We start from the raw sequence: 60,948 nt of genomic DNA, 5'->3' as shown, positions 1-60,948 counted from the left end.
TGTTTATTGTTTTAATTTGTTTTAGCTACTGTGTAGCCTATCTTTCGTTATATATACATTTATGTTACTCGGATTATGCATTTCAAAAACTGCTCTAGCAGTCGGGTCCGTGGCCCGTTTCAACCATGTTTCAAAGCCCATGTATATAGAAAAGGATCAAGAGGAGACGTTAATTCAAATGTTGGGGCTACATCTTGTTTTCTATTGAGATCAGAATTAGAGACCAATATTTCAAGTGGATAAGTGCAAGAAGTGGGGTGACTACCCAGTAGTGGCTATCAGTAGGCTACGTGATCAATTTTTTGATGAATTTTTGTGTCAGGTGTCACTGTTATTACTGAGCACAGATTTCACTCAGAGGCTTGTAGAAACTTTTTATACTTTCTTGCAGTGTCCATACAGGTAGGTTGTAGCTCTAGACAGTGAAAAACATGTTGTGAATCAACAACATGTTGAAAATGAGAGAAGTTTTTATCTTCAATATTAGCAGTAGGCTCCTCTCTCTTTCCACAACCACCGCTATGTAGGTACCACAAATAAAGATTTTAGATACCTAATTCCTATACTAGGATGTCTTTCTAGGCCAAAACAATGATATTGGTGCAAAAAAAAGTCATCCAAAATGTAAATTGGGAATCTCACACACGTATAAGCACTAGCAGCGTGGTGTGCTCACCAACCTACTACTAAAAATTTAGCCCATCTTTATAGCTTGAAATTTGAAAAAGCCGAAAACACAAATTGTAGTGGTGCTAGAGAGCTTTCAGAAAAACTTTAGATCACTTTCAAGAGCCTTAGGAATGTGCAGAAATCAGCCTATGAAAAAATATTATCACCCACGTCTGTGCTAAAAAGGGGTGTAGCAGCTAGGTCTGATCACCCACGATATTAGGGTCCACTACTAGGCCGGTAGTGGGCATTTTTCCGTCCGGCAAGTTAAATGTTAAGGTCTTATCTAATAGTAGCGATGTCGAGCTACCCTCCCAGCCAGGTTTCCGCTGTCTAGGGCCCCTAGTCTAGGCTCTGCACATAGGACGTAGTTGATCACACTGAGGAGCGGCGTCTGGGACAGCCGCTGATACGGACCCCCGCTTCTCCGAATAGCACGAAGGTCCCGCGCTCATACTACTACTACTACTACTACTACTACTACTACTACTACTACTACTTTTACTACTACTACTACTACTACTACTACTACTACTACTACTACTACTACTACTACTACTACTACTACTACTACTACTACTACTACTACTACTACTACTACTACTACTACTACTACTACTACTACTACTACTACTACTACTACTACTACTACTACTACTACTACTACTACTACTACTACTACTACTACTACTACTACTACTACTACTACTACTACTACTACTACTACTACTACTACTACTACTACTACTACTACTACTACTACTACTACTACTACTACTACTACTACTACTACTACTACTACTACTACTACTACTACTACTACTACTACTACTACTACTACTACTACTACTACTACTACTACTACTACTACTACTACTACTACTACTACTACTACTACTACTACTACTACTACTACTACTACTACTACTACTACTACTACTACTACTACTACTACTACTACTACTACTACTACTACTACTACTACTACTACTACTACTACTACTACTACTACTACTACTACTACTACTACTACTACTACTACTACTACTACTACTACTACTACTACTACTACTACTACTACTACTACTACTACTACTACTACTACTACTACTACTACTACTACTACTACTACTACTACTACTACTACTACTACTACTACTACTACTACTACTACTACTACTACTACTACTACTACTACTACTACTACTACTACTACTACTACTACTACTACTACTACTACTACTACTACTACTACTACTACTACTACTACTACTACTACTACTACTACTACTACTACTACTACTACTACTACTACTACTACTACAACTACTACTACTACAACCACCAACACCACCACAACAACTACTACAATAACTTCAACTACAACTACTAGCAGATTTTCAAATGTAGTTTTTACTAAATTTTTTCAAAAAAAATGTCAATTTGATATTTCTTGAGCATGATGGGATTACTAATTTTTTAAAAGCCACAAATGTGTTATCAGTGGGATTGGAAAAACTAAAAGTTTTGAATTTTGGCTTAATCAAAGACGCAGTTTGTGGCAATAATAAAGTAAATTCTCCAATTTTGACAGGACAGTTTTTGCACTCTGCCTCTATTTTGTCTGATTTATAAAGGAACCAACTCTCTCTCTCTTACACTTCAATCAGACACTAACTCTCTTTTCCTTTTTTTCCTCTCTCTCTCTCTCTCCTGCTCTCCTACACACACATACCCCGTTGAGCACACCCACACAATTACATAAAATCGCAAGAGCCCCCCCCCCACAAACAAAAACTCTTTTTTTTGGCATCTGATCTGCTCTCAAGTTTCGTTAGTGTTCATTTAGGTTTTCCTTTTTTGAAAAAAATAGGTACTGTAGTTTTAATGAAACTCAATATTCTCCAATGTTCAAAGAGAACACGAAATGATCAGCGTAAGCCGTTAGCCATTTCAAAGCAATTGATGCTAAAGAACAACAAATATCAATTCTCATCTCCACCAGGTTAAAAAATGTTGGCGAACCTAACACCAATGCACAATAATTATATCAAACTTCAGGTAAAAAACAGGAAGTTCAACAAAACTGTTGCAAAACATGTAGCTTTTGGTAAAAAAAACTAGAATTGGGAATTGCCATGTCGTTTGAATGATATTCGACCTGATCATTGATCCAATTTCTTTTTATTGCGATAAGGCGATAGTCCAACAATCAACGACAAATTACCTGAAATCCCACTTCATTTAAGCAGAACCTAAAACAAATAAAAACAATTAAACCAGAGCGCATGTTTTTTTTTAGTACCAAGCAACTAGAGTTTGTTCTTGGCTAGGTTAATTTACAACTCCGCAAACAAACAAGAGTTATAGATTATTTTTTCGGAAAATATTCTTTGTTATCGAAAAGACAATTTTCAGCTATGCTTTTTAGAGAGGCAAATTAATTTGGCGGCAATCTATTCAAAAGATACGAGAGTAGGAAAGACAAATTCAATCAATTCTTAAAAAATGGACAAAATCGTATCAATAATTTGTCAAGACAGCATTTTGTCAACAGCTTGGGTCAAGTGCCAATTGAATGCATAATATAGATGCAAAATCGGTTTTATCATTATACAAAGACTTTTTTTAGTGAAATGACAGGTGAGGGCAACAAAAATAACATAACACAACTTTCACTTGTTTTTACTTTGAAAACAATTGATGCCACAGTCATAAGAACTACTAAATATAATTTAAAGCCGTTAAAAAGCTCAATTTTGCCACTTTAGCAATAGATAAGACTTTTCATTCGACAAGGTAAGGCAAAACGACAGAGAAAAAATAATTTTAGTAAGAAACTCAAAAATTCAATACATTTTAACGAAAACAAGTAGTTCCAAAGCAATCAATGCCATAAACTGTGAATTGAAAAACAGACCTTTCAATTAGACTCTGTTACGAGGGAAATTTTGGAAAAGTACCACATAGGAGGAACATATGAGTGCGACATAAAACAAAAATGTGTGCATTTTGCAAAAGCTAAAAAAAAATTGGGTGAGAACAAAATGAAACAAAATAATTAATTGGGAAAAAACTAATTCAGGAGAAATTATCTATGCACCATTAAAACCCAATTTAGTGGTGGAGGAAGTATTTGCCCAGTTGAGAATTTTTTGCTCGGTCAATTTTGCCACAGATGAGAGTTGTGAGTGATAACATAAAAAAGCCCGTCCGGCGTAGAATATGAAATTAAAAAGATTTTTTTAATTTCGTTTTCTAGAGCGATTTATCGTGGTTTAAATTTTTGTGAATATTAGACCAAATTGTCTTATTTTATTTTTTTCAGTTCAGTTCTTTAGACAGACAGCTGTCGGGGTGTTAAATTTTGTGAGCATACGAAAGATATTTGATGCTTTTGTGAGCGTTTTCCGGAAGTTTCCATCAAAAATTTGATAAAGTTTGACAAAAATTTGAATTTTTCAACTGTATTGTTTTTGTTTTTGTCTATAAAAATAGAACAATGTTGTTGAGTTTTTATTCAAACTTTTAGCTGAAAAAAGTTATAATTTTGAAAATTTAGCTTTTTTTTTATCAAAAATGACACTAAATGTTCCATTTTTGCCCCTTAGGTTCAAAATTTGCTCAATGTATAGACAAAACAACTGCTTTCTTATTTTTGAGCACACTCAAAAAACACCTAAAAAATTATTTCTGTTTCCTTTAAAATTGTTCAAGAATTAAATTTTCGCCCGTTTTTTTTTTTTTGGTTATGTAAAATACTCTTTGTCAAAAACGATTCCTTTGTTATTCCTGAACGTGCAGCAATATCTACGCTAATTTCAGTCTAATCTTAGTTTTTGGCAATCAAAAATCGTAATAATTCCATGGGAGCGAGAGCTTTTTAAAAAAATTTTTTAGCAATGCTTATTAACGACGAAAACAAAAACACGTTACTTCCAAAGTTATTGCCAGCACCCTTTTAACTGAAGACCAGGCCCAATTTTGATAATTAATGGTTTCAAAGAAAATCTCTTGATTTGCAAGGCTGCGACAAAACGTTTTTGTTTGCTATAATTGAATTTATGTGTGCTGACGGCATTGTTTGTTCTTCTTGCAATCTCATGTCAAAATGGTATCACCTAAATGGAATAAGCTAACAAAATGGCCACCTAAATGGTATAAGTTAAACTTTATTATGGTTTAATAGATACCAAGTGGCTCCTATGTCTTCGAATATGTTTTTTAATGAAATTTTCAGTGTTATACTTCAGGTATCTTTCTGATGGTTAAAGTCCTACAATTAATGTTTTCATGGCTTTCGTAACACAAGTTTTCACTGACTTTTCCGGCGTTTGTAATTTCGGCAATTGTTTTCTGTTGCTTAGTCACTCTATCACCCTAAAAGCAGGCGCCGTGGCTTTTAAAACAAAATGCAAGTGACTGTATAGAATCTTTTGAAAGGTGTATGGTTTTGTTGGTTTCAAAACTATTTTCACCCAAACAAAAAATTGAGGTTTGAAGTTTTGCATATTGTTTTTTTTTGCGTTCGTATCACAAATTCTGGATAATAATTGGTCTTAAGGGCGTTCCCTGAACATAAACTTTGATTTCAGTGAGTGCCTAATTGTATTAATCACCTAGAATGAATCTTTTTGAAAAGTTATCATTCTTTTTTCTCTTTCTAAAAACTTGAAACTTAGTCTCATGAAATGACATGTTCCATCCAAGTATTGGCAATGCAAACACTGATGGCCTAATTGTTTTTATGTTGCAGCTGGTGGTTGTATAGAATTGACAGCATTAGATTTCAGAGAATTTTTTGACTTTTTGCTACTTGGTCATTCTTGTTGTTCTTTTTTGGTTGTATTTTTGCATTGTTATTCTGAAATGAGAACCTACTGACTTCAAATGTCAGGCAACAGAACACTCATGACTTTATCAGTCGGATTGTGAGTGATATCATTATCAAGCCCGTCCAGCGTAGAATATCAAATTAAAAAATTTTTTTGAATTTCATTTTCTGGAGCGATATATCGTGGTTGAAATTTTTGTGATTATTAGATCAAAATGCTTTATTTCAATTTTTTTTCAGTACCTTTCTTTGACAGACAGCTCTCAGGGTGTTAAGTTTTGTGAACATACGAATGATATTTGATGCTTTTGTGAGCGTTTTCCGGAATTTTCAATCAAATATTTGATAAAATTTGACAAAAAATTTGAATGTTTTAACTGTATTGTTGTTGTCTAAAAAAATAGAACAGGGTTTTTGAGTTTTGATTCAAATGTTTTTGCTAGAAAATATTTAAAATGGATTTGGGTCATCTTAATTCGTATTCAATAACATACAGCTTTCGGATCACCCAAATCAACACCATTATTCATCAAATGATACCAATTTCAAAGACTCTACTTTAGCACTTTTCGAATTTCCGATGTCAAGATTTCATAAATCAGCGCTTTTTCAGCTTTACCTTCAGCCCAGTTGGTAAATTTGCCCTCCCTGGTTGAGGTCCCAGACGGAAAGTCGATATGTCCAGACCCAGATGAACGCGCGACGGGGCTGTCGTGCGCTCATATTTACATGGTCTGGAAACAAGGAAAAACGCACGAAAGTCTGGACATGAACGCACGAAAGGTCTGATGAACGCATGAAAGTCTGGACATTAAAGCACAAAACGTCAGATGAACGCACGAAAGTCTAATAAACGATAAAAATTTGCCTGGAAATACGATGCAAACATTAATTACTTAGATTTAGGAAAACAAAATACCCTGAAGCTTGCAAATAAATTCGCTATGAGATGTGAAAATTTGGTATTCCTAACATTCATCATCCACAATTGTCCTAACAATAAAGAACAACAAACAAACGCTGAATCACAAGAATTGAAAAAAATGCTATCTAAACGTAAGAATTATAAGGTACCTTGATGCAGGAGATCGCAAAATAATCCATTAGGCGGATAACAAAATGACTGTTAGTGTCAACAAATCAATTGACCAAGCAAAACAGCTTGAACCTTATCTTGAAAACGCGAGTTAATCGTTTGATTAGTTTGAGTGAAATCATTTTTGCTTTGAATCCATCCAAAACAGATTTAATTTTCTTAGTAAAAAAGTTTGTAATGCAGGAGTAACATGAACCTACTCTTAGTTTTTTTCCAAATTTCTGTCGTTTAAATTGTCCGATAATTTGGTTAACGTAACGGTGGTTATCAATACAACAGATCAACAGTTTATCAATCTCATTTCATCAGCATTTTTAATTTTCCCCATGTAAAATGTTTGTTTTTATTCTCCCCACTTTATTCAGGTAAGAATAAAAACAGTAGAACTGCATTTCAATAAGGTCCCGTTTGCTGCAATCGTTTCGGCCGCTCATCATAAAAGGACCAATCTGGATTCGTCTGATTCTGAATTGGTTAATAAATCTGGAAAAAATAGTATCACCTAAATGGAATAAGTTAACAAAATGGACACCTAAATGGTATAAGTTAAACTTTATTATGGTTTAATAGATACCAAGTGGCTCCTATGTCTTCGAATATGTTTTTTAATGAAATTTTCAATGTTATACTTCAGGTATCTTTCTGATGGTTAAAGTCCTACAATTAATGTTTTCATGGCTTTCGTAACACAAGTTTTCACTGACTTTTCCGGCGTTTGTAATTTCGGCAATTGTTTTCTGTTGCTTAGTCACTCTATCACCCTAAAAGCAGGCGCCGTGGCTTTTAAAACAAAATGCAAGTGACTGTATAGAATCTTTTGAAAGGTGTATGGTTTTGTTGGTTTCAAAACTATTTTCACCCAAACAAAGAATTGAGGTTTGAAGTTTTGCATGTTGTTTTTTTGCGTTCGTATCACATATTCTGGATAATAATTGGTCTTAAGGGCGTTCCTTGAACATAAACTTTGATTTCAGTGAGTGCCTAATTGTATTAATCACCTAGAATGAATCTTTTTGAAAAGTTATCATTCTTTTTTCTCTTTCTAAAAACTTGAAACTTAGTCTCATGAAATGACATGTTCCATCCAAGTATTGGCAATGCAAACACTGATGGCCTAATTGTTTTTATGTTGCAGCTGGTGGTTGTATAGAATTGACAGCATTAAATTTCAGAAAATTTTTTGACTTTTTGCTACTTGGTCATTCTTGTTGTTCTTTTTTGGTTGTATTTTTGCATTGTTATTCTGAAATGAGAACCTACTGACTTCAAATGTCAGGCAACAGAACACTCATGACTTTATCAGTCGAAAATTTTGGTGAACAGGCAAAACAGTCACAGACCAGGAACAAACTGTCCCGAATAGCAAAATTTTCCCAGACAAATCAGTCCCAGACCAAAATATATCAAACAAAGCAGACAAACAGACCCCAAAAAAAGCGTCCCAATTAAATATAGAGTTAAAAATTTGTACATCAATTTACAAAGTAACACTTAAGTTATATGATTTTTATTTAATTGAACAAACATTAAGCTGATTACAACATACTTTTTGCCAAATAATGTTTTCTGAAAATAGTTTTCGCTTTAAACCTAGCATATAGCTCCTCACCCACTAAAGTGAGTCGGAGCAATAAATTAAATAAATCAATAATGAACCAACAAAACTTTTTAGTCGAAGAATTTTGAGATATTTGAATTTTGAATTTTCTAATGTCGACCGTTATTGCATTTGCAGAGAGGGTGAACAGACAAAACAGTCCCAGGCAAAACAGTCCCAGGCAAAACAGTCCCAGACGAAAAAAAACCGAAATAGCAAAACATTTTTAGACAAATTTGTCCCAGATGAAATAGTCCAATTTAAAGGGAGTCACAGATGAGCGTTGTGAGTAATATCATTATCAAGCCCGTCCAGCGTATAATATCAAATTAAAACTTTTTTTTGAATTTCATTTTCTGGAGCGATTTATCGTGGTTGAAATTTTTGTGATTATTAGACCAAATTGCTTTATTTTAATTTTTTTCAGTACCGTTCTTTGACAGACAGCTCTCGGGGTGTTAAGTTTTGTGAACATACGAATGATATTTGAAGCTTTTGTGAGCGTTTTCCGGAATTTTCAATCAAATATTTGATAAAATTTGAAAATTTGACAAAAAAATTGAATGTTTTAACTGTATTGTTTTTGTTTTTGTCTAAAAAAATAGAACAGGGTTTTTGAGTTTTGATTCAAATTTTTTTGCTAGAAAATAGTTAAAATGGATTTGGGTCATCTTAATTCGTATTCAATAACATACAGCTTTCGGATCACCCAAATCAACACCATTATTCATCAAATGATATCAATTTCAAAGACTTTTGCAATTTTCGAATTTCCGATGTCAAGATTTCATAAATTAGCGCTTTTTCAGCTTTACCTTCAGCACAGTTGGTAAATTTGCCCTCCCTGGTTGAGGTCCCAGACGGAAAGTCGATATATCCAGACCCAGATGAACGCGCGACGGGGCTGTCGTGCGCTCATATTTACATGGTCTGGAAACAAGGAAAAACGCACGAAAGTCTGGACATGAACGCACGAAAGGTCTGATGAACGCATGAAAGTCTGGACATGAAAGCACGAAACGTCAGGTGAACGCACGAAAGTCTAATAAAAGATAAAAATTTGACTGGAAATACGATGCAAACATTAATTACTTAGATTTAGGAAGACAAAATACCCTGAAGCTTGCAAATAAATTTGCCATCAGATGTGAAAATTTGGTATTCCTAACATTCATCATCCACAATTGTCCTAACAATAAAGAACAACAAACAAACGCTGAATCACAAGAATTGAAAAAAATGCTATCTAAACGTAAGAATTATAAGGTACCTTGATGCAGGAGATCGCAAAATAATCCATTAGGCGGATAACAAAATGACTGTTAGTGTCAACAAATCAATTGACCAAGCAAAACAGCTTGAACCTTATCTTGAAAACGCGAGTTAATCGTTTGATTAGTTTGAGTGAAATCATTTTTGCTTTGAATCCATCCAAAACAGATTTAATTTTCTTAGTAAAAAAGTTTGTAATGCAGGAGTAACATGAACCTACTCTTAGTTTTTTTCCAAATTTCTGTCGTTTAAATTGTCCGATAATTTGGTTAACGTAACGGTGGTTATCAATACAACAGATCAACAGTTTATCAATCTCATTTCATCAGCATTTTTAATTTTCCCCATGTAAAATGTTTGTTTTTATTCTCCCCACTTTATTCAGGTAAGAATAAAAACAGTAGAACTGCATTTCAATAAGGTCCCGTTTGCTGCAATCGTTTTGGCGGCTCATCATAATAGGACCAATCTGGATTCTTCTGATTCTGAAATGGTTAATAAATTTGGCCAAAAAGAGCGAGTCAAAATCGTTGAGGCAGACCCCTTGATCATATCTGTCGACAATGATTGCAGCAGTAATGGATCAACCATCTCCCCTCCAATCAGTCGAGCACCCAAACATCAAATTAGTCAGCTAGCGAGCCCGTGCCAACAACATTGCCGCTGATCTCCGAATAGCGGTGATTGACAAGGATTGCATCAGTTTAGAGAAAACTACAGGCAACCCCTGCGCTGGGAAAAAATGGTTGTCACTTAACACAGCCAACCTCTTGTGTGTTTTCTTGAAGGTTGCCGATATTCCGCCAAGGACTTCAATTGCAAGGGGAACAAAAGTGTTTCCACTTTTTGCGCAGTTATCGTCGTGGAGGCAATATTTTCTTTCATCTGCCGCATCAAGCGCGTATCCTGACTTTGTAGCCGCATTAGTGAGAGAGTTGGATTCAAGCGATGAAGTAAGTTACATCAAATGCAGCAGGTTTCCCCACTTTCCAAGATGAGACAAAGATGTCTGAAGGTCGCGATTGGCTTTCTGTAATGAGGTTCTTTTTTTCAACTACTGGTGAGAGATTCGCTGATGAGCAAGCAGACACTATTTTATCTCGAGTCCGGTCAAGTCTTGCAATTGCGTCACCTCGACAATGACACGTATTGGCAAGATCACCATAGATGTCAAGAACTCCTGCTTTACAAAACGAGCACTTCCGTTCGGCGTTGTAGGCAGGGACACCCAACCTGTACTTTGCACTAATTCTAAACTAATTTGGTGCCATATGAAGCTCAGGAGATGGAATGGGGAAGCAGAAAATCAAGCTCCAGCATGTCGAACAGGCAATGAGAGGAGTCAGGCGGATTCTCTCTCACAAGCTAGATTCCCTTTAAGACCATAAAATTTTTCATTACCGAGAGCATGTTGAGTCTTCTTTTGCAAAAGGTTTGAAATTTCCATATGTGCTATACTGGAATAAAGATTCCAAAATAATTGACAGTTTTTTGGGCTTTCACAGGTTATTTCTGAAGAAAGATCTTCAGAGGAGAGAACAGGACCAACGTATGATGCTTTATACTGATCTTGGCATTGGCGAACACCAATCCCCGAAAAAGTTACGGGCAGGGTTGCTTGAGTCCATGATTCTTCTGAAAAACGGTTCCAAGGATATTCTCAAGTTTTTCGCGCTGTTGGGCATCAAATTTTTCTAGGTATTTAATAACTGGACTTAAGGGCGTTTGACAACGCAAAGAATGCACCATCTTGGGGACCACAATGCAGTGGCGTAGGATACCTAGGGCGCACTGAGGGTCGTCAAGGTAGTCCAAATTTTCAAAAAGTACCCTTATCTTCCCTATATTTTTGTTCAGTTTAATTCAGACAAACTCTGGGGTTAGTAGAAGCAGCTCCAAGAACCTCAAGGCCCAAAATAACATTTTGTTTTATTCTTATATTTAGTCTGTCTAAACCTACCGTGGACGCATTAGTGAGAGAGTTTGATTGCAGCGATGAAGTAAGTTACATTAAATGCAGCAGGTTTCCCCGCTTTCCAAGATGAGACAAAGATGTCTGAAGGTCGCTATTGGCTTTCTGTAATGAGGTTCTTTTTTCAACTACAGGTGAGAGATTCGCTGATGAGCAAGCAGACACTATTTTATCTCGAGTCCGGTCAAGTCTTGCAATTGCGTCACCTCGACAATGACACGTATTGGCAAGATCACCATAGATGTCAAGAACTCCTGCTTTACAAAACGAGCACTTCCGTTCGGCGTTCTAGGCAGGGACACCCAACCTGTACTTTGCACTAATTCTAAACTAATTTGGTGCCATATGAAGCTCAGGAGATGGAATGGGGAAGCAGAAAATCAAGCTCCAGCATGTCGAACAGGCAATGAGAGGAGTCAGGCGGATTCTCTCTCACAAGCTAGATTCCCTTTAAGACCATAAAATTTTTCATTACCGAGAGCATGTTGAGTCTTCTTTTGCAAAAGGTTTGAAATTTCCATATGTGCTATACTGGAATAAAGATCCCAAAATACCTGACAGTTTTTTGGGCTTTCACAGGTTATTTCTGAAGAAAGATCTTCAGAGGAGAGAACAGGACCAACGTATGATGCTTTATACTGATCTTGGCATTGGCGAACACCCATCCCCGAAAAAGTTACGGGCAGGGTTGCTTGAGTCCATGATTCTTCTGAAAAACGGTTCCAAGGATATTCTCAAGTTTTTCGCGCTGTTGGGCATCATATTTTTCTAGGTATTTAATAACTGGACTTAAGGGCGTTTGACAACGCAAAGAATGCACCATCTTGGGGACCACAATGCAGTGGCGTAGGATACCTAGGGCGCACTGAGGGTCGTCAAGGTAGTCCAAATTTTCAAAAAGTACCCTTATCTTCCCTATATTTTTGTTCAGTTTAATTCAGACAAACTCTGGGGTTAATAGAAGCAGCTCCAAGAACCTCAAGGCCCAAAATAACATTTTGTTTTATTCTTATATTTAGTCTGTCTAAACCTACCGTGGACCGCAGTTCGCACCTATCGACCCTGAGGCGGAGGCCGCGATCAGATCCGATGTGGCATAGAAGATCCCAACAACTAATTAGATCGTCCTCTGAGCCCACCAAGACACCATCATCTAGAAACCAAGAATGTTGTTGAAGCTCTGGCGAAGACTCCTGAATTTTCTCTATAATGGGCCAGAGCGTCAAACAAAGCAAAGGGCCCAATGCCTCGCCTTGTTGGATACCGGTTTCACTGCTAACAATAAATTTGTCATAGAATAATTGGCTGTGTTGTGAATCACAGAAATTGGTAAAAGTGGCAATGCCAGGTATGAACTGGCAAAGGCTTTCAGCATTTTAGTGCGTTTTATCGAAATGAATGCATTACAAATGTAATTTTGCAAAATCCCCAAGGAACAGGACGAGGTAAGTATTTTTTCATACGAAAGCTTTGTCAAATGCATAATGGCTTCCGCTCCACCCTTCACTCCGACACCCCATTGCAGGCTCTGGAAAAATTCTTTTGCTTCTAATTTTGCTTCCTTGATTGAACATTTAGCTATTAGCCTCCTCAAGATCTCACCGAGTGCAATAGGGCAAATACCGCCTTTCTTTTTCAAGGCTAACAACGATGCACTACAAAGAGCTTTTGCAACAAATTCGGGAAATTCATCACGGCAGCTTATGTGTACAAGCTTAGTCAGTACTCTCAAAGCAATTTGTGACTGATCGGAAGCGGTACACTGTACAGCTTGCAAAAGACGTTCGGAAAATATTTTTGAAGGACCAGTTGTTGTTAATCTAGAAAACGAGTTCAACTGTTCCGAAATATTTTCCTCAATGAATTAATAGGCTAGTGATGAAAAATTTTGGACTACAACAGGCTTTTCTTCAGTGGGATGCAATTTTTTCAAACTATCAAGAGTTGCCTTTTTGACTGGTGCAAAACCATCAGAAGCCAAAATTTTTGCTGCTCTGTCATTTTGGCCCTGGAAACACAAATTTTTTGCACGTCTGATAATCTCTTCAGAGTTTGTATTGTTTTATATATTTGATTGTTTCAAAGAGCAAGCCTCGTTCCAAAGCCCTGCAAACTCTCCGCTGTTCCAGCGATTAAAAGTTTCCGAAATTCTTTAGGCGTTGTTCCGCCTGTATTTTGCCCTCTTCTGTTACTGGCGCGTAAAATGCATTGAGATGATCCGGAGAGTTTTCTTCAGTTTAGTTCTGTATTGGGATTATCAATGCAATCAGTAATGACGTCAGAGAGAAGCTCTGACCATTTGTACCGTACCTTGGTAGAGACAAAGCGGATAGTTGGGACTTAAGTGTGCAGCAACGTTTTTATATCTGGAAGGTTACCGTCTGTTCTAGTTCTTTCGGCGTTCAAACCAGCTAATGCATCGTCTACATAGAGTGCGCTCTCGGCAGTAATTAGCAGATCGTCGACTTTGTCTGATAGTTCCATGGAGGTTCTTTTCAAATTACCTAAAGGTTTTTTGAAACACCAATGGGACCATATTGGTTTTGAGTTGAACTATGAGTCGTAATCAGGGCCCCCTCCAATGTATCTAACTTTCGTTTCTTCCAAGAGATGTTCTAATACATGGATCTTATATATTTTGACGGATGTGTCAGGGATAATTAAAATAGAGCCAGGTGAAATGTGATACTTATTTTCTATTGTAAGATTGGACTTCCGTTGAGTTAGACCACTGCTTGCGTTGGGATTTACCTCACTCTAGGAAAAAATATCTGTCTGAAGTTAATTTTTATTGTCAAAGCTTCTTTTGTTCTTAATTTGTACTTCATATTTAAGCGTGCGAAAAACTGTTTATAGGAAAACAATATGCCATTTCTCCTCTTTATAGACTGCCACAGTACTAAAAATTGGAATTATCTCACCGGGAATCTGCAATTTGAGACTAGTAGAGTTGTTCCACCCGGTGGGATTTCGGCCCCCCACAGAAACACACTGCTAAGTCGATTTCTAGTAGAAGACCCCAATTGTAGGATAACAGCCACCTATTTAATAACAAGGGGGGTTCAATTTTGGGTGCTAAAGATTGAAATTTCAAATTTAAAATTTTCTCAGTTCTTGTTTTGCTCGTTGAGTTTGAGAGATCAACCGGAAAGCACTTGCAAGCTTATTAAATTGTTCTGACCACTCTTAAAATTGTAAAAAGAAAAGGAAAATTTAAATATACGGAGTGGTCCTAGATTCAACGCTATCAAAGCAAGATGAGGTTAAAAACCTTCTCAAAGTTCTTGTGGCCTATTAGGTTAAAAACCTTCTCAGAATTTCTGTGGCCTAAGAACTCTAATTTCAATCAAAGCAATATATCCCCCTACGAAAAGATTACTATTGAATGCATTAGTCCGAAATCATATTCATAACTTGTCTATAAGTTAAATTGGAAAAAAAAATGATTGTCAATAGAAAACCTATTAAACTGGGCAGTCAAAAAATGTTGTGATAGAAAATGCGCTCCTTCAACAGGCATCAAGTTGAAAACCTTTGAGATTCAAGAATCTGCACTACCCCAATTATACGAAGCGATCAATTGCTTTTGGCAATCAAAGGAACTTTGTTTGATTATTTTGACACAGCTTGTAGATTGGGTAGCGCAAAATAATCGAACAAAGTGACTTTCAATCAAACCCAGTTGTCTAGCGTTTAATTAGAAATTCAAACCTTTTTTTCAAAACGAATTTAAACGAGTTCCGGAACAAGGGATATAAGGTAAGTTCATGTGCGTTCAACTGAAATTAAATACAAAAAAATATACTTACAATAAGTACATGTTAATTTTGGTTTATTACTTTTAATTTATCATCTAATTATAGTACGTTTCACGTCTTGTGTAATGAAATTATCCGGAACACGTTTAAAATTTCGTTTTAAAAGGTTTTGTTTTTTTGTGCTTTCAAAGTTGAAAGTTTTTACGCAATTGTTTAATTCAACAGTATCAAAAGCTAGACAACGGTATTTGATTGCATATGAAAAACACTTTGTTCGTTTATCTTAGTTTGTAAGTTGGGTAGTCCAAGCTGTTGTAAGCAAGCAATTGTTTGCTTCGTTTTATTGTGAGGTATTGTACAATTTTTGAACAAAATTACACGTCCCGATATGAGTGTATTTTCGCATCTATCTGCAATTAACGTTTTCTAAATAGTGTTTTCTAACAACAACAAATCATAATACAACGCCAAAGATCTGAAGGTCGCCCATTAAACCAACTGAACTGGAAAATTACATTCCTATATATAAATCAAGACAATTTTTTTGTACGCCATTGATTCCATCGAAACCCGCGGGCAACAAAAATCAATAGGCTCCCAAAATTTTATTTTGGAAAAAAAATTGAATACTGCAAGAAATGAACAAAAGTGGTTACAAAATTTATCAATCAACATAAAAAGTAATCAACCGGAAACTGAATGAACTTTGTCGCTTCAACTATAAACATTAGTTGTAGCTTTAAAATCACAATGAACACGATAAAACTAAAGAATGACCAAAAATTTAATCAAATCGAAAGTAGTCATGAAAGACTAAAGAGGCAAAACCATATTCAAACGCAAAAAATCGTATGCTACCAAAACCAAGCACTGACAATTCGCAGCAAACGAGTGTTGTTCATAATCTGTAGAAGTGCAGCTAGCAAAACCTCAGTACCATGTTATGTTACAATCAATTGCAAACGAATCAAAAATTGCAAACTCAAAGAAAACAAAAATTCGAAGAAAAGATCTACATTATTAGTTCAAATCGATAAGATTCAATTTATAAAATGCGGAGTGAATAAAACTAAGTCTTACGATGCCAGGTCAAATTGAGGTAAAAACGTGGACTGATTTATTAAGCTATCAAGGTTTAAGAACATTACATGGCTATCTTTGTGTCTGAAATAAAACGCTCTATTGCGAAATAAAACGAAAAAAAGTTCAAATATGGTTAAAATTTTCATTGAATTTTAAAGATTAATCACCTAAAACAGTTCATTTAGCAACAAAACGAGACCAAAACCAACGCAGGTACGCCAAAAGACTTTATGGCAAATAAACTCAAAAGTACAAACAAAAAATTTTTGACAAAAACCGCCAAAATCGGATTAGTATGTGTAGTTTTTAAAACAAAATCACCTCACGTCAGAAAGAGACAGCCAATCCAGGAATTATCAAAGAGACGTTGACTTAGTTACTAATTTGGTTTACAGAAGTAAATTCAAAGAGCCAAAAATGAAGAAATTGATGAAAAAATCCAAAACCCAACAAAAAAATTGAAATATGCCAATTTGGCACCTGCAAGCATTATTAAGCACTCCGAAACATTGTGGTATCGATTTCAGATGGTTTTATTTTCATGCAGCATCAATCACAATTTACTTCTACAAAAAGCAAAGTTACAATTAGAAAAATTGGGGCAAATTGACGAAAACACGGCAATAAACTCATCTATATGCGCCAATCTCTCAAAAAACTCTTTTCAAAGTCAAAGTCATTCACTGAACACAGCGCATGAACAAAAAACTTCTCTCGCTCAGAAAAAGTTTGTGCACACGGCAATTTTACTCACTTTCACCAATAAGGCCAAAAAGCAGCCTGCGCAAATAGTGCTTCCGGTAAAAAACATTCAGACCAATACTATTTGAGTCGTAAAAAACCAAGGACACCACAATATAGCTCCGCTCAGTTTACAGCTGCGCAGCTATAATGACTGCATAAAGAACCTTGCATGTTCGAGCTCGCCGACTAACAATTTATGCTCAGCAGCCAGTGGTCGAACTTAGCTGCATAACTGCAAGCCTATAGTTACAAGTGCAAACTGCTGCTTTTTAATCTCATTATTCCACTTCCGATAGAATTGGTATTTACGTAAGTTGGTGTGGTTTTGATGTCCATCTATGCATCTGAGTAACGCTTTGGCTAGCTCGCACTTTAAAAACAGTGCTTGACAACTTTCCATTCAAGATCAACAAATATATCTACGATACCTTCAAGGCATATTCCATTTATAGCAGACAACTGATAACTTTTTTTCCATTGATCGATCATGTTGTAATAGACATTTAAGCTTCATTCAATTTCACTAACATTTCAACTACTACGGCACTACAAGTACACTGTTATATTGTTTCAAGCACAAAATCCAATCAACCTGGTACTCAGATCAAACATTCCTCTTAATCACATTCGAACTAGGACATACCAGCCTGATTCCATACAATGACTTCCGGAATACCCAAAAATCTAGCTTAGAATTTGAATGACATTTCAACAATACTGCCCCGTTTGTAAGATGGAACTTCGGAGCAATGAAAGCAACACCAATTAAAACGTGTTCACGTATAGACTGTGCCCATGTAACTCGATTTTTCAAGTACGCCTTTCCAATTTGAATGCTTATCTCGACAACTAATAAAATAATCAATAGGCATTTTCGTCCAATTAACAGGTTGCTTTCACAGCTAGAAGCTCGCAATCTTGATGTTTTCTTAAGGTGGATCCCAAAAAATTATTCAGAAGTTTAATGCCGTGTAGGGATGGCGCTGTTGCTATTCTGTTTCTTTAAGTTTTGACCTCCATTCATTTTTTTTCACTTTGCATCCACATCCTCTTTGCCCCCATCGTCTATCTGATACTCGGGTACGTAGAGTTTCTTGGGCACCTCAGTTGGGAACGGCTTGATCTCTGTGCCCAGCTCCCTCTCAATTTGGAACAAATTTCTCTTGTCATTCTCAGTGATGAAGTTGATGGCAATACCTGCCAACATACAAGCATCTCATTACCAGTACAGCGCGAAAAGTTTGTGCATAAAACGAACACGTTTACAATAATTGATTCAAACTTCGTTCACAGAGCAATTAAAATTGAACGCAATTTCCACCTGGTCTGGAACCTAGGAGTCTGGAACCAAATTCTCAGCCAGCCAGCGAGCTTCTACTTACCCAGGTGACCAAATCGTCCACTCCTGCCAATCCTGTGAAGGTATGTCTCGGCCATTTTGGGGAAGTCGAAGTTGAACACTACGTTGACTGCCGGGATGTCAATGCCACGTGTGAACAAATCCGTGCACACTAAATTCCGACAATTGCCAATTGAAAATTCGTGAAATACGCGGTTTCTGTGCCTCTGGTCCATCCTAAATTTGAACTCTTATCAAAAAAATCACTTCACAGCATCAACTTCCATGCCAAGATCATATTCACTGCGAGTCCGTGATGGGTTACTGAGTGGTCAAACTTTTTGAGAATAAGATCCACTCTACACCATGAAATTGTATCATGAAACAGTTTCGGTTTATCGCACTCTTAGATATTAGAGAATAAAAAGGTTTAGGGCTTCCAGAAAGCTGCCCTTACACTTCATGCCCTCCGGGCTTCTCCTGTTTATCCCATTTTTGAGGGCAAAGAATTCAAGCAAAATTTGGAAAAGACCACAGGTCTAATATAATTGCTACCAACTTTGTTTGAGACGATTTAATATAATCGAAATAAAATATACAAAGCCTAGAAAAACCGAACATCACTAGTATTGCTCTTCAACCATTGTCATTTTCTCGTGCAATTTCAGCACACCAAATTCAATATCAACTGTATATTCTGAAGAGCGACCAACCGACTGTTAAATATAACTAACATTTCCGTTAGGTTAATCACAAGGAGCTGGTTTTTAGAAAAAGTTAAATACAGCTTCAAAAAGAATTTATAGAACAGGCTTCTTTTTGCTGCTGTAGAAAATAACCGATCGCCGGACATGAGGGTTTTGCTTTGCCAAGAATAAAGCCAAAATTGACGTCTCAGATTTCTGTAAATGTTTTTACATTTACAGGACAAATTGCTGATCACAGCAACAAAAAATTCAATCCACCCCATCAGCTAGAACACCAGGAACATAAAAATACCAAAAAAGAAAACATAGCCGGCCGACAGGCGGAATAGCTGCGAAACAGACTTGCGTGCCGTATAAGATAGATAGATAGATAGAGCTAAATTATCGCGACCAGCTTAAAAAACTCGAACTAAAACTCAAAGGGGTTATATATCATTCAAAACAATTTTGGGTTCAAAAATTTTCTGACAAAGCAGAGGTTCAAAGACCAATCCCGGCTAAGATTCAGACGCACTAACTAGACTATCAGGCCCTTGTCACCGCTTATCTTACAATCATTTTGTTTTAGCAAGACAGCATTTCTGAAAGCGAGAATTTCAGTTCACGCAAAAAGGATTCAAGCTTGAAAAGGTCACTGCAAAATAGCAGGCCCGCAAAAGCATCAAGAAAATCATTTAAGAATATGATTAAAACTGTTTTTGTTGGCATAGCGCAAAACATGTAATACGTTAACCTGCATGTTTAAGGAGCGTTACATGCGAAGATGAGCATAAACATGCAAAAACAAAAAGAAAAGCAACAAGAAACCAAGAAAAGTAAGGAGAAAAGGGCAGAAAAAAGAACAGAAAATGGGAACAAAAAGACAAAACAAATACAGAAAACGAAGAGAAAAGCAGAGAAAAGAAAGAAAACAGACAGAAAGAGATAAAAAGCGAAGAGAAAAAAATCGAGAAAGGAAAGACAGAAACGAAAGAGAGAAAAGCACGAGAAAAACAAGAGATAAAAGGAAAGAAAAAAGACCAGAAAGAACGAAGAGGAAGAAACAGAAACATAGAACGGCAAGACAGAAAAGAAAGGCAGAAAGGAAAAACAAACAGCCGACTAAACTTCGGAAGAATTGCTATCGAACGACTAGTGGGAGCTCTCATCAATTGCAGCCTGCTTCAGTCGGGGCAGGGAGGGAGGGAGGTAGGGGGCCTAAATGGGACTAAGTTCAATAGTGAGCTTCAAATAACAACAGGTTAACATACCACTTAAGATTTAAGGTAAAAAATGGCACCAGTTTTGGCACTCTTTTCCTTTGACTTTTAGTATTAAATTGCAGCCAATTAAATTCAGCTGCTTGCAATTGTGATTGAGAATTTTAGATCACGCGAAACGCAAAAAGTCAAGGGCGTAAAAGTCACTCCAAAGTCAACATTGTCAAGCGAAAATTTTGGATAAAAGACACGTTCACAATAATTGCAATAAAAGAAAGAGAAAAGACAGGAAAAAAATTGAGAAACGCAAGACAGAAAAAAAAGAGAAAAGCAAGAGAAACGATATAGGAAGAAAAAGGAAGGCAGAAAAGAAAGCGAAAAGGAACACAGAAAAGAGAAAAGCAACAGAAAAAGAGAAACATCAAAGAAAAAAAACAAACGAGAAAAGAACGACGAGCGAAAGATGAGAAAAGAGAAAGGCAGAAAAATGCACAGGAAAGATAGCGAAAAAGACGGAAAAGGAAACAGCGAGAGAAAAGAGAAAATTGGGAGCAAAGAGATAGAAAAAGAACTGAACAGATGAAAATAAACAGAAAAGAATAAGAAATAAAGATGAAATAGAAAGGGAAAGGGAAAGAAAAAGAAAAGACAGAAAAAAATAGAAAAGAAAGACAGAAACGAATAACAGGAGAGAAAAAGAGAAAACAGAAACGAAAAGAAACCACTAAGAAAAGCAAGAGAGAAATGAAAGATATAAAATCAAGAGGGAAAAGAAAGAAGCGAAACGAGAGCAAAAAGGGGAAAAACAAGAGAAACGGAAAAGACAAAAAGAACGGAAAAGAGAAAAGCAAAAAACAAAAAACAAGAAATACAGAAGAGAAATTCGAGAGAAAAGAAGGACATATAAAAAAGAAACCGAAGAGAAAAACTGGGAAAAGACCGAAAAAAAAGAAACGAAAGAGAAAAAAGACAGAAGAGAAAAATTAAAAATTAAACAAAGATGAAAGGAAGGCAGAAAAAGGAACACAAAAGAAAGGAGAGAGAAAAGAAAACTAAAAAGAAGAAAAAGGCAAAAGAAAGACAAATAAGACAAACGCAAGAGGAAATCATAACAGAAAATCAAAAATGAAATACAGAAAAAAAAGAAAGAAAGAAAACAGGAAAAAGACACGAACGAGATACGATTTTCCTTCGAGATTGAATATAAAAAATTCTTTGTAGCCTTCCTCATTTGTTCGATAAAACACGCAAACGAAACTGAAAAAAAACGAAGAAAAAGATCTTGTCAAAATCAAATCGGCCACGTTAACATTTTGCTCGAGAATTTCAGATTAAAACAATGACAATTTATGCTGAGAATTTAAAAACGTTAAAGCTTCTCCCTACCGCATTACTATCTAGCTGAATTAAATCGTTTAATAGGTGCAATTTCGGTAATTGACTTTCCTTTAGAGTAACTTCATTTTGTTAATATCTGATGCATCACATGTCATTCAACGTCTATTTTGTGGAATGATTTTTTCGGTAATTGACTTATTTTTTATTAGCAGGTTTTCAGTAATTAACATAGTTTTAGAGCCGCAGATTTTCGTTTGTTGACCCTATTGGCATAGCAGCTTTTTGGTCATTGGCAGCTTTTCGGTCTCACCTATTTTTGCACCGTGGCTATTCAGTCATTGACTTTAATGGCTTTTCGGTCATTGACTTAATGGCAATGGCAGCTTTTCGGTCAGACTATTTTGACAATGGCAAGTTTTTGGTCATTGATATTTTGCAAAAAGCATGCAAAACGCTATGCTGCATCCTTAAGAGGCCTTAAACAGATTAGTTGAAAATTAAGAGCTTAGACATGGTAGTATAGGTATTCGAATTACGTTTATTACAGATATAGATACACAGCTACAGTAAAAAAATGGAGCACAGTGTGAAAGAGATAATTGGAAAGGAGAAACGGCGTTAGTGGACAAAAATCCCGATAAACTACGCGCCTCCAGCTCAATTCATAGCGCTTCCGCTCCTCAACGCGTAGACCTAGGTTCAATCCCGACTTTTGTCAGTCGTTTTCTCAGAAATCCATGTTTAAGGGCCGTTAAAACATGCAGAGATAGGCGCTTAAACAAACATGGTGCCTTTCATGTCAAAGGTGCCTTTCATGTCAAAACTGAATTAATACGGATTCTAGAAAACGCTCTCGCTTAGACTTTTTAAGTGCCATTTTTTCTAGATCAGAGCCATTTTTTACAGAGCGTCAGACGAAGAAACAAAATAACCAAGATCAACGCAATAGAGCTCCGCTCAATCTTACAGCCTCACGACTTTAAAAACCTTAAATAACCGACAAAACCTCGGAAGAATTGCTCTCTAACGACTAGTGGGAGCTCTAATCAATTGCAGCCTGCTCCAGTCGAGGGGTCGTGGAGTCTAAATGGGACTAAGTTTAATGGACTTCAAATACCACCTAATATTTAAGTGAAAAATGGTACCAGTGTTGGTGCACATTTCATGTGACTTTTAGTATTAAATTGCCGCCAATTGAGTTTAGCTGCTTGAAATTGTGATTGAGAGAGAACTTTAGATCACGCAAAAAGTCATGGGTGTAAAAGTCAAAACTGTCAAAATTTTGCATGAAGACACACACGTTTACAATAATTGCAATAACTTATTCAAGAGCAATTAATCATGCTTCAAATCTTTAATTAGCTAGTTCCAAAATTAAGTTCAATTATTCAAGGATAAAATTAGTCCCAAAAGTGGAAAATGACTTCGGGCACAAAAGTCAGTACAAATTGAAACAGCTGATCCGACGAGACTGACTTCGAAAGTTCAAAAATAGCACAAGTTGAAAAAAATGTCTACGAAGAGACTGCAAACCACTAAAACCCCTTTGCAAACCCGACTAAAAATCACCATAACCGAATAACTTGGTCGAATTGCTCTCAAACAACCATCGAGCGGTTGGCTTCGGTAGTAGCCAGCTAGTGCATGGAGATGTTATCATTTGGGGTGACCAGTGTGAGTGTGTGTGCATGTGTGTGTGTGGCGGGGGGGGGGGTTCAAGCAATGAGGGGAAGGTTTGCGAGCGAAGGCTAGATGAGAGCGGGGTTCGAAGCGACAGGTGAAGGGTGGACAATGGGAGCCTTTAGGGTGCGGGGTAATGAGGGTGCTGATGGCGCGGTGGTGGGGTGACAGTGGGTTAAAATTTGATTAAAATCCATCCTTCACACCATGAAACTGTCCAAAGTTTTGGCGAATCCCATTCTTAAATCATAGTAAGTCTTAGGTCTCTAATAGAACTTATTGCCCTCCGAGCGCTACCTGTTCATCCCATTTTTGACGAAAAGTCAATTGGGTCAGACGAAAAATTAGTCAAGCAAAAGATCGCATGAAGACCACAAGACTAATATAATTGCTACAAATATCGTTTGAGAGCAATTAAACATAAATGGCAGCTTGCCAGAAAAGAGTTGCGATAGCTTCAATAGGTTGTCTGTCTTAAAAAGAAAAAAACAAAGATTTTCGAATTTGTTTTTGTAGGAATTGCTGTGATGTCACTTTTTTGCTCCAAAAAATAGTACATGTCATGTATATTAGCTGCCCTCAAATAACCTTCGCTTAGAATGGGAATCACGAACTTCTCTCCATCAATTCAAAATCAATAGCATGAATCGCATGAAAAGCAGATTGAAGTGAGCGTGACGTTATTTGGTCGTAAAAATCTTTGCGAAATAAAACATTGCACAAGTGCTGAAAAACTATCCAAGGACTTGTGAACAGCAAAATACCTGTAAAACCTACAAATGGTATAAAATTCATTAATTACCAGATATCATCCACTATCTTCAAAATACTATCAAAACAGCCCTATCTTCCACTATCTTCAAATCGCTATCAAAATAACCCTAACAATGATACAGCATCACAATCAAACTTCTACACGAAAACAAACTTTTAAAAACCCTACGTGAACAAAAAATTTAGTTACAACGGAAATTTTGTTACAACTCAACTTCCCGCTCGCGAAACAAGCGGTATGAACAGAAGACCAGTCTTTTCGCTCTACTCTTCGGTTTTGTGGAGCACCCAAACCACTTCACGCATTCTATTTAGTGTTAAGAAAACAAGCTTCACCAATACTCGCTTTTCAAGTCGTAAAAAACGACAGCACACCAATACTATTCAAATTATTTGAATGGTTAAAAATAGGAGCGCAATAATAGCCTACTGAGAAGCTGAGCGCGGCTATTAATCGGAAACAAAGCTATTTCTGACAAATGCTTCGGGATTGATCTGTCTAGTCCTTTGGGTGATGCCAAACACAGTAGTCAAACGCCCGATATTCTGAAGGCGAGAAATAATTCCAGGCAGAAATGTAAAAGACCAGCAATACACTTCGAAGACACTTAGATAATTCCAAATTAATAAATAAGCGAGAAAAATTGATAGCATTAGCGATAGCTCAGCACTATGGGATAGTTTCGCAAAATGAGAATGTGTCAATGTTTAGAATGGAAACCTTGACATGAGCACCAACATCAACTCATTACTTACTTGGAGTGAATGTAGTAGCACGAGTACTTGAGTTGGGCTATCTTTTTGGCCAAAAGCTCGACCCGACTGACAGAGTTGCAGAAGATAATTGCCTGATTAATCTGCAGCTTCTTGAACAGCGTGTTCAGACATTGCACTTTCCTTTTCTCCTCAAGAAATGCGTAGTATTGCGTCACTCCTACATCCAAACATCAGCCATTTCAAGACACTGTTACTACGTAAGAATATGCTTTACTTGCCTTTGAGCGTTAGTTCCTCCATGAGGTTAATTTCGTATGGGTCTGACATGTGCCTAATTACGAAGTCCTGTACAGTCCTGGGATAGGTTGCAGAGAACAGCATCACCTAAACCATCTAACAATCTAACAATTAGTACATAGCTGATGACGTAACTCCGAACCGTAGGGTCAAATTTTAAATTAACGCCAACTTTAATTAACCGCACTTCGCTGTTAGATTGTCAGATTTAGTTCCAGTTCAATATTTCCGGGGATCGATTAATGGTTTTCAGAGTCTGATTCGTGGACGATTGGTTACCTGTCTTTCCTTGGGTAAATAGTTGAGGATGTTGCTGACCATCTTATGAAACTCCTGGCTCAACATCTTGTCAGCCTCGTCCAGTACCAACATCTTACAGTCTCCCACCTGAGCAATTCCCTTCTCAACCAAATCCAGAATTCTTCCAGGCGTCGCAACCACTACATGCACTGTTTTTGTGAAACGCATGATATCGTCTCGCAACTCTGTTCCGCCAGTTGTCACTATGGTCTAAAACAAGTTCTTGCTGCTTAGAACAGCTGCATAGAATCGATTCCAACTGCCAACGCTAAGGCTCATTCCGCGAAATTTCGACCGTATTTATCAAGCTTAGTACGTGCGCCCCTATATCTGGGTCGCACTTGACTAAACATGCGTGAAAACAGCAATAAAAAACTTGCACGTCTCGTACCAAAGGCCTCGAGGATCTCAAGTCAGCCATTGCGTTGACGCAACTTTGCTCTCTCTCTCTCCATATCTTCCCGATGTTTGTGCTATGCTCTCACGGCACTACTTAAATTTAATCAAGCGTCATTTAATTGTCGGCTTGTTTTCCTTTTCAATCTTACGAGTTATGGCTCCTGCAAAGAAGTGGGAATACAAAGCAATGACATGACCGTAGATTTAATAGACAAACTTCCAGTCAGCTGAGTCGATTTTAAAATACTGTTTTAATAACTTCAACGCTCTTTTCGATAAAAAAAACTCACTTTTCCGAGTTGGAGTTACCAATATTGGCAGTAATTTTTGCTAAATTGAACGATTTTGTGTTCTGTTCACGAGCATATTGCCGACAAATAGATGCGGTAGCTTCGTAAAAAGTTGCCCTCAAATGATCTTCAATTAAAGCAATATAAATTTAGTTCTCTTTAATGGAATGCTTTAATGACAAAATTATACTGCTAAAATTTATAGCGAGAGAAATAGCATTTTAGTGAAGTTGCGTCCGTATCCAAACCAGAACTCTCGAAAGGTAAAGTGAAAAATGACGTACGTCACCCATATTCCACGAACGAAAAGCTGCCCTCACTTTATCATGAACTAAGCAAGACGTAGGTCGCAACAAAGTCAAAAAGAGCCGTACAACAATACTGATAGACCCAGAAAAGATAAGGAATACATTAGGACAACCATTTGCAATCTCAATATTTTTAGAACAATATCAATATCAGAAGCTCAATACCTCCGCTCAGCTATCACTAGAGCAGCTATTAAACACAATTTTCCATATGTCCATAGTTGATAAGAACTATCTATCCGCTATTTTCAATGTCACGGTTAAGAATACTAAAGACCAACATAGCTGAACGAAAACAGTCAATTTTTTCGAAACTTCCAGTGGAGCTTTTTTAATTCAAACAACGTTCACTCGATCCCAACGGAAATCGGAGTACCGTGAAGAACTTTCAGAACTTCTAATCACTCGAGATTGTAGTAGCAATTTTGCGGTTCTCTTTTTTAATATGTTCAATTGCTATGGCTCCCGACATCTTGCACTCTTAGTCACTTCTCTAGTTGATATCCAAAACCTAAGCACTAAAGTGTGAATACAAACTGCAGAGATTTCCCAGAGTACTTCAAGCGATTTGAAGTGCTTCGTAAACAGATTGAAGTTTTGAGGATACTTACAGCAAAATGCCTGGTCACGGAAGCCAGCAGCCAATCAGTAGATCTCTTCGTAAATTTACAAGTCGTTGTCAGCGTGGTGCAGAAGCAATAATTCAAGATTTCGCATGAAACAATATTGAAGTCAGCGGGTAAATAAGGCATTATCTAGATTGATTTTAGAAAACGAGACCTCAATCATTGCCTATGTTATTCGAAGCGTGGCTAACAGCAACAAAAATACCCGCTCTCGGCCTTCCGAATTTCGATTGCGCTTGAAATACTGATTAGATGTGCCTGTTTATAATTCAGAAATGTCAGTACCGCAGAGCTGATACTGCACGTTCATGGTTACCACGCTGTTTCATGGGCTTTCAATGAATTAGCCAAGCATGACAAAATTCGCGATAGTTGCATCAGCTTGCTCCGCGGCAAATTTGGGCCAGGTGGTGAGAAACCTTATAACCAGACAGCAACTCAGAGCCAGGCGACATCTATGCTCCATCTCGGCAAGCAAGTAGGCAGGTTGGTCACCCAGAGCGTGGAGGTTGAAATTAACTACTAAACTACAAGATCAGGCTGGTCAAGAGGATTATAGTGCAGCATTGAAAAAATGTGGGTTGCAATAGCCGAGGTGTCTAAACCAAAATTTGACTTCATAATTAACTGATAACGACGATTAAGATTCCTTAAAAGTATTCCACTAATAGATGTTTGAAAGGAGTTTAGGTTTTATCTATTGCTATGGAAAAATTTAAAATTTTACGATCTTTATTTTATACGATTTATTTTAATCTATTTTCACAATGGGTTTCGCGTTTTTATAAAACTCAACAGTTCCGGAAAATAAGATACGTGAATTTTCGCCTGAGTAAAACTTCGCCAGTAAATCTCAACTCGAAGACCTCATTCCAAACAGCAACGGCGTGCGAGAACGAACAATTTCCACAATTGGAAACTTGGGAACAAATTATAAAAATATCTTGAAATCTTGTAATAGTGTTTCGTTTAATTAGTTCCGATAAACATAGCGGGAGTTTGTCAGGATGATATACGAGATGTACATATAACAGAAAGCGTTGCTTAAATTAATCGGCTACCAGTATGGAAGGTAATGTTGGCGTTGAAGCTGACAATCGAAAGATCAAACTCGTAGATTCCATTCGCTAAAAGTGTGTTAGATTTCACTAAACGCTAACAAGTTTTGCTAACAGGTGTGTCAGACCACATAAAAGCAAATTACAGTTGTCAACGCGTGATAACACGTCTAACTCAGTTACTACAGAGGTTTTAATTTGGTCTCGAATTGACCATACTTTACGGAGATGAAATGAAATCGAACAAACAAAGTTGGCGGTCGTTGCAGAGTAGGTTGACAATCAGCATTAAAACCTAGTACTTTTCGGTGTAGTCACCATCAGCGGGCAGACGTAAAAGACCATCTTAAAAAATTCTACCCGAATATCCATGTACTCTTATCCATATACTTTCGATGTCAATTTTGCATTGATGTATCAACATTTAATGGAGGTTAAATTATGAAAACAAATTCTGAGGGTAGAATCGAAAAAAAAGAACGCAGGACAAGATGGTCATTTACTTTTTTTGTTATCCGCTGCCTTTAGAAGATAACTAAAATAATTTATTCAATCTTCTAAAGGCAGCAGATAACAGGAAAAGTAAAAGCCCATCTTATACAGTTCTTTCAGTTTACCTTCTGAAGGCAGAAAATAACAAATTAGAAATAACCGTGAACAGTAAATAACAGGAAAAAGTAAAGAACCGAGTTCCACCTCTTGCGGCACACCCATTCTGTTGACAACCATTTGTGATAACCCAATGCGAACGATTCGAAAGATAAATTTTGATAAACTACCACAGATTGCGAACCAATCGGTTTCGCTAATATCTCGATAAATGATGATCAATGGTATTAAACCAGTCTGGAAAATCATCGCGGAAAGCGATTCCTCCAGGTAAAAAAAACATCACTAAGACTTTCATCAAAGCCGTTCCAGCACTCTTAATACTTTCTCGTGAGATTAGATTCCAGATACAAATCAATTTGCTATAGAACAAACAATTCATAAATTTTGAGAGGAATCTTAAATTCGTCACAAGGTGATAAATCAATAATAAGGATCAAGGTTAGACTTCTTTATAAGCGACCTCATCACGCCTTGTTTGAATTGATTTGAAAAGTACAGGTCTTTTTGTGTTGAAAAGTACAGGTGTTGAAATAACGCAAGGAAAGTCAGGAGAATTTGTCGGAATAACTTTGAATTATCTTACTCGAATCACACCAGTAGCTCGCTGAAAAGTCTCACTGATACACACACAACACATATCACTGCAAACTGTTATAGTTACATGTTAATCCTTCAATTTTGGACAGTTAGGTAGTGAAAAAAATGCGGTTTCTATTTCCTCAAAGAAAGCACTTAAACTTTTAAGCTAGACATTCAGGCTCCCCAATTGATTCTTGGAAGACAAATTCCGAAAGCTCTGAATAACTTGGATTTAATTTGCGAACTGCCAGCTTGGCCGTAGTAAATAGACCGCGAGTTTAATTGCTCAATTAACAAAACTCAGAACTAACATACGATAAAATCTTTCCCCTCACAAGATACGGCGTTAACTAATTTTTGCGATATGAAAGGTTTCTAATGATTTGTAGATTCAGCATTTTTGCGAAGTAGACATGCAACAATTTAGTGTGCCAAACTCGTAAACAGAATCAAGGGTTTAAAATAGCCACAAAACTATGCAGCTCAACTTTAGTTCTCCACTTAGTCCGTTTCTTGACCTCATTAGTCGACCTCTTACAAAATCTCACTTGAGTTACCATATCGAAAACCTCACCCTAGCTCTTAATAGGTTGGAATACATATCGGTTAGATCCTAGTACCACTGAAAATTAGGCAATTCGAGACGAGATAAATTTTCATTGCGTTAATCAAATGTACTGACAAGATATACGATAACTAAAAACACGCAAGTGATTGAAATTAGCCACTGCTGACCGACGTAGTGACTGATACAGAAAATCTGAAAAGTTAACTCCAAAAAATTCTATCTCAATACGAATTTTCATTAGCAAGATAAATATGAGGACCCGAGCATATTGAGGACAAATATGAGAACAAGATTAAAATCAAAACTACTAGCAGGTCCGCAAAACCATTAATTCATTTACACGAACAAAAAGTTAAAGTTAAGGTTTCTGTTTCGCACCGACTCGGGCTCGAATCCGTGCCCCTCGTTTAAGAGCCATTGGTGTCACCACTTACGCTATCTGCACTGGTCTGTTGCTCTTTCTGGACAATGGCGTTTGACGTGCTTGTTTTTGCTATAGCGCATGCTTAATGAGCGCAAAAAATGCACATTAGGAGCCTACATATGATGGCAAAGCGCGTTTCAATACGCATTTCTGCTAGGTTGAATGTATAGGAACTCCTAAAACATGTTACGATAGGAGCGCGGTTGACCGTTGTGCTCAATTGCGACTCATATTCACTGTAAAGCGGAAAATTCGACTATTCGCTCAAGATTTAGTTTCATAATTTTAAGGAAAATGGTAATAGACAAATACTCAAACTTCAGATTAGCAGTCCACCATCTTACCAACTGCGCTACAAGCACGAAAAACCACCGTTTCCCACAATCGCTTTTATCTTATAAATAAACATGAGAGCATCTGAGATCACGCAAAAATCGAAAGAGCGAGAAAACCTTACTTGAAAGCTACGAGTTCTAGAAAAGCGCACAATTAGCATTCCTCCATCTTACCAACTGCTCTATGACCATTACAAACCAGTTTTTCACATCCCTTTTGTCGCATCAACAACATAATTCAGATTGAGAGCATTTGAGATCACGCAAACATCAAACAGAATCGTGAAAAACTGAGTTGAAAGCTAAGAGTGTTCTAGAATACCGCAAAATCTGTACAGCTAAAACTTTGCAAAAACACAGGTTTACAATAAATATCTAACTTGTTCGATAGCAGTTAAAAAACACGTAGTAGCCAGGTCAGTAAAACTTTCCCCGGGCAAGCATACTTTCAGGCCCTCCTAGCCTCGTGGTAACCGCACCTACCTAACAGTATTTTGTCCCAGGTTTTGTTCTCACCCATCTTCGGGCCTTTTAGGTCATTAACCTCTCTCGTTATGTTCGCTTAACCATACTGCTCAATGCGGCTCTTGAACATGCGCTTCGAGAGGCTCCTTAAACACGCAAAAATTTTGTCCCAATTCTAGAGCCCGCGTTGAATTTATAGGCTTTACTTTTACTGAGATTTTACAGATCGACTTCAAGCTCGCGCATTCTCCGTATATCTTGTTTTTTTTACTTGGCGCATTGTAGTCTACTAAATAGCCAAAAAATAAGTTTCTAGCTTGCCACAAAATAGCTGAGATAGCTTCGTAGAAAGTATTGCTTCTATTAGCTGCCCTCAAATACCCCTCAGAGTGACACTCACTTGACGTAAAACTTAATTGAAGTGAGCAAAAATCAATTGGGAGGAAAAAAACGATTCGCGAATGAAGATTTAAATTGACCGTAACCTCATGTGACCGCAACAAACATCTTGAAACAAAAAACTCAAGAGAAGGCACTTAAAAACTTCAGAAAGCTATAAGGCGCATCACTTCCTGTCTTAAATTCATTCAGTAACAATGTAACCATTTCGATCAACCTCAAAAAAAACAAGCAAGAAGAGTTTTTATAAAGTTTTGTTGCGAAGAACCCACACACTAATACCCTTCACCTGAGACATTGTACCATTTTGTTCATTCTGAAGCTAAACAGACGACCGAAGACACTAAAAAATACAAACATACCCGGCAGATTGCCGGAAAATAGCCGCCGTTGATTGCAATAAGCATGATTGGGATTGAAAGAATAGAAGATATTGAAAAAAAGATTTTTGTACAAAAATTTTTTAAGTCCGATTTATTTTGATGGCATTTCGTAGTTGAAAATAACGTACTTCTGTTTCTTAGAGAGAGGCTACAGGGGCTAATATCAATACCAATAAGTATTAGAGATGATAACTAAGACTTATAGGAACGACGTTCAAATAGCGGGCACCTAAAATTGGGCTTTTATGGGTTTATCCCGTTTCTACTTCTGACTTCAATTTTTTATTCTGACTCTGTTCATTTTGAATTGCTTCGCTGAGCAACTGATGTTCAAAATCACTTTTAGCAGAATGAGATGAGAGAAACTAGCCTAGAGAAGTCAAAAAGATTTCATGCAAAATGTTGAAAAAGCGGCAAAATGAGGTAAAGCGAAACATTTTTTTATTCGACGAAGTAAAAAAAAACATAGCAGGACAAGTCCTGACGTACAATTCAAAGAATTTTCATTGACTAAACAGAAAAACTAGACCTAGAATGGGCTATGATTGAATTGAGAAAACCATTTTTAAAAAAATCAGATCAAAAATATGAAAAAAAAAAACAAAAAATCAATGTCAAAATGCCGCATGTCAACAAGAAAACCTCTAGAAATGAAAATTTAATTCAAACAAAAAACTAGGCCTAGAATGAGCTGTGAATGGATTGGGAAAACCATTTAGAAAAAAAACCAATCCAAAAAATCGAAAAAACTGTAAAAATCAGAGTGAAATAGCCGCATGTGAACAAAAAACACTACCGAGAACCGAATTTTTGTTCAAACACCATTTTCGCACTACTTTAAAATTAGAGCGAAAAAAATTCACGCCGCAAAACCACTCGCTTTTTCGCTCCATTTCCTGTTTCGGCGTGACCAAAATCACTACTCCAATTTGACTTCAAAAATCATGAAAATGTGTGAACAGATCTTAAAAAAGACAGCGCCCCAATACAATTCAAATTCTTTGAATTGTAAAAATTCTTTGAATTGTAAATAGGAGCGCTAGAATAGCCGGCTGAGAAGATGAGGGCGGCTATTAAACATTCTACACTAGGGAAACGCACTAAACACTTACAAAACGCAATCAAAACTGGTCGATGAAATCTAACCAGCCCCACAATAATTTTCTGAAAAATAAACAGCTGTCAGAGCCAAAAATCAGCTACGATAGCATGAGGAAATTAGAAGACTCAATTTTTCAACGGTAGGTTTAAATTCAGATTTTGGGTCTAATTGATTCGGATTTCGGCTCACGTGTTTAATAAGATTCACTGTCTTCAATTCACCATCAACTGGAGCGTGACAAACTTTGTTCAAGCGAGCTAAGTCGCAAGAATGAAAGTCAAGTTGTGAAACATTCATTTGTTACCAAAATTAAACATACCCGGCAGATTGCCGGAAAATAGCCGCCGTTGATTCCAATAAGCATGATTGGGATTGAAAGAATAGATAAAAAAAAAGATTTTTGTAAAAAAACATTTTTTATGTCCGATTTATTTTGATGGTATTTCGTAGTTGGACATACTTCTGTTTCTTAGAGAGAGGCTACAGGGGCTGCTATCGTAACCAATAAGCATTAGAGATGTTAACTAAGACTTATAGGAACGACGTTCAAATAGCGGGCATCTAAAATTGGGCTTTATGGGTTTATCCCGTTTCTGTTTCTGACTTCAATTTTTTATACTGACTCTGTTCATTTTGAATTGCTTTGCTGAGCAACTGATGTTCAAAATCACTTTTAGCAGAATGAGAGAAGAGGGAAACTAGCCTAGAGAAGTCAAAAATATTTCACGCAAAATGTTGAAAAAGCGGCAAAATGAGGTAAAGCGAAACATTTTTTTATTCGACGAAGTAAAAAAACATAGCAGGACAAGTCCTGACGTACAATTCAAAGAATTTTCATTGACTAAACAGAAAAACTAGACCTAGAATGGACAATGAGTGAATTGAAAACACCATTTTTAAAAAATCAGATCAAAAAATAAAAAAAAAATCATTGTCAAAATGCCGCATGTGAACAAAAAAACCACTAGCGAGAAATGAAAATTTAATTCAAACAAAAAACTAGGCCTACAATGAGCTGTGAATGGATTGGGAAAACCATTTAAAAAAATCCGATCCAAAAAATCGAAAAAACAGTAAAAATCAGAGTGAAATTGCCGCATGTGAAAGTTAGAGCGAAAACAATTCACGCCGCAAAACCACTCGCTTTTTCGCTCCGTTTCCTGTTTCCTCGTGACCAAAATCACCACTCCAATTTGACTTCAAAAATCATGAAAATGTGTGAACAGATCTTAAAAAAAAAGACAGCGCCCCAATACAATTCAAATTCTTTGAATTGTAAAAAAAAAATAGGAGCGCTATAATAGCCGGCTGAGAAGATGAGGGCGGCTATTAATCACGGAATTTAGCTCGTTCCAACAACTGTTAAAAAAGACGTCAAGCATGCAATTCGGTCAGCAATTGCACAAATCAAAAACCGGTAATTTGAAGTATGCGGAGCCGAGTAGACGAAGACAAGGGCGAGTAATTTGGAGGTTTCCAAGCCATTCGAACTGCCCTACAGTTAAATTACGACCGCAGCGTTTGCCACTTAGAGTCAGCTTCGCGAGAGGCTCGCAAAAGAATGGAGCAACTTATTTCCTCATGCTCTAAAATTGCCCTCGGATAACATCGACAAACTCCTTCCCCGTCGACAAAATCTATAGCAAAAACTTGCTAAAAATTCTCAACTCAATTGTGTGCTAAAGCCTGACAGCTTGAAATGGTAAATCTGCAATAGAACTGGCCATAATCTACTGTCGCACAAAATTTTTGCACCTATTTGTTGCAATAAAAATGCATGAACACGCGTCAGTTAAACTGAAAGATCAGCAACTACGTTTGAGATGACGCAGGCTGACAAAATTAAATTAATACCACCAATACTTCAGATATAAACAAACAATGTACCTGAACTCCGAGATATTTCCCCAGCTCTTTACAGATAGCAGAAACTTGAAGCGCCAGTTCCCGAGATGGCACTAGGACAATAGCCTGCACGTTGTTGGAGCTAGTCTTGATCACATTTAGCAGAGGAATGAGGAAAGCACCAGTTTTTCCCGTCCCGTTCTTAGCCCTGGCTAGCACGTTACGACCAGCCAAAGCAATTGGGATAGCTTCTTCCTGGATAGGTGAGGGCATTTCAAATCCCTTTTCAAAAATACCTTTCAGGAGGTCTATCTTGAGACCGAAATCTTCAAACGCCACACCTTTGGTCGCTGTAACATCCGAAGTTCTTGTTCTAAATACACCAACCATACACGTAGCAATTAGATGCAAATTACTACAGATTGAAGTTTTAATCTTACCTCAAATCTTTTGGGGGTAAATTAAGCTGCGACTTGAGCTCATCAATGTCCACCATACGCTGTGAGTCCATCTCCAAATCTAACACACCCATTGCAAATAAATGATCGCCAATAAACTGAATAATTCACCACAATAGCACTTCACTTGCACGCGAGTTTTCAACTCGACGTATAACTGAACACCTTCAGACAGCCAAATCGAATAAACCAATGATTCAACGCGCCGCTTCCGAAAATCAGTAAAAATTTTACCCTTACCAACTCAGTTAAAACGTCCACGTTCAAAATTAAAACCATGTTTGACAAAAACAGATGGATTGAAGCTACATGGAAAACGGCATTCATATAGACAAACTGCTGCTCAATTGCATGTTTTAGATAAAACGTTTGATTACTCCACTTTTTTGGGACAGACGTAACACGTTAGATAGAAACCTCTATCACTTTCCGATTTTTCCTACAGGTAGGGTTTCACAATCGTCTGAAGCTGTTCAAGTAAATAGTGGAACACAAAGAATTTGACAATTGCTTCCTACTCAAAACACCGTTTCAGATGTTCGTTAGAGTAAAACTTTCACAAACAGTTAAAATTGCGGGGAATGGTTAGCCTTTTTGTCAATGCAATCGTATGTGGCGCTGTAGATGCAGCGAGTTACAGACATACGCCTTATTTCAGACAGAGACCTGTCTATCGGTCATAATGCAGCATACTGAAATAGAAATTCATAAATCCGCAAAAACTCTTACCAATAAAGCAATCTTCTGACCCATAAAATTTAAACAAGGTCCGTTGAAAAGCTAGCGAACATTTCAAAAGTCTTAAGCTCAATTTTATTAATCGTTCAGATATAGTCAGTCCCATAAAGTTGCAACGCTATCGAGCGTTGATAGGTCAAAGTTCAATTTTAAAACATGGAGATATCTATCAAAACCCTGCTCATTTGCATGCCCCGATCTTTTCGAACGTTCGCTTGCGTTGCAACTATATAGTCTGTCCCATAAAGTTGAAATAAGCGAACGTTCGAAAAACGCCAAAGACGTGCAATTGAGCATCAATGTGCTCATTTGAATGTCAACGTTTTCTCCATTAAGTTTTCATTCATCAATTTTTTCTACATGTTTTAAATTTGAACTTTAACGAGCGTTGATAGGTCAGTCAAAGTTCAAATTTAAAACATGCAGATATCTAGCAAAACACTGCCCATTTGCATGCCCCGAGCATTTCGAACGTTCGCTTGCGTTGCAACTTTATGGGACTTACTATACATGCTTTAAATTTGACTTTGACATGTTCGATAGCGTTGCAATTTTATGGGACTAACTATAGCGTGTCCCGTCAAGTTGAAATAAGTGAACGTTTCAAAAGCCACAGGTTGAGTTCAAAGGTAAAAGTTCAAACATGTAGAAAAAATGACGAATAGAAGCTTATTGGACAAAACGTTGACATTGAAATGAGCACATTGATGCTCATTTGCACGTTTTTCGAACGTTCGCTTATTTCAACTTTTGGGACAGACTATATAGTCTCTCCCATAATCTAACGGATGAAAAAGGCCAAAACAGTTAAACAATGTGGTCATTTTGATGCCAACGTTTTGTTTTCCCTTTATCTCAATTTCATTCATTTCATTCATCTGTTTTAAATTTGAACTTGACCTTTGAGAACTGTCCAGTGTTTTTACGTTCGCTTATTTCAACTTTATGGGAACTTTATTTGACAACTTTTAATGTCAATGGCTTTCCTCGTTTGCGTATTTTCTTTTGAATACTCACTCAACTCAGTTCAAAATTTGAAATGTTTCGCTTAAATCAACTTTGAGAGCTATAATTGGGACACAAAACACGCGGTCGTGTGCCTGCCCATAAAATAGTCTATCCCGCAAAGTTGGAATAATCCACGTTCAAAAAAACGCCCGAACTTCAACGGCCAAACATGTTCAGGTTTTGCAGTCAGGTTTTTGTTCATGTCATGGTTTACAAGGGACACGCTTAAAAGCCCTACAGGAATGTATTACGGTGGATATATTGAATGTTTCCGCAGATATGGCAACCAAACGATCAGGCAAAAGACGGTTTACAGCTGGCAGAAAACAGAACAATTTTTCGTAGGCTGACCTTGGAAGAGCAACTTCGCGGTGAAGTTGGATCGGAACCGCAAGCGACCGCGAAGATCTTTGGACATTCCAGCAAATGTTATGTGATACACCTCAGTGCTTTTAGCTACACTTTGAAAATGTCTCCAGTTTGAAATTCGGACCTCTGAACTCTCTACATCAACTTTCCGAAACATTCCCTTGCGTTGTATATTTCTGACACATGCAATACTGAGCACTCTCTAGAATAGTTGCAACATTTTTTGGAAACACACCGCCTGCTTCAAAGTGTATTGACCCAAGATTATAACTCCCCCCCCCCCAATATATTCACCGGTGTGTTTTCAAAAATTGTTGCAACTATGCCGGGGAGTGCTCAGCGTATTGCATGTGCAAGCGTAAAGCATTGATGGTTCAAAGGTCAGAATTTCAAACTCACATTTACAAAGAGCAGTTGATGTTGACCTAAAAAGAGCTTTGCCATGTATCAAACCCCTTTTGTATGTATCAATTACTGCCTTGACTTGAATTGACGGATGCTATATTCTGGAGATCTTCCGATTTTTTTTAACTGGAACCGTAAATAACATAAGTCGTTGCATACGGTGCTGCATCCTTTCTTGTCTCGTATAAATTCTTATCTATGCAGCTGAGAACACGTTTTAATGCGCAGCAAATCCATTTTCGGCAAAGCACCCAAGAGTTGCTAAAATTTGTCGCAGACAAAACCAGGCTAGCACATAAACCTTTCCTCCTTACATGAGGTCGGAACAAATTATAGTTTTCTATCTTTTGTGCCGACCTACTGAGAGGGGTATTTAGCAAAAAATGTTTGACTCCAACTCAAAATAGTAGCCAACTAATTAACCTAGAATGCATTAACCTAGCATGCAATTGAGATTTCGCTCAATTTTTGATGTTTGACATTATGCACGCCCTCCGGTATGAGCTGTTTTATATGGTTATGCTGTTAACGTCAATTCATAAATTCAATATTTTAACAGCATAACCATATAAAACAGCTCATACCGGAGGGCGTGCATAATGTCAAACATCAAAAATTGAGCGAAATCTCAATTGCATGCTAGGTTAATGCATTCTAGGTTAATTAGTTGGCTACTATTTTGAGTTGGAGTCAAACCTTTTTTGCTAAATACCCCTCTCAGTAGGTCGGCACAAAAGATAGAAAACTATAATTTGTTCCGACCTCATGTAAGGAGGAAAGGTTTATGTGCTAGCCTGGTTTTGTCTGCGACAAATTTTAGCAACTCTTGGGTGCTTTGCCGAAAATGGATTTGCTGCGCATTAAAACGTGTTCTCAGCTGCATAGATAAGAATTTATACGAGACAAGAAAGGATGCAGCACCGTATGCAACGACTTATGTTATTTACGGTTCCAGTTAAAAAAAATCGGAAGATCTCCAGAATATAGCATCCGTCTCTACCAAATTTGTATTCCGATTTGTTGCACTTAATGCACCGTTTGTACATTTTGAAGCAATTTTAGCTCCCCTATTCTACAGTTTATCAAAAAAAAAATGTATTTTCCATAGAGGGTTTCAGGTAATTCTGTTTACCCAACTTTTGGAGAGCCAATTACTGTTACGGCAGTTTAAATTATTTGTAGACCAATGTGTAAAAAAGCAATTTATTGCGCAACGAAAGCTCTTGCGGCTGATCACATTTCCTCCATTCCTTCTCAAATTCTACTTGTACACAGTCAACGGCTTTATGACAATAATTGACTTTTTAGAGGCACTGATCAAATCAAGAGCTTAATGGAGATAGTAGTTGCTACAATTTTTGAAAACACATTGATCAATACATTTTTATACTTCAAAGCCCACAATTATCATTAGCATAGTCTTTAAATCAAATAAATCAAATAGTAATCTGTTCTCGAAGATTATTTTTAATGAATTACCACACTAAGATGCAAGAACTGCCAATGTAGACCCGAACTGCAACATTCGAACAAGTTTTATGCAGTGATCCATCTTTTCTCGCAGCGTATCAATTCTCGTGCATTAATTCAATAGGAAGCTGAGAAGATGTTTCTTTGCTCTGTAAAAGGAACTCGGCAATGAACTTTGAGCAATACCAGAGAAGAGAACTAACCACCTAATGTTATTCATATGAATATTCGAAACTAAAAATTAAAATCAATTTCTGCATACCTTCCATTATATATTCAGTTGATAACTGCCTGCAATAAAATTATGCGGTGGTTACACACAAAAGAATGTAACCATTTTTCGTCCGACATATTCTTTTGTGTGTAACCACCGCATAATTTTATTGCAGGCAGTTATCAACTGAATATATAATGGAAGGTATGCAGAAATTGATTTTAATTTTTAGTTTCGAAAATTCATATGAATAACATTAGGTGGTTAGTTCTCTTCTCTGGTATTGCTCAAAGTTCATTGCCGAGTTCCTTTTATGGTTACAAACTTCGTTTCAGAGCAATTTATCACAAAAACATAGCTGGCAGACTGCCAGAAAATAGCCGCAATAGAATAGTAGATCTACAGTCTCAAAAGAGACTGAAAGAGCACCGACAAAAAAAGTAAAGAAAAGTCAATTTTAGAGGAAATCATTTTTGAGAGTGAGGTAAGTGGTCACGTGTGACCAAAAACTTAATCAGACAAATGAACAAAACAACTCGCTTTACTAAGAGTAAACAATGAGGTCAAGCACGCATTTCAGTTAAAATTGTATGAACGAATGAAAAAGCAAATTTGAAGAGATTGTGACGTCAGATGTACGAAACAAAACTCTTGAATACGAAAAAAAACAGAGCAAGTCCTGAATAACAAAAAAATGACTTATTTAATGACCTTAAAATGAAAATGACTTATTTAATGACCTTAAAATGAAAATTTTACAGACAATTTTACAGCAACACCAATCTAAGAGTCAATAAAGCCCCTGACGTCATATGCGCAAAAAAGTAGGAAAAAAACCAAAAACAATTAGACAATTCCTTCCAAGATTTAGTGCTTCAATAAAAAAACAAAATACTGTAATATCGACACTCTGCGTCTTTAGAATGATTTCGTAATACAACGACCTTGTGGAAATCAATGAGACAAAAACTAAAGAATATTGACAAAAATCAAACTTTGACTGCTGTGAACTCAAGCAACTAATCACATTAATCTGCCACTCGGTAACAACCGATGACAACTGCCATTAATGATAGTAACAGATAAAACAGTAATAAGTACAACAAACACTAATAAAGCTCATAAATTCAGTAAAAACTTGAAAATGGAAAGCGTACAAGTCAAAGAAAAAACAGTTAGGTGAAAAGATTAATTCGTTTAATTTAAGTATCCATAGCAACCGATGGGACTTGGCAATAAGGGGACTGAGATAAGGAAACAAATTGAGCAATAAAAACTCGTAAAATTTGATAATACTTCGAACTCAAAATAAATATAAATTCAGAAAAAATAGTGTCAAAGTCTTGAAAACCACTAGCCATAAACTCCAACACCTAATTGGGTCATTTAAGCTCAGTGACAACGAATGATAATGTGCTTATTGACACTTGGTGAAATAATATATTTACGAAAAGGGGCAAACATCAAGTTTTCAATAACATTTTATGACATGAGACAGTGACAAAAAAGCATTAGCTGCCCGTCGGAGAGTTCAATCAATTTCAAAAGGCACCATTAGAAAACATATGTATCATATTAATAGTACTCAAGAGAAGAAACACTGAAAATAGAAGTCAAATTTCCGGACGTGAAAAAAATCGCATTCAGAAACCTAAAATTCGTTCAAACACCACCTTTTCACACCACTTTAAAGGTTCTTTGAAAAAATTACGCTTCACCTACGCGCTTCTTCGCTCCTTTTACTACTCCAGCGTGTTTAAAATCACCACTCTAATTTGACTTCTCACTGACGAGAAACAGCCGAAAAAAATGTGAACAGGTCAGCACAAATACAATCCAAACACTCTGGATTGTAAAAAAAACCAAGAGAAGCCCAACAATAGCCTCAGATATTGCTTCACGGCTATTAATTAAACATACGGGAGACGTTTAACCGTGTCAAAAGCATTGGTTCCCTGTGCCATTTAAACAGAGAATGGGAGGAATTCATAGAAAAAATTAGAAATCATCAAGAAAAAACGATCAGGCAAAAAATACTGAAAAAGTAGCAACATTTCCTAAAAAAACTGCTCGCAGACGTCGTTTGAGAGCAACTAAAAAGGATTTCCAGGGGTCTCAAAATTAAAACACAACTGATGTTAGCTTTCTTGCAAATTATATCTTAGCAAAGTATATCTTATTTGCAGATTATTCTACCACTGACTTTCTGATTTATGAAAAATCAACCAACCAGAAACTCGCGCGCATTCCTGAACAAAACCGCAATTTCAAAAACCTCTCCTTTAAAAACTCTAAGATTGGGCTGAGAAATAATCGATCGGCCAAAAAAGACTGAAAAATAAACAGCCAGGGCATATGTTTGCTCGCCTAAGTGAGTCAGATTTCTATGGAAACTGGTGCCACATTTTTCCTGAAATTCGGGTAAAATTCGGGTTCCCTAGCAAAAAATTGATTGTAGTCGAGATCTTCTTCAGCAATATTTGAAGGTTATTAAGACCATCACAATTCTTGATGGTATAACGGAAGCTGTAAAAAAGAGCTCAAGAAAATTGTGATTAATAGAAACGTTGAAAAAAATTGATGAGTTCGGCATTATTGATAAAATATCCTATCGTGGTATATAAATTATTTTCTTTTGATTTGACATCAATCTTTGAGGTAGCTGTACACGACCTTACTCAGTAGCACTTACCTGTGCTCATGGCGACTGTGACTTTAGTATTGAAGCAACTTTCTGATCCGCAAATGAACGCACTGCTGAATCTGCCCAGCTGCTGCAGGGTCTAATAGCAAATAAATCTGAAAGGTTCTAGTTTTTTGTACCGCATATTAAAAAAAATAGTTTCTTTGTAGGTAAACTGCAACCTTTGTTGATTTTAAATAGTTGGTTCCTAATTGTATCTTCGCTTTGAGATCTATTTCAAACCATGTGAATAAAAGTTACTCAATCAGTCTCAATATAAATCTACCTGAACATTTTACGCGGCTTCTTATAAGAGAAGGATCAGGCTACAGGTTTTTCTGCAATGATTACCATTTTAAAGAACACTGAATGGAATCCCCATTTTACATTAAAACATACCTATAAAGGCAGTGTACACTCTTCTACATAACTCAACTTCAAGCAATTTTGTCTAGAACATCAAGAAAAATTGCAAACGAAACACCAGAAATTGTTAAAGATCGAAATAATTTATTATAGAAAATAGACAACGGCATTGCAGCAATGTAGCTACAATATCCTCGTAATATTGCGTATAATTGACACAAAATCTAGCAAAAATTGAATACAGAAATCAAGGTTAAAGAGGAGACAAGAACAGCTGGAATCATTTGGCAGATCTCAAATATTCTAAGCAACAAAATTCAGATAACCTTTCCCATATCTACAAAATTGCAAAAAGCCAAAAGTCATTAAATGCTCACGAAACACTCATGTGCGCTCCAAAAACTGCAGAGACAAAATAAAGCCGTAAAATTGACCACACCAAAAAACTGCATAGTTACATTATCTTAAGTTGAACAATGTTTAGTCTACTGTTGTTGATTTTTAAGTTTCTGGAAATTTCGCACGTGATCACTTTTTAAACATTGTCCTTGTTTTGATGCAGTTGTTGCGCTCGCAGCACATGTGGCATCAAAGCTCTGGCCCGCAGCATCTCTTATCACAGAGGTGCAATACCGTGTTCATGAGCCGTATCGAGACCTTTTGGTTGGTAGAGAAAATTTTATCGTTTATGATATCGACCGTTCCTTGAGTTATTTTCTTTGGAAATTCAAACAATTGGGTTGATTTCCCGAAACGCCGCTCGGAAACGATAACGCCCCTTACTTTTGGTCTTTTTGAGATGTCATATTCAAATAGAGCGAGAGCATTTCGAAACGTTAGTTAAGCGCACTTGTTAAGAACAATTTGGGTTTTATTTGCCCTCACTCAGTGTGCAAACGAGTCTCAGTGTCCTAATTTGACAGATAGGCCGTTTCAATTAATAAAAAGAAAGTGTAAATTTTGAATCGCGCTGACAAACTCTTAGGAGAGACAATAAAAATTATTCGAATCAAAAATCAAAGAACATTTTATTCAAATGCCGTGCAGACACACTCGCATCAGTGGGTATTTTACGAGTCACAAGTAACTTTACAGAGAGATCATTTTTTCATCGCGTTCAGACAGTGGTCAGCCAATTTAAGAAAAGTAGAAATTACAATGTACTTCAGCCAACAGCAAACTCAAAATCTCTTCTAAAGAACTTTCAGAAACTTTGTTATTCACAAACTTTAATGTTAAATTACCATTTTCCAGGTCAAAAGAAAATTTTCTGCTGTTTTGATGATCCTAGTTATATATTAGTCATCTGTCCAGCTCTTTGTACAGTTAAAATTTCGTAAATCACAAAGTCAATTTTTTACTACCACTACCATTCAATGATTTTTATCTATTGAGGATCGTCTTTTATGGCTGGTCATCAATTCTGCTTGAAAAAATCCTTTGAAAATGTATTTCCAAAAATTTATATTTCGAAAGCGTCCATTAATAATATAGTGGGGCTAGATACAGTCTCAAAATTTAAAAGAAGAGCGGTCTACAAGGAGACCATGAAGCAGAAAAATAGACATTACGATTTGAATTCCATTCCTCAGAGTTCTGCACGCATTCTACATTTCAAATTTTCCACGTTTTTGGTGCTTAAAACTTTAACCGTACGCGTCCAAGGCGCTTTTTCTCAGTTCGAAATTTGAAAACAGCTCAATTTTTTCAAGAAGTTTGATTGCATTTGGGTTCTCACTAATATGTGACTAAAAATCATAAACTGATTTCACAAAAAGCTATCGATCGGGAGAATTTTTGTCTGCTTTACTAATCAAATTTAACCAGGAAAACAATCTCGCACTAACGTAATATTGTTTTTATTAATTTATGGGCGGCACCAAAAGGAAAATCTTCCCAAGATTTTAAAATTGTGCGAATTAGCATGGCAATTTGGGCTCATGCAGAAAAAAATTCAAAGGCAAGGCTTGTTTTCTGAATCTTTTGAGTCTTCTCTATAGTTGTTTCCGTGTCAAAGAAGTTCAAATACATGTCCAAACTTTCACTGAAATCAGTTTTTGTTCCAAAAATTCCATATTTGGTTTTGTATTGAAGAAATCAAGGCAGAACTACTTTGATTATGCAAATGTATTTCAAGCAGATATCGCAAATGCCCTCTTCCAATGAAATTGAGACCCCTGAAAATGAAACTCCTGAAATTTAGACGCATGAAACAACTGATCCACAGCCAACTTTCTCCGCGCAAATTCCATCGCCACGACCAACAGCAACTGGTGAGAACAGAAGCGCAGTTGTGCTAAGTCTCCGAACTAATGGTAATGAAAACAACGAGAAAACAACAACAACGAGACAACAACAAAGTTATCAAGGCTACGATAGAAAAGGAATCCACTATCAAGGTGTCTCTTGAAAATTCAGGATGAAGTGCAAAAAACTATGGTGACTGCAATCTAAAATGCTCTTGTAAAAATGCAGAGTGAGCTACAGGACGAGCTGGTGCAACAAATTAAGAGCGCGGTTAACAAAACTGCCCTCAAAGCTATGGCCCATACTGAAGAGATGGAACAAAACAAAGATGGAAAATTTGCGCATCAGTGGTATCTCTGACGCCACATACATTGACCATAATGGAACAACTCGCCCTGAGACATCTCAGACTAGCGTCCATAAAGTCGTCGAACTTGGAATATTCCTTGAAAGCGAGATAAACGAGCAAGATATCTCAATTGCGATAGACTCCCCTCAAAGAAACCTGGCCATAGACAATTGATTCTGCCATTCTCGAGGCGTATTACAAAAATCAAAATCCTTCGAAACAAGAAAAAAATCTAGCCATAGCAGCAGAGACGAAAGACGTTAACATTCACGAAGAACTGACGGCCCCACGTTCGCGGTTGTTCAACATGATGGAAGCTGATCACAGGATTGAGTCACTGCGAACCAAAAAAAGCAATATCTTTACACGGAAGAACAAAAAGGTGGAGAAGACAAGCAATCTCTTAGATGGTGGCCATCTTCTCAACCATTACTTCAACGACGACGTTCGGAGTTGTTCTTCACAGCAGCATTTCCTCTTCCCACAAAGACACCACATATGGAATCTAAAATCAAAGTCAACTCGGTGCTCACTCCTGAATAAAAATTATGTCGGGTGCTACATTTTAATATTCGTTTTCTCAAGTACCATTATGATGAGTTGCTTCTGTTTCTTTGTTCTTTAAAAGTCAAACCGACTGTCATCGCTTTAACTGCATCTTGGCTGAATGACCGGGACCATATAGACTCAATATCATTTCCAGGCGTCAGCAAATTAATAACCAAAAATCGACAAACAAGAGGAGGAGATATAGGCCTACTTGTTTCCGAAAGCGCTTCGCCTGTTATAGAGGACTCTGCTGGAGTCACAATTGAAATCCTTAAAGTGTCTATCACCTATGATAATCAAATTTGGCGATCTGATTATCAGCCTCCTAGCTCAAAAGCTGCCGATTTCGTTGAGTTCGACTCATTAATAGAATCACAATGAATCAGTAGCTGGCAGTAATCGGGATTGGATTGTCTTGGCTGATTTTAGCATCGACATACTTCAAACATCTGCTCTTTCGAATAGTTATTTGGATGTAATTAGCAGCCATAACTTCCAGCAAGTCATTCAAAATCCAGCTAGAAAACCAAAAATTCTTCTTCCTTGCTCGATCACATCTCACCGAATATCCAATCTTCAAAAATAAAAAATTCTCGGAGTCCTCTATAACAGATCATTTCCCTGTCTTCGCTGATCTTGTTGTCAATAGTAAAAAGGATCCAACTTCGAAGGAAGTTGGATCCTTTTTACTATAGACAACTTCTATATCCTTCGAATATAGAAAATTATCGGATATTGATAACCTAGACAGGGTAAACTTCGAATTGAGAGCGTGCATTATACATAATGCGGTAAACATTTTTGCACCCCGGCATCTTTTCAAGAGAAAATCTTTACAATCAAGCCCATGGATAACTAATTCACTTGAAAACCTTGTGTCGAAGCGCAACCGTATTCGGAAGCAAGTTACAAGTCTATTAAAAACTTGGTTATGAGATCAATTCGATCTGCAAAGAGAAAATATCATCCAACGCAAACTGAAAAGAGTATGGAAAACCCCAAGAAAATTTTCGATACATTGAACTTGGTTATGGGCAAAAAAATAAAACCATTAATACCAACCTGAGTTTTCCGTCAAAGGAAATTTTGTTGAAAATGATGTTGATATTGCTTCAGTATTCAACGAGTTTTCTCTGGAATGGTCCGCAGCTCTCGAATACTATCGATCACCGCGATCTTGTTGCTCTCGATTAAGTTGATTTTTCAATGGCATTCAAATCCGTAACCTCTAGCGAAGAGGAAGAGATATCAAATTCTTTGCGCGCAAAAACTTCCTCTGGTGTCGACGACATACCCACTGTGATTAAAATATCAGGAAATGTACTCAGCGGTCCTTCGGTGAATTCAATAAATGAACATATTCGCTCGGGAACTTTTCCCGCTGAGTTCAAATGTGCAAATCTAGTGCTGCTACACAAAAATAATCCCAACAATCATCAGCCGATGTCTTTGTTTCCATCTGTAAGCAAAATTTTTGGGAGCGTTTTATACAATGGATTGTTAGACTACTTCACATACTTTAATTTGTGCTTTTGTAATCAGTTCGGGTTTAGCCCTAAAAATTCGACTGTAGATGCGTTAGTTCATATTACCGAACCTATTAGACATGATTTGACGCATGGCTATGAGCTTCCAGTTGCCGTATTTCTTTACTTAAAGAAAGCATTTGACAAGGTTGATCATTCTATACTAATAAAAAAAATTAGAATCATATGGAATTTGCGGTTATCTTCTATCCTGCCTGTCGAGTTATTTAGAAAAGAAGTCACAAACTGTTAGGGTGAGGTCCACTATCTCTGCAGCTCTTCTACATAATTGTGAAGTTCCACAGGGGTTTCTTCTCGGACCTCATCTTTTTATCATCTACATCAATGATTTGCATCACGTCTGTCAAAACTCTAACGTATTTCATTTTGCTGATGATACTTCCGTCTTGTTTGACATGCGGAATAATGACACCAACAGTGCAAATTGTGAACTTCAGATTATCAATGAATGGATGAAATCAAATAAAATTCTTTAAACCAGAACAAGAGGGAAGTAAAGTTATTTAAAAACCATTTCGATTGTTGCCTCAACTCTGAAACTCTTCTTTCAGATGAACCAACTATTTTTCTACAGTACAGAGGCAGCCTGACTCAAAGCTTTGCAAGAAAATTGAAGAAACAATGCGCGTGGTTTTTATGACGCGAAAATTAAGATCATGCATCCCCACCCTGAAATCATTTTTCGATAGAGACATGAAATCCCACGTGGTATATAAATCCCACGTGGAGATTAGTGATAGATGTGGATCCATCTATGTTGGGCAAACAAGCCAACATGTTACCACAAGGATATCGGAACATCAAACGAAGGATTCACAGGTAGGTCAACATCTTGTTGAATGTTGTGGCGCCACAAATGACATTGAAGCGAAAATTCTGGATGCCTGTCGGACAGTAGAGAAGCTAATGACAATCGAAGCTATATACATCACAAAGCTGAACCCGGCACTAAATACGCGATGAATATAGGGGCGGGAACTCACGCTAAATTATTAGTTAAAATCATAATTTTGATTGAAGATACATAGGACAAAAAACATATTATGCATGCAAAAACGAAGTTTGCAAAACCCCCACAAGAGGTATAATTAGGGCTGGAGCAATTTCAGAATTACCCTAGAAATACAAAAACATGGCATATGTCGAAAAATCCGGAACAAGAATGTTTTTGAAGAAATTTATAAGAGAAGTAAATATGAGTTCTAAATAGACTAAATATTGAATATAGGAAAAATTATTGACTGATTTTTTTAAAATAGTTCCTAGAAGTGTTTTAATTGTGGTCTCAGACAAATGTAAATACATATTCATTTTATCCATTGAAATTTACTGAAACAATTTTAGCCTGACATTTTAGCCGGAATAAGAATGTTTTTAAAGAAATTTATGAGATGTAAACATCATTTGTAAATAGGCTAAATATTGTACACAGGAAAAATTATCGAATGAAATTTTTAAAATAGTTCCTAGATGTGATTTAATTCTGGTCTCAGACGAAAGTAAATACATTCATTTTATCCTTTAAAAATATGTGAAACAGTTTTAGCCTGACGATGAACGTAAAGTTCGAAAACGTTTGTTTTAAATATCGGAAGTAATTTTAATTTGACAAATTGGTTTCTTTTAAATCTTTTTCAGTATCGAGTGTAAAATATTTAGAAGTCATAGTTGATAAATATTTGAAGTATAAGTCATATTAACAGTTTACACCGCTCTATATCCAAGTTGGTTAACTTGACTTATTCGATGCGTAACTTTCTAAATAAACAAGACTTGCTAAAATTCTACAATGTGTACATCAAGCCTAAAATGCAGTACGGAATTTTGGTGTACGGTTGTACTTCAAAATCGGAACTGAATGTGCTGAAGCTTTTGCAAATTAAGTTGATACGAAGTATTCGTTTTCTACGCAAATTCGATCGTGTTGATTATCTTTTCGAATTGCATAGAATCCTGCCTAAGCATAAACTTTATATGTATAATACACACATATATATATATATATATATATATATATATATATATATGTATTATGATGTATATATGTATTAAAGCAAACTTAAGCAAATCATATATATATATATATATATATATATATATTATATGATTTGCTTAAGTTTGCTTTAAGATAGTATAATAAACTTCTGACGATGAATTTGTAATCAATCACATTTTCCATAGTCACTATTCCAGGAATGTACGCTCGTCAAGCGTTCACATAATATCAACTTTCAAAATGAAAGGGCAGTTATCCTAGCAATCTATTGCTTATAGGGGTGCAAAACTTTTGAACTCCATTCATGAAATGGTCTTATATGATTGTAATTTTTCCTGTGACAATCGAAAACAACATTTTGTTCATTACTTCAGGGACAATGTCCTATCATACGACAATGAAAATGTTGATATTGTTTTTGCAAAATTTTGATTTTTATCATTAGATCCTTGCATATCCTGCCTAGAGGAAAACCGCCTGCGTTGGTCCGTCAATGCCTGTTTTAGCCCTGTCTACCTTTAGGTAGATACCTGGTGCTAATTGAGTGCATACTGCTGTAAGGAGGGGCAGGAATATGCAGGAAAAAGATGTAAAATTTCAGTTAAGTTTAGCGGTCAAAAAGTTCCGATTTCTTTCCATTTTTGTTTTTCTTTCATTTTCTGTCTCTGTCATATCTAGGAGAGTCAAAAATCTCTTTGTTCTCTATTCAGGCGGTACCAAAAAAGCATGGACTTGCTTATTTACAGTCCCACTTGGTGCTTTTTATTTCATTTAATTTAAAAAAAATGTTATTTATTTAACATTAAGGAAATTAAATTATTACTATTATTATAATTAGTATAGCGACCAAATATAGCAGAAAATTTCAATAAAAACTATTCCAAAATGGTAGTGGGCCAACTCTGGGGTAGCAAGTCCCACGCATAGCTATAAACATTGACACTAAAATAGAAGAAAATAGTTTAATAAAACGGCGCGCGTTTCGTTGATTAAATAAGTTACTCGATGCAGAAACAAAATAAGAATAGATTAAAAAATTATAAACATATAATGTACAGCATAAACTTAGAACGAATCAAAACGTTCCTCTGAGAGGATGAGTTACACATGAGTTATCCACTAGCGATCTCGGTTTTCGTGGCAATTGTATGCCCCAGGCATATGTTGCAGCTTCGCATGAGCGCAAAACTGACCGCCGTTCATATATAGTCAATGCCATCTATGTAGCTCTCCTTTTGTTTTTTTGCTGATTTTTGAGGCAAGATCTCATTACATGCAAAGACGACCGGGCGGCACCTCTTGTGCATGCGCAGTTTAGCATCGAGAAAATTCTGTTCGACCTCTAAAACTCTGCTCATATATAGGCATCTTGATTTCTCATGGTAACTGAACGCTCCATTGACATCCTTTGGGCTTGGTTTTGCTTGATGTTTGAAAATTATGGAAATCGAAGAACGTCCTTGCAAATCTGTTCTAAAACTAGCCGTTAGCTTCAATATTAATTCTCGACTCAACGTCAAATGAGTTTATGTTACTCACAAAGGTTTTTTCGATTTGTTTATGCTATATTACATGATTTGCTGTCCCTTGCAACAAGCTCAAAGTCGTCAGCATATGTGAAACTGCTTGTGTTGTATATGTAACTATTGGGACCACAAATCCTGCGTACGCATTACGTTTGGCACTTAGTTTCAAAAACGCCAATGTGTTTCATTAAGAAATAGAACGCTTTTAGTACCTTGGAGCACATTTTTTCAACATAAGTTTCCCAGTTCAACTTGGGAGACATTGTAATGCCAAGATCACTTCGCTCGCTTTGGTACTTTATTTTTTGTGTTCAGGTTTATCTTGACGTTTGATTTGTTAGAGATAGCACTCATCGTTTCTTTTCATTTTATTGATCAAACAACAATTTTCAATTGGTTTTATGTCACGTTACATATTCGCTGTTGGTTCACACGAGCTTAAAGTCATCGGCATAACCGAAAGTGCACAGGTAGCTCATTAACAAAGATGAACAGAATTGGCTCAGCAGAGATCTTTGAGGTACCTCAGTTGTTACCTCCAGATAGGGCTCACGGGCAGTGCTGCCCTTATCCCGCCACATTTAGGTCCCGAATAAGACCTCTCCATTGCTTTCTGTTCTGGGCTGTTTCCTTGCACAGGTCGAACCATTCAGTCTCCCATTTCTTCGCTGACATTTTCGGTGGTTTGATATGCTTCTTTACTTCGTCACGAACGATTCTTCGCCAGGTCTTGCGTATGCCGCCTGGGGGTCTCTTCCAGTTATCGCCCTTTTCGAATTCGAGCGCTGCGTTTGGAATTTCGGACGGATTCATTCGGAGGACATGCCCTAGCCATCGCAAGCGTCTTGTTTGGATCGTCGTGGCAAGGGAATCACATTTTGCAATGGTGGTGATACTTTCAGCGGGGAGGTCCTGTCCTTTGTGGAGAATACGTCGAAGACATCGATTTTCGAAGGATTGCAAACTGTTTATATCAGAATTTTTTGCTGGCCAGCTCTCGCAACCATACAAGAGTACACTTCGTACGCATGCCTTGTAAATCTTCACTTTTACAAGCTGAGGGATGCTTCTCTGGTTCCAGATGTTCTTAAGGTTTTTGAAACTACCTGCAGCTTTGCCTATCCTGGCCTTGATTTCAGATGTTACGTTGCCGTCGGGCTGTATTTTACTTCCAAGATAGGTGAAGTCTTCAACACGTTCCAGTTCTTCGCCGTAGACGTGGAATTTCTGATTGATGTCCTGGGAGCAGAATTTGGTTTTGCCGACGTTCAGGTAGAGGCCGACTGCCGCTGCATTTCTGGCTACGTTGTCGAGTAGCCTCTGGGCGTCGTTTCCATTATCATCCATTAAACAGATGTCGTCTGCAAAATCGAGGTCGGCAATTATCGTGTCATCCAGAGACACGCCTACGTTGTCATTGCGGAGGGCTTCTTCCATTATCCAGTCGATTGCGAGGTTGAATAGGAAGGGGGCCAGGATCGAGCCTTGCCTGACACCGCTGAGGATAAAGGATCGTTGTTACCTAGTTTCTTACAAACTTTGAGTTTTGCATAATGTTTCTGCTTGAGACGTGAATTCATTAGATTCACTAATCAGGCTGTAATCTTAAAACTTTTTAAAAATCTCGTCACTTTTTACACGCGACGTTTATTTTGTCAAAAGAAAACAATTGGGTTTCATTTAGGCTTTAAACAGCATTTTACAACATAACCGGCGGATTGCCGGAAAAAAGCCGCCATAGACGCTTGTGGCCTTCCATGAATTGAAACAATTAAAGAAATAAGATAGAAATCTTGATCACCAGTCCTTTAATAGACCACTAGACTTTTTGGTTAGATTTGGATTGCCATTTTAATGAGACACATACACCTCAAGAAGGAAAAAGCCCTAATGCAGCTTTTTCAAAATCAATATTCCAAATAAAAAACTCAAGACTCTAATACCAAGAATTAAGGAATATACGTTTGGCACTACTTCGATGCACACTATTAACCTTCAACTAGTAAATGCTCATAGAACTTATAATTTCGTAAGCGGGTTCAGAAGTCTTTTTGAGTGAGCTAAGTCACGCAGTTGACCTAAACGCAGAATCAATGACGTCACGCACACAAATTTTAACTGCAGAGCAGTAAAAATCACTTAAGTTGAAAAAAGCAATGCCAAGAAGTCCGCTCGTAAGAATCATCGACGGACATGATGCACTAAAAAAACCACGATGTCCCTTATAACAACCGCAATCGCTTCGCGGCTACTGATCATAACAGTAGTAATTATCCAAACTAATGTACCATTGACAGTTTAGGCTTGTGTCGTGGCACTAGGGTTAACATCCTTTCAGTGGTTGGCTATTTTGACATTCTGTATTAGATTGCAGTTGCAAAAAAGACCAAGTAATCTATAGCCATATTTGTGATTTTACAGATAATATTCAACAGTTGGCTGAAAATTCGCTGGAAATTTTTACTTGGTTTTTTGTTTGATTTGTTTATTAGCTCTACTTTTCTGCTATTTGGATGATTACCACAATTCTGATTTTTACTGAACGGAATATTGAAATTATTATTTCCTAAGAAAAGCAAAAAAGTAGATCATGTAGCTCTATATGTAACGACAGAAGCAGATTGAGGTTTACAAGCCATTTCTATTCCCAGTTATGTATTATCCAACTCTGTAGTTTTCTCTTGAACTCTCTCAATCTCATTCCTTTGTTTTTTTTTGAGGAACCAGCCTTGAGTAGTATTTGTAACTATTGGGACCACATATCCTGCGTACGCAATAGGTTTGGCACTTAGTTTCGTAGGTTGGTTTCTTGGTTTATGTTTATTAGCTCTATTTGTCTGCTATTTGGTTGATTACCACAAATTTGGTTTTTACTGACCGGAATATTGACATAATAATATTCTAAGATAAAAATCAATAGAAGTAGATCATGTAGCTCTATATGTAAGGAGAGAAGCAGATTGAGGTTTTGAGGCCATTTTTTCCCATTTATTTAGGATCCTACTCTGTAATTTTCCTTTAAACTCTCTCAATCTCATTCCTTTGTTTTTTGAGGATCCAGACTTGAGTATTATATGTAACTATTGGGACCACATATCCTGCGTACGCATTAAGTTTTGTAAATATTTTCGTAGACACCAAATGACTCCTTTTAGGATATAGAACGCTTTTAGTGCCTTAGAGCACCTTTTTCCCAAATAAGGTTTCCAGTTCAACTTGATAGCCACTTAATGCCAAGATCGCTTCGCTCGCTTCGGTACTTCATTATTTTGTGTTCAGGCATATCCTGGCTGGTTTTGACTATTGATCGGTAAGTGATATCACTTGTTTTTGTTTAAATTCATTTTATTGATTAACCATCAATTTTCCATTTGTTTTATGCTGTTTTACATATTTGCTGTCCGTTGTAATGAGCTTAAAGTCGTCGGCATAAGTGATCCTGCACAGGTAGATTATTAACAAAGATGAAAGAAGTAGACTCAGAAGAGATCCTTGAGGCACCCGACTGTTTACCTACAGTTTCTGACTTACAAACGCTTAATTTTATCGCTTGAGACATGAATTCATGAGATTTACTCATCGAGCTGTAATCTTAAAAATTTTTCTAATCAGGATACTTTTCACGCGCGACGTTTACTTTGTCGAAAAAATTGGGTTTCAATTTCGTGTTGAACCAGCATTTTCTATAACAAAAGTTAATAGTCGTGGCGGTAGAGTTAACAACCCTTCATTGGTTGGCTATTTTTACATTCTGTACCAGATTGCAGTTGCAAAAAATTCCAAGTAATCTTTAGCCATAATTTTGATTTTACAGATAATAATTAACAGTTGGCTGAAGCATCGCCAGAAATTTTCACCTGCTTTTTTGTTTTAGTTTGGTTTATGTTTATTAGATCTATTTGTCTGCTATTTGGTTGATTACGACATTTTTGGTTTTTACTGACCGGAATATTGACATAATAATATCCTAAGAGAAAAGCAATAGAAGTAGATCATGTAGCTCTATATGTAAGGAGAGAAGCAGATTGAGGTTTTGAGGCCATTTTTTCCCATTTATTTAGGATCCTACTCTGTAATTTTCTTTTAAACTCTCAATCTCATTCCTTTGTTTTTTGAGGAACCAGGCTTGAGTACTATATGTAACTATTGGGACCACATATCCTGCGTACGCATTAAGTTTTGTACATATTGTGGTAGACACCAAATGTCTCCTTTTAGAATATAGAACGCTTTTAGTGCCTTAGAGCACCTTTTTCCCAAATAAGTTTTCCAGATCAACTTGATAGCCACTATAATGCTAAGATCGCTTCGCTCGCTTTGGTACTTTATTATTTTGTGTTCAGGCATATCTTGGCTTCTTTTGACTATTGATTGGTAAGTGATAGCACTTGTTTTTTGTTTAAATTCATTTTATTGCTCAACCATCAATTTTCCATTTGTTTTATGCTATATTACATGATTTGCTGTCCGTTGCAATGAGCTTAAAGTTGTCGGCATAAGTGTTCCTGCACAGGTAGATCATTAACAAAGATGAAAAGAAGTAGACTCAGAGATCCTTGAGGCACCCGACTGTTTACCTACAGTTTCTGACTTATAAACGATAAGTTTTACATAATTTTTTTGCTTGAGACATGAATTCATGAGATTTACTCATCAAGCTGTAATCTTAAAAAATTTAATGATCTGGATATTTTTCACACTAGACGGTAAAATTGTCAATAAAACAACCGAAAGTCGCGCGAATTGCTCTCAAACGAACGGTGAGCAGTTGGCTTCGTCAGTAGACAGCTGCGCGGCTTAGGGAGGCCACTTTTTATCTTAATTGGGGTGGGCGGGGCACGGGGGAGGAAGGAGGCTTGTACGGGGTTACGGGCGGAATGTGGAGTGGGGGGAGTGAGGCGAGGGGGGAGCAGCAACCTTGCGAGAGTGGTCTTTGGCTGCAGGGGGCTATTACGGCTTGAACGATATGCAGGGGTGTGAAGTGAAGGGGCTGATGTGGGGGGGGGGGGGGGGGGGGGTTTGTGCTGGCGGGTGGGGGTCAGCCTCTAAGAACAGCCCTTCACACCGTAAGTATAAGTCTCCAAAACAGTTTCTGTGAATCGCATACTTGGAGACTAGTGAGCTGATATGCTCTAAGAGAATTCCCGCTGGGCGCTACCTGTTCAGCCCGTTTTTGAGGGCGAAAAGTCAATGGGTCAGAAGAAAATTCGGTCAAGCGAAAAATCGCATAAAATAGACCAACAGGACTAATATAATTGCTCCAAACTTCGGTTGAGAGCAATTAAACATTAAACTAGTTAAGAAGAACATGAACCCTCTTCGTTTTTATCAAATGATAAATTCTAAGCTAAATTTAAAATATTCATTCTTGTGTATTTCATTGTTTATACTCAGAAGCCCAATCAGCCAAAGTTAGCATTCAAATTAAACGAGGCTCCACAAGAGCATGCGCCTTCTTTACTGGCATTTGGATTCTCAGCAATTCTGAAAGCAGATCTGATTAATTCATCTTGGTAATCCAGCAAGCTTCCTCTGACAAAATTGATGCTCTCGGAATCCACTGCCACAACACACTTTCCGTTATGTTCAACTTTAACATCGTCGTCATTTAGACTCTTGTCCATTTCGAAGCAGTACTGAAATCCCGAACATCCTCCGCCGTCGACAAATATTCTCAAAAAATACCCCGATGTACATTTCTGTTCCAATTTTTCAATGCTCGCCTTCGTTAATCTCAAAGCCGGCTCAGCCGACGCACTCAACCGTTTGATGCCACTCCAACTTTTAGGAAAAACGCGACTAAGCATCGTGACATTAGCGAACTGAAAAACTTTTTCAACAGAGGGAATTATTCAACAGAGGGAACTTTTCAACAGAGGAAATTAGATCAGCACAATGAGCGGGTTGCATCAGCCATTTTTTTCAATATTTTGGAACTCACCGTTAATTTTTCGGATCAGTTCTGTAAATATTTTACATTTTCGTGATTATTTTAAAAAGACCAAATTAGTAAACAGCGCTGTTACCATGAAACTTGAAACATGGCGTGAATTTAGAAATAGAAATTAATCGTTGTATCTGATGTTTATTTCTTCTATGCACCATTTTTGCACTAAAAATGCTGTCTTCTTTTGTCTTATAAATTTATTTGCACTTTAAAGAATAATAATATTTCAAGCTTCTGGGTTATAGCTTAATTCGCACGTCTCCGTCTTCAATATTCGCAAAATACTTCACGTAGAAGATAAAAATCAGTGAACCAAAACTGTCCCCCTGAGGCACGCCATGGTAAATTATTTCAGTCCAACAAGGGGGATCGGCATCAACTGTTCTTCGCACAGTAAGTGTTACAGCCTCCGACCTATTAAACAATTTTTTTCGAGAGGATATGAGGGAAGATGAGACATGAACAATGAGAAATGGGCTCTTTTCCCGTTTGTGCCCCAAGTACCTTATGCAACTCCAGTTACATAGCACATTTTCCGAAAATATGACACGTGCGTCTGGGGTTGTAAATCGTATAAGTAGTAAGTAAGAAAACAGTACACCCTGACTCACTTTTTGGCACTTTTCCTCCAAACATGTTCGATCATGCGCGCGGATGAAAAGTTCTTGGCAATTATTCCCCATATGTTAGGATTGTTGCCTGGATATTTAAAATATTCAGCTTCACTCACTTTTTGAAAAAAAACAGGTACTCTCGTTGTTTATTGGGAAGATTTATTCATACTCCGTGATTTCTTGTTTTGTACTCAGAGGAAACGAAAAACCAAACAACCATATTCTTTTAACAGACAGCTTGGAACTCTTATTTTGTTTTATTTGTAAAAATGAAAAAAAAAGAAAATGAATTAATAAAGCAACGTTAAGAACAAACAAAACTAACAATAAAGATTTTAATAATCAGAAACGGACTTCTGTTTTAAGTCACTGCTAAGCTTTAAAAATGGACCAATTTAACACTACTTTTCCCTCAGCATCTACGTACATCTATTTGTGCTGTCAGGGCATCTCGATATTTCATGAAAAATCTGGACAGAAAATTGCTCTATTCCACTCTGCTATTATAGCTGTTATTATCACAATAAGCTCCTGCGCGCGAGTACTCGCAGGTTGTATCTCTTCGACGTTACTTCTTGAAACTCCCAGCCGGGGTGGAGTTGGGCAGCTATCCCCTATTAGAGCTGTTATTGTCACAAAAAGCTTCTGTGCGGAGCAGTCGTAGGTTGTTTATCTCCCCGGCGACACTTCTTGAGGCGATACTTCTGTCAACCGAAGTGAAGTTGGGTAGCTTCCTCACAACTCAGCGCTTGCTGCACAAGTTACTTTTCTGCAGGCGGCTCTTCATCATTGGATATTTCTTCATCATCGGACTCAGTTTGGGAAGTTTGCTAGAAGCCAGGATTAAGTGGAGAATAAGAAGTTTCCTCAATCTCGCTATACAGTTGTTCAGTTAAATCCCTGAAGATTTCATTTATTCATCTCAATATAGGCTTTTTCCAGGGGCTGTTTTGCCGTTTGACAGGGCACATAAAATTCAAATATTTTAGATTATAAGAAACGTGTAGAATACCAATACTCCTTTTCGAGTCTAGAAAAACTTGTGATATAAAAATAATAAACTGCGAACTGTAATGGACACTTGTATAAAACTAACACTCCTATTCGGAAATACTACAAATAAAAATAAAACCGACAATATATTTGTTGCGAGCAAGCAGACGATGGCATTTTTTTGGGAGTGGCTTAAGTAGACGTGAGCGAGGTAGGTGGGGGATTAATTTTTTTCTGAGGGAGTTTTAAATGTGGGGGAGTGGTAAAAAAGTGAGGTTGGTAGTCGTGGCACGTGGTGGGGGATGGGGAAGGAAGGCGTGTGGGAGTATGTAATTCGGCTGGGAAGGAGCGAGTGTTATGGATCATAACCTCCCAAAAAACTTTAAACAATACCAACAGTATTTACCTCATTATTATGCTTGGAAAACGAGGTTCCTGTTAAAGTCCAAGATGATACAAATACAAATAGAAAAAGAGAAAGTTTAAGGCATCAACGGATTCAATTCAACTGAAAAAAAACATATCAGACCAAATCTTAAAAATCAAAAGAATGGATTAACAACCGATAAAGTCATTAACTGGTCAGCAGACAAGAGGGGAAAAGTCTCGCAAATTAGGGGAATATTATTTGAAATGAGATATTTCTTGGTAAAACGTATCTATTTCAAAAGCACCTGATCGCGAACAAGAGACAAGTATAGGTAGGCAAAACCAACAGGTAAATACTATGATAATTTATAATATAAAATCAAAAGCAAAAACGACAAAAGTTGCAAGGTTGGTTTTAAAAATTATTTGAATCTGCCTTCGGAGCAGAAATAAGTAAATACCAATACGGATTCCGAACGAAACGTTCTGTTGTTCTTCAATTACTCTACAGCTTGACCCAAATTTACAAAATGGTTGGATCTGCACATTCCTTGAACTTTCTTGTCCTATTTGATTTTTCGAAAGCCTTCGATAAGATCAAACACAGCCAGCTCCTACGGAAATTACTACAACTTGATTTGTCTGAGGGAGTATTTGAATTAGTACGTGACTACTTAAGCGGTAGAACCCAAAAAGTTAAAATCAACAATGTTAAAAGCGAACCCCTCGTGATCTCAGCAGGCGTCCCCCAAGGATCTGTCCTTGGCCCGCTCCTATTCTTGATATACATAAATGACCTTCCCAATGTTGTTTTTTCTTCAGTTGCCCTGCTCTTTGCAGATGATCTCAAGGTGATATTCAACGGAGATGACACCTCAGTACAGAAGCTACAGGAGGACATAAATAACTTACATTATTGGAGTGTTCAAAATCATCTGTTGTTCAATAGTAAGAAATGCTCTGTAACCGAATTCAAAGTTGGAAATCGACCAAAGACTCTGAACCAGATGCAGTTCATGCTTGGTAATAACCCGATTGAAAGTAAGGACCTCGTTAAAGATGTTGGTCTGATTGTAAATCGGCATCTAAACTGGGGAGACCATGCTAAACACCGAGTCGGCAAAGCAATGAAGTCACTGTTCCTTCTGCGACGAAACACTTCTATGGCTTTACCACAGGAATCAAAAGTACACTTGTACAGAGCGATTATTTCACCAATCCTGCTCTTCTCATCGGAATGCTGGGAACTTAGAAAATCTGAATACCAGATCATGGAATCCTTCCATAAGAAAGCAATGAGATGGATCTGCGGGAGTATTGACTACAAGGACGCTATTTTAAAATCGAATCTACTACCACCACTTTATTTTAAAGTATTGAAAGATCTGTTGATGTTGAGTAGCCTTCTGAGCGGCAAGTATGATGTGGAATTCTCAGAAATCCGAGTTGTTGGAGAGGACAGAAGGAAAAGAGTGGCACTCCCAGAGGTCAAATATGAGGTTCAGAGACTGAACTTCTGGTACAGAACGGGGTTTCGAGTGAACGTCATCCAGAAAGTGATGGACTTCTTCTGTGAGCAGCAACTGAAGAGGAAACTCATTGAATACATGTGGAGCTATTTGGAAAGAAACTGGAATGAGCAGAATCCTTGCACATGGACATTCATTTGTATCTGTGAAAACTGTCGTGCACATCCTAGAACCTAACAGCGGAAATAACATTCCAGTGGCATATCCACGAAGTCATAATAATAATAATAATAATAATAATAATAAAAACAATAAAAATCAAAATGTTAAAGTTCTTGAAATAAAGTTATATAAAAACGATCAAAACCAATTCCTTGTCTTGCTGAAATCTAACCAAAATAACACAACCAAGCCATAAAAAAATCTCCTTTGCTCAATGGTTAAAACACAAAAAATGACAAAACTTTAAAAATAAACAAAAAATTGTAAAAATTAATACTCTGTTTTTGGGACTAGGCAATACCAAAACAAATACCTCAAAACACACACCAAGAGGTATACTGTGCACAGAAATCATATGGACTAGGACCCTTTAGTCAACGTCAATTGGAAAACTGCAAAAAACCAAAGGAAACTGAGGAAAACATGAGAAACTGCGGAATTTTGGGCTCCAAAAAGTGACTTACCTTTCACCTTTAATTGAGGCCTCTCTAGCAATCTCAGAACGATAAGTTCTTGAAAGATAACTATAAAAAGCTAATAGACTCCTATGTTCACATATGAGTCTACCTGGCTTTGCCGTTCTGAGAGGATACTCATCGAAAGTTCAGTATTGTGTTATCAATTGTAAGAAACCTGCGAC

The 60,948-nt window shown here is 37.1% G+C and overlaps 2 protein-coding genes and 1 long non-coding RNA gene across 7 annotated transcripts; 1 reads left to right on the top strand and 2 right to left on the bottom strand.

Moving 5' to 3' along the window:
* Positions 1-17,407: 17,407 nt before the first annotated feature.
* Positions 17,408-42,232, bottom strand: LOC142358696 (putative ATP-dependent RNA helicase ddx6). Of its 5 annotated transcripts, none has more exons than XM_075410221.1 (8): positions 42,124-42,232; positions 35,210-35,288; positions 34,812-35,142; positions 25,356-25,586; positions 25,058-25,163; positions 24,819-24,996; positions 18,408-18,601; positions 17,408-18,222 (listed from the first exon to the last, which is right to left on the bottom strand). In XM_075410221.1, the coding sequence occupies exons 1-8, from the start codon at positions 42,131-42,133 to the stop codon at positions 18,056-18,058; spliced, it is 1,296 nt and encodes a 431-aa protein (XP_075266336.1). In that variant the 5' UTR covers positions 42,134-42,232; the 3' UTR covers positions 17,408-18,055. The 5 variants fall into 5 exon arrangements, with proteins under 5 accessions (XP_075266336.1, XP_075266332.1, XP_075266333.1 ...); XM_075410217.1 differs by lacking the exon at positions 42,124-42,232 and adding an exon at positions 37,325-37,447; XM_075410218.1 differs by lacking the exon at positions 42,124-42,232 and adding an exon at positions 35,719-35,876 and having other exon boundaries at positions 35,210-35,384.
* LOC142358699 (uncharacterized) lies at positions 35,953-38,249 on the top strand. Its single transcript, XR_012761841.1, has 3 exons — positions 35,953-36,060; positions 36,725-37,444; positions 37,757-38,249. It is a non-coding gene; the product is annotated as an uncharacterized LOC142358699 (long non-coding RNA).
* A 13,864-nt stretch (positions 42,233-56,096) lies between the features above and the next one.
* On the bottom strand, positions 56,097-56,501 carry LOC142334915 (iron-sulfur cluster assembly 2 homolog, mitochondrial-like). Its single transcript, XM_075383243.1, has one exon. It carries the CDS (start codon positions 56,499-56,501, stop codon positions 56,097-56,099), a length of 405 nt encoding a protein of 134 aa, XP_075239358.1.
* Positions 56,502-60,948: the final 4,447 nt, after the last annotated feature.

Source organism: Convolutriloba macropyga, chromosome 2 (assembly GCF_964194025.1).
Source record: "Convolutriloba macropyga chromosome 2, txConMacr16.3, whole genome shotgun sequence".
Classification (NCBI taxonomy): Eukaryota; Metazoa; Xenacoelomorpha; order Acoela; family Convolutidae; genus Convolutriloba; species Convolutriloba macropyga.
Note: the sequence above shows the minus strand (reverse complement) of the source record. Positions and strands in the feature narration are given on the sequence as shown.

What these genes read in the sequence shown, in the direction of transcription:
- LOC142334915 (XM_075383243.1), bottom strand. Translation starts at nt 56,501, where the DNA reads ATGCTTAGTCGCGTTTTTCCTAAAAGTTGGAGTGGCATCAAACGGTTG.
- LOC142358696 (XM_075410217.1), bottom strand. Translation starts at nt 37,391, where the DNA reads ATGTCCAAAGATCTTCGCGGTCGCTTGCGGTTCCGATCCAACTTCACC. An exon ending in GGAGGAACTAACGCTCAAAG is followed by an intron (nt 24,997 to 25,057) that starts GCAAGTAAAGCA and finishes GTTTGGATGTAG; the next exon opens with GAGTGACGCAATACTACGCA. An exon ending in TGCTACTACATTCACTCCAA is followed by an intron (nt 18,602 to 24,818) that starts GTAAGTAATGAG and finishes GTTCAAATTTAG; the next exon opens with GATGGACCAGAGGCACAGAA.